This window comes from Hakea prostrata, chromosome 5, assembly GCF_041222555.1.
Source record: "Hakea prostrata isolate BN-2017 chromosome 5, UWA_Hpros_2, whole genome shotgun sequence".
Classification (NCBI taxonomy): Eukaryota; Viridiplantae; Streptophyta; class Magnoliopsida; order Proteales; family Proteaceae; genus Hakea; species Hakea prostrata.
Window position 1 is genome coordinate 51,419,875 of NC_142604.1, and position 72,089 is coordinate 51,491,963.

The 72,089-nt window shown below is 38.0% G+C and overlaps 2 protein-coding genes and 2 pseudogenes across 5 annotated transcripts; 3 read left to right on the forward strand and 1 right to left on the reverse strand.

Annotated features, from left to right (window-relative positions):
* The first annotated feature begins 2,523 nt into the window (after positions 1 to 2,523).
* On the forward strand, positions 2,524 to 7,434 carry LOC149016448 (disease resistance protein RGA2 pseudogene; annotated as a pseudogene). The gene is made up of 2 exons (XR_016173338.1): positions 2,524 to 5,911; positions 6,273 to 7,434. The product of XR_016173338.1 is annotated as a disease resistance protein RGA2 pseudogene (transcript).
* Positions 7,435 to 10,757: 3,323 nt separating this feature from the next.
* LOC149016449 (disease resistance protein RGA2 pseudogene) lies at positions 10,758 to 17,914 on the forward strand (annotated as a pseudogene). The gene is made up of 2 exons (XR_016173339.1): positions 10,758 to 14,497; positions 14,958 to 17,914. The product of XR_016173339.1 is annotated as a disease resistance protein RGA2 pseudogene (transcript).
* Positions 17,915 to 25,292: 7,378 nt separating this feature from the next.
* On the forward strand, positions 25,293 to 30,434 carry LOC149016450 (disease resistance protein RGA2-like). The gene is made up of 2 exons (XM_089154571.1): positions 25,293 to 29,437; positions 29,885 to 30,434. The coding sequence occupies exon 1, from the start codon at positions 25,951 to 25,953 to the stop codon at positions 29,419 to 29,421; it is 3,471 nt and encodes a 1,156-aa protein (XP_089010697.1). The 5' UTR covers positions 25,293 to 25,950; the 3' UTR covers positions 29,422 to 29,437; positions 29,885 to 30,434.
* A 3-nt stretch (positions 30,435 to 30,437) lies between these two features.
* Positions 30,438 to 58,296, reverse strand: LOC149016451 (5'-3' exonuclease family protein). Of its 2 annotated transcripts, XM_089154572.1 has the most exons (18): positions 58,190 to 58,296; positions 57,966 to 58,082; positions 57,821 to 57,879; positions 57,679 to 57,738; positions 57,546 to 57,599; positions 57,365 to 57,413; positions 57,239 to 57,286; positions 55,030 to 55,095; positions 54,812 to 54,862; positions 54,601 to 54,720; positions 54,380 to 54,464; positions 46,118 to 46,199; positions 38,916 to 39,030; positions 38,744 to 38,800; positions 38,589 to 38,635; positions 38,456 to 38,510; positions 33,360 to 33,526; positions 30,438 to 31,255 (listed from the first exon to the last, which is right to left on the reverse strand). In XM_089154572.1, exons 1-17 carry the CDS (start codon positions 58,199 to 58,201, stop codon positions 33,374 to 33,376), a joined length of 1,230 nt encoding a protein of 409 aa, XP_089010698.1. In that variant the 5' UTR covers positions 58,202 to 58,296; the 3' UTR covers positions 30,438 to 31,255; positions 33,360 to 33,373. The 2 variants fall into 2 exon arrangements, with proteins under 2 accessions (XP_089010698.1, XP_089010699.1); XM_089154573.1 differs by lacking the exon at positions 33,360 to 33,526.
* Between the last annotated feature and the right edge of the window lie 13,793 nt (positions 58,297 to 72,089).

A 72,089-nucleotide genomic window follows, 5' to 3' on the forward strand; every position in this document is an offset into this window, starting at 1 on the left:
AATTTTTGAGTAGTCATCCAGTTGTTTTCTAGGTTCGACTTAAACTGAAGAAACGTAGTTCATGAAGTCTTCTTTCCAACGCACTTTTCGGATTTTGATTTTAATATCAAACAAGGAAGTTATGAGGTTTCTCGTGAGAGTGTGTGATATGAAAGCAAATTTTGGCATTGTAGAAGAAATATCAAATTTGGCTACTTTGATGTAATCTATTTTCAGGGGTTCGAAAATAATTTTTAAGAGTTTGAGGGTCTTTGTGAAATAAGTTTTACATCTCAAGGAGGAAAGGGTAATTTTGAAAGATTGAATAATATAATCTAATGGTCATTAGAAGGACGTGGATGAGGATCCCATTTTGAGGGTCAAGATTGATGCGCTTGGTTTTCAAGTGTCCAAGACAGAAAAGATTCTATCGCGTGCCTTTTGGTTGATCGGGAGCATGATAATGTGGTGCACCACAAAGTATAATGATCAATATTATCCAATGTATCGCAACTTAAAGGTAAGATTAGTAAAGATTCCATTTGAAATAATCTGGTGAAGGGTACTCTAATCTTACATCACTTAAAGGATCTGACAGCCCAGATCACACCCGCCTTTTTAAAGCTGATATCAAACGGCTGTGTGAATTCTCTTTGGGACTCATCTAGAAGATGAAATCCAACAGTTCTTGTGCATCAACGTTCATTCTCTTTAAAAGCTCGAATTTGAGCGAAACAAAAGAGGTTTTTTGAGATTTTTGGCTTGTGAAGAATAAGAAAAACAAGGAAGAGAAGCCAAGAAGTAAGAGGGGTATGGAGAACAAGTTTGGATGTGTATTTTGGTGAAAACGTTGAAGAAGAAGGTTAGTAATCTATTTTAATTTCCCTTAATTTAAAAAGTTTTACCTTCAAGTAGTTGCTTATTAGGGTTGAGTTGTTTGAGGTTGTAGCCTTATACTTTTGTGGATGCAAGAGTTAATACTGGAGTGGGTGCTCCATGTTTTGAATTAATTAAGAGTGAGTGCTCTCTGATCATTGTAGTGATCAAAATTTTAGTTGGAAAGTATTAAGTAAATACGAAGCTCTATTTAGAGCATTACTCCATGAATGTAGGCAATTTGGCTGAACCACGTAAATTTGGTGTCTTGCGTTTCTAGTTTATTTTTCATTGCATATATTGGAGTGCTTTGATTGCGAGTAGTGTTGCACTGTCTGGTAGACTCAGCCACATTGTGGTCTATGGTGGACATGCCCTTGTGTAATTGATAATTACAGGATTATCTTAACCAACATTGTCTTGAGTTTAAAGAAGCGTCTCATCAAAAAGAATTTTAGAAGATACTGATTCACCCCACTCTCAGTGTCAATCACTGTCAACCTGTGAATAACACCTTGTATTTTTCTTGGGTACCCAGCAGCGTACAAGGATACTTGTATTTTGATCCTCAGTCTGGAAAAATTACAAGTCTTGGCATATGGGTTACAAATCTAGACATTACTTCATTAACTCTCTTTGACAAAAGGTTAAAAGAAGAATGAATCCACAACTGGGCTTGGATATTCTTTTTTCTCATTGGAAAATTTTCGTCTTAATACCCAAGCATTGTGAGCTTGAATTATCAAGCAATAATACTTTCCACGGAAGTTCCATCCAGATTGCAAGTTTTGGTAAATCCTGCTGGTTCTTGGTACTCTGTATTCTTCTTGTGGAGCAGAACTTTTCCCAGTTTGGTAAGCTCCAGTTTCATTCTTAACAGCCCACCATTACACTTTACCCTAGAGTTGTTGCATTTACTTGTCTACGTAAAAATAGAAACACTTCTCCTGATTCGCTGTGATTTTATGCCAAGAAAATTTCTAGTCATTCTGCTTTTCAAACCGCAACTTGAGAAAACCAATAAACAAGCAAATTCGGTGCCAAGGACTCCCACAAAAGCAGAATTTGAGGGGTAATTTTCCTAAACAGCCTTATTTTGACCGTAGACTACAGCTATGATCCACCAACTATTATGCCAATGCCAGTCTCTATAATCTAAGAAAATTAAACGTCAGCTGAAGCTTCCAGGCACTGCTGAAACCTTAATAAAGATTTGATATACTCTCAGATACCACCAGACATGCCCATATGTTATCAAATTACTAAATAAAGAAAGCACAAGAACAAGTAAATTAAAGTGAAGAAAGTTTAGCCAAAAGAAATAAAAACCCTTGAAAACCCTTTTCCTTGTTAAAATTTTCCACACTCGTTGTTCTCCATAAAAAGGGTTCTACAAAACTGGATTGAAAAGACACTCTTGAATCTTGATGAGTCCATGGCCCATTTACAGTTTACTTCCCAGACAGAGTCAATACCTGATAAGCCACCGCCTTACCAGTTTACCCGTTGTCAGTTATCATCCACCCATTCCTCCTCCATTAATGCTCTCACTCTCTTCATGGTTCCACCTGTCCCCTCCACTCCCTGGTCGGCTATTATTTCTCCAATACCCTATTAATTCTTGAACCTCCCAACACCCAACTACTTCTTTTACTTCTGTAGATTCATCTTCACTGGCTGTAGGTGTGAACAGAAGGAAATAAGAGACACAAATGTTCTTTCACCCTTGAAGATCATTCCATCAAAACTCCAGCAGCACCTTCCCGTATCCTGATTCCATACTTCCTTTTATCCCTGTAAGAGAGATTCAGAGCTTCATTAAGCTACAAAGAAGATGGTTGATGCACTTCTTCAAGTTGTCTTTGAGAACATCAACTCCCTATTGCAGAAGGAGTTTGCTTCCATATGGGGTGTAGATCGAGAGATAAGAAGGCTTTCAAACACCTTGGATATCATTCGAGCTGTATTAGAAGATGCTGAGATGAAGCAATTCAATGATAAGGCAATTAAAAGTTGGTTAAAGAAACTGAAGGCTGCTGCTTATGATGCAGATGACATCTTGGATGAGTGTGCTGCCAGAGCTCTTCAATTGGAAGAAACCCAGATGAGCAACTGCACCAGCCAGGTTAGCCTCCCTTTCTCATCTTGCTTCAATCTTGAACAACTTATCTTTCGTCGCAAGATTGGAAAGAGAATTAAAGATATTAGGGAGTGTATTGATGAAATTGCTAATGAGGGATCCAAATTCAATTTAAACCCACGGGGAACTGTGGAATGGACTGTTGGTAGTTGCAGGGGAAGAGAGACTAGCTCCATCCTAACTGATTCTCGAGTTTATGGGAGAGAAGAGGACCAAGAAGAGATAACCAAAGTACTGCTGGACAACATTAGCAACCCAAATTTGATGGTTTATCCAATAATTGGAATGGGTGGTCTTGGGAAGACCACACTTGCTCAACTAGTCTACAACCATGAAAGGGTGAAGAATCACTTTGAGACCAGAATTTGGGTTTGTGTGTCCGATGATTTTAATGTAAAAAGGCTTACAAAAGCAATCATTGAATCTATGGGTGGAACTGCTTATGATCTCACAGAATTGGATCCGATGCAAAATCGTCTTCGTGAAATGTTGGGTGGGAAAAGATATTTGATTGTATTAGATGACGTTTGGAATGAAAATCAGGACAAGTGGGACATCATGAAATCTTCACTAACATGTGGGAATGAGGGAAGTACAATTCTTGTAACTACTCGTCTTCAAAAAGTGGCATCGAGCATGGGCACATTTCCTCCCCACGACTTGAAACCACTCCCAGAGAGTGACTGCTGGTCTTTGTTCAAGCAACGCGCATTTGGTGTTGGTGATGCTAGAGAAAATAATACAAAGTTGGAGGCGATCGGCAAGGAGATTGTGATGAAGTGTGGAGGTGTTCCTTTGGCTGCAAAGGCTTTAGGAAGCTTAATGCGCTTCAAACACACAGAGGATGAATGGTTGTTTGTGAGAAAAAGTGAAATTTGGGATCTTCCAGTAGGCGAAGAAAACACCATTTTGCCGGCCTTGAGACTGAGCTACTATCATCTACCCTCACATCTAAAGCAATGTTTTGCTTTTTGCTCCATATTCCCAAAGGATCATATGATGATGAAGGAACAATTACTCCATCTTTGGATGGCTAATGGATTTATTCCAATTCCATCTAGAGGTAACATGGAGTTGGAAGACATTGGGAATGAAATTTTCTATGAGTTACTATGGAGATCTTTCTTCCAAGTCGAAATGAAATGTGCTAATGGCAACGTATGGTTTTGTAAGATGCATGATCTAGTCCATGATCTTGCATGTTCTATCATGGATAATGAATGCTTGACCTTAGATCAAACTAGTAAGAAGAGCATTGTACCGAAAGGGATTAGACACTTGGAATTGAAGCTTGGATATGTTTACTCCTCAGAGACATTCTTACCCTCCATCAACAAGTCTTTAAGTCAGTCTCAAGCCATCCGTACACTGCTGATAGATTCCTCGGTAAATGCTGCTGTATTTACCCCTCATTTGAACTTTTCGAATCATAAATCCCTACGAGCATTAGAATTGGTTTTCCATACAGCAATTGGTCAGCCATCTTTAGTTGTCTCTATGATAAATTTTGGGTATTTGATACACTTGAGGTACCTGAAACTCTCTTACATGAGTATTGAGACATTGCCCGAATCCTTGAGCAACCTAAAGCATTTGCAAACATTGAAACTAGATATGTGTTCGTTGCTTCGAAAGCTGCCTATGAGTATGTGTACCATGAGCAGTCTAAGGCACTTGGATATTTGGGGATGTGACTCACTAAGGCAATTGCCAATTGGGATTGGTCAATTAATTAACCTCCAAACATTGAGGTTCTTTATCGTGGGGAAGAAGAGTGGATGTCATATCAGTGAGTTACAAGGATTGAACAACCTTCGAGGATCACTGCATATAAAAGATCTGGAAAAGGTGAAGAATGCTGAGAATGCCAAAGCAGCCTATTTGATAAGAAAGAGAAAAATTAACTCTTTAACCTTATCTTGGTCTTCGAATATTGATCAAGCTCCAATCCAACAAAATGCATTTGAAGAGGTATTGGAAGGGCTCCAGCCACCTGAAAGTATAAAAACATTGAGAATAGAAGGCTACTTGGGCATGGAGTTTCCAAGTTGGATGGAAGATTTGTCGTTGCTTCAGAATTTGGTTCGTGTAAAACTCAGCAACTGTAACAAATGTGAACATCTCCCTCCTTTCGAAAATCTACCATGTCTGAAGTTTCTTGATTTAAGGGGAATGGATTCTGTACGACACTTAGGTGCTGAGATCTACAATAATGATGGCCCGGTCAAAGGATTCCCGTTGCTAGAAGAATTGAATTTATATGACATGGAAAATCTAGAAGGATTGCGTTTGAATGTTCCAGAAGGAAGAGTACTCCCTCGCCTTGTAACTATGAGGTTTACAAATTGTGACAAGCTAACAACCCTCCCGTTGCAGGGACTGAGCTCTTTGAAGACATTGGCAATTGAAGGTTGTAAAAGATTAACATCTGTCTCAGGGATGATATACTTAACTGCTCTTGAAGAGTTCATAATTGATGGTTGCTTAAAGTTGGAAATCTCCCAATTGGAGGATTTTCGGCACCTCATGTCCCTTCGGAGAATAGAGTTTGTCAACATGGTTCATTTAATCTCTTGGCCAGAGAACTTGAAACATGTTACATCACTTGAACATTTATTTATCAGTAATTGCAAAGGACTAAGTGCGTTGCCAGATTGGATCCAAAATCTCACCTGTCTTCGAACCATCAAAATAATCTATTGTCCAAACCTAACAGTCTTGCCCGATGGTCTTCAACAGCTGACAGCATTGCAAACTTTTGTAATAAGAAAATGCAACAATTTCATAGAGACACGATGTGTAGAAGGAGGGGAAGATTGGCACAAGATATCCCACATTCCAAATGTCAGCGTAACATGATGTTTGGATGGTTTCTATTGGGGTGGAGGAAGAGACGATGGCAAGACAATTTCTAAGGTATGACTTCTCTATAGGTTACTACCAATCTCTTCAATGGCATATTCACTTTGCAAATCATGGCCTCTGTTTATAGGTTCTTATTTGGTTTTTCTTTTCAAGAAAACATTATGCCGGATTTTCATAGGTATCGGAACTTTGATTGTAATCTGGCACAAGAAGAAATTTCTAAAATAAAACAACATAAAAATAATGAGGAAAAAGTTTTCGAGTAAAATGCCATTCTTTAAAATTACAAAAGAAAAAGAAAACCTATGATAAACATCCACCAACACTATTAGATTTCAAGAGAAAAAGTAAAAGTATGAGCAAGTATATTTTTATTCTTCATTTAAGAGTTTTTAAGTTTGTTGGATTGCAGGATACCGAAGCTGGGGAGAAGGAAAGCTCACCAATAAATGAATCATTAAAACAGAGATGCTCTCACTAGGTAGAGCCCTAGCAGCTTGCAGATGCACTATTTGTGTATTTCTTGTTTCCCTGCTTTTTGACTCCATTTTAGTTTTAAATATAACAATATAGACGTCCATCATTGCCCAGCAAGTATTGCAAATTGGGACAAATGCATGCTTAGTTGGAAGACATTCCAGATGAATTATCACACTGTGATGACCATAAACAATAAGTAATGTGCATGAACTTTTCCCCCTGTGAGAACAATATTATTTGTAAGGTTCTAGCAAGATAAGTTTTTCTTGATGGTTTACAAAATTTTCTGCATCATGAATGGTGTGAAAATACCAACCATTAAATTGTTTTGCACTATCCTAGCATCCTGTACCCTTTGGTCTTCAAATTTAAAATGTTGCCACTTTGAAAACCCCATTCACATTCAAACTTAAAATGTTGCAGAGGTTCTATAGTTTAGCTAGTGACTAACCATAAATGGCAGATTAGAATTGCATCAATAAGATATTGGATTGGTCAGCTCTAGTCTGGTTCCTGGTGGTCCCATTGAGATTAGTCTCAGAAATGAGAATTCAGGAAGCAGAGGAAGTGCTTCAAAGAATCCACTTCTTCTTCACATTCAATTTATTTTGACATTCAATTGAAGTACTTCTATCTTGGGTTTTCTTTAAAAGGCAGGTCTTGCTTCTCTTCAAATATGGATTGCAGGTTTTAATCAGGTAGAAACTGGTCTATTTTCACTTTCTGGTAAGAAACGTGTATATGCTAAGGTGTGATTGACAGAGGATATTCAAAATACATAGATCATATGCATGATTAAGAATTGGAATTTTGCCATTGTATCTTACAAGCAACGAGCAAGATCTGTCTGCGGAAAAAGAGTCAGCAGTGCTGTTTTAAGTCTTTTTGATACATGGCTAAAAGAAGAATAAATCCACATGTGGGCTTACTGAAAAATGTGAAAATATACGAAGATAACACCAATCTGTTGGAGGATATTTGAGTGTGCCCAGGCGCTCTTCTTGACATTCAATGCTAGGAATTTCCACTCCATCCTCTCATAAATGTCACAGTGAAACATGCATGAAAAACAAAACAGACAAAAGTAAACAGATAGAAGGAAGGACATACAAGGTTAAACTTGACATGTCAAAAGCCCATACCTTTGGTTCTCCGATTCTCAAGGATATGCTCAAACCCATAGGATTCCAACCAGGTTTCAGCCGAAACCTAAATCTTCAGTTCCATCCTCAATATCCAGGTTGGAATCGACTTTGTAAACCTTGATGAAGGGGAGGGACAAATATTGCTTGCGATATTAGAAAGAAATTACACAAATCGACAACCAACATGGCCTGAATAGAATCAATAAAAATCAGGAAAACCCTAAACCTAAAAATTTACATGCAAGGTGGACTTGCAAGCACAATATATTAGGAATATAGAACTGGACAGATTATGAAATTGATTGAGACAAAGCAATGAAACTAAGGGAGAGGGGGAATGAAACAAGAAATTATACGAGAAAAGAAAGCGAATGAATTGAAACAAGGGAGAGGGGGGAAAAAATTAAGATATAAAAATTGGTTTGAGATGAAGATTCACAACAGTTTTCAGATTCATGTGCCAAAGCAGACAGCTCTGGAACCTTGATGCAAAGCCACCAAGTATATGCCCCCAACGGGCTTTGGGCTTGACTAGATAGAGGCATGCAAAGAGAACATCATAGGCCTGAATATTAATCTAGGAGATCCTATGGTGCATTGATTTCCTATCAACAGAGTGCCATAGAAAGCATGGTCAATGAGGCATTTTCCATCAAACAGGATCTAAACAAACTACTAGAAAAGACAGTTTCCTCCCTTCCCCCCCCCCCCCAAAAAAAAAATTAATAATAATAATAATTGACCTTCTTTTTAGAACAAAACCCAATTATGCGTCAATAGAACAAAGAAAAGGTTCATGGCAATGTAGTAGTTCTGATGACATTTCTTGTGGTATTTCCAAGAGGGAGGCAACTTATCTAAAATGGCTGAAACAATAATGCTTTCATCCATTTTCATACCATGTTGGAAAAATTGATTGAGAATTTGTTTGATTTCATAAAATTGCTTCATCACTTTTCTACTATCTGCCATAGTGTATTGAAAAAACTTACTTGCAAGGAACTTCTTACTTGTAACATCTTCCACTAGGTAGGTGTTCTACAGAGCATCCCATATCTCTTTTGCTGCTTCTCATGGTACATGTCAAATAGAGTGTCAGACAAAGAATTGCAAATATGACCTTTGCATCAATAGTCATCAGTCTCCCACTTCTGCCTATTTCGTGTGGTGGACGTGTCCTTGTGCAGTTGATAGCTACGAAAATGTTCTAATTAATCTTGTTTCGAGATTAAAGAAGCTTCACATTGAAGTGAAGTTTTGAAGACACTGATTCACACCCCCCCCTCTCAGTGTTAATCTGGGAATAACATACTGTTTGTGGCTTTGAGCTTGAGATTATGAAAGCAGGAAGTGCTTTTGGTGATTAGTAAGGTGTGGGTCTTAGCAGGGGACCATTACAACTATTACAGTAAGCCATTGTATTCATCATTCTCTTTTCTATTGTTCTAGTGGGTTATGACTATGATACTCTTTTGATATTTTACTGTGTTAGTATTGTGCAAATGATGATGTTGATGCTGGTGCTGATGCATTAATTCTCATCAAGGAGAGTGAAGTGGAATTTCTTTTCTGGGTTTTCGTGTTAATGAGACAACGAGCTTTGGGTTTGTGGGTAGATTTAAAGTATGTGTTAAGTTTTCATCTGGTTTGGCTTTGGGTGGTCGAATTGGGTTTGTGGTTTGGTTACGTCTCATGCACGCTGCTAGTGGGATGAGAAAGCGATGTGTGTGGATTTTGTCAATTGCTGGGGTCTTCTTTTCACATTTGATGGTAACTTGATTATTTTGCAATATGGACTGGGTTGGAAAGCTAAAGAGGGAGAAATAAGGTGAGGGTTCAAACATGGCTGCTTACTTGGGAAGTTCCAAGAGAGTTAACAGCCCATTAATTTGAGAAAGTTCCTGGAAATCTATATCTCAACCACAGTTCAACAGAAGCTTAAGTTTTTTAAACAAATGGAAAGTTTCAAGCCCTAGAGTTTCTGAATCAGTTATTATTCATCCAGTTGTAAATCTTGAAATGGAGGATAGTGTTAATTATGTGAGATTTGATAAAATTGCTTGAGGCATGTTAAGGTATTGACCTCATACTATAACACCTTGGTTTTGCCATTCCTTGGGATCCTTAGTATAGTTTTAAGTATAGTTTTTATTCAGGTTATACAACCCTGTAAAGATTTTATTATTACTATATTCTTATTGTAAATTTGTAATAAAAACTTTTAAGAATAGATGAAGAGAGGATGAAATAAAAAGTGAAATTTACGGTCTGGTCACGACAGTTATGTACTTAATAAACTTCTTTTATGTTAAAAGAGATGTTTGAATTTAAATGAGTTGACAGAAATAATCAAGGGATACTAATAGTAAAGAATTAATATGACAATAAAATTAATACCCCTGTGATTTTTTTTTTTTTTTTGGGGTCGAGCAGGGGAGCTGAGGTTTGTCCGAGTCAGTTTACACGCATCTTGACTATGTCCTCTAGAAAGTAGCGATTACATATAATTTAAACAAAAGACGGGGCTTCACTCTCGACCTTACGAGGATTCAAACCCTTAACCTCATATTATGAGGCGTCGGCTTTCGCTAACTGAGCAACTCATTGATGTTTACACTTGTAAAATTAAAACACTTAATAGTTTAAGTCAATTCCATTATCAGGTTCAATTTGTTAGAATCAGTGGATCAAAGTTTTGGATTACATACTCGGGTTCAAATAATTCAATTTGATTGGATTAAGTCATCTCGGTTTTGGATATATTCGGGCCCTTAATCCTGTAAATGCCTTTCATCTTCTGCACTATGCATTGTTTTCTTGAAGAAAAGTAAGACCTCGTGGTAGACCAAATGCGCTGATTGCTCCCATTTCTCCACTGGTTTTGATTCGGTTTCCAAGATTTGTTAATCTTGTCCTTGACGGGCAATATGTATGTTTGAAGTCATGGGCAACTAGAGCACTTAATTATACTTCCGCATCAGCTCCATTCCATTCGAATATCGAGTTTGGAAAGGCATATGCATTGAAGAAGCCAACTATACTGTATAGTTTAATGGCAAAGATGCTTTCAATCTTGAGAAAAAATTTGGATCATTCAATAGGCATTGCTAGACGTGGGGTCTCCCTTGGATTCTTCTTGTGAGCATTACCCAAGTGCGTCAACAACTAGTCAAGCTGCTGTCCGTTTGAGGAAAGTGCTATGAGGTTTCTGTGTAGTAGATAGGAAGGAGATTGGAGTGAACTTCTCTCTGTCCAATAATTGAAGATATTTTCTTACCTTCTGGGTTGTTACCAAACAATTTCAGCCACATGACTTGAGAAGGGCAAGTCAAGCTCCTACCTTTACACGTTACTGGCTGGAGGTGTGAACAGAGGGAAAGAGGAGATGCAGATGCTCATCTTTCACCCTTGAAGATCATTCCATCAGAACTCCAGCAATAGCTTCTTGGATCCTGATTCTATACTTCCTTTGTCCCTCGTAAGAGAGATTCATAGCTTCATTCAGCAACAAAGAAGATGGTTGATGCACTTCTTCAAGTTGTCTTTGACAACATCAACTCACTATTGCAGAAGGAGTTTGCTTCCATATGGGGAGTAGATCAAGAGATAGAAAAGCTTTCAGACAAGTTGGATACCATTCGAGCTGTACTGGAAGATGCTGAGATGAAGCAATTCAAGGATAAGGCGATCAAATGTTGGTTAAAGAAACTGAAGGCTACCGCTTATGATGCAGATGACATCTTGGATGAGTGTGCTGCCAGAGTTCTTCAATTGGAAGAAACCCAGATGAGCAACTGCACCAACCAGGTTAGCCTCCCTTCCTCATCTTGCTTCAGTTTTGAGCAACTTATCTTTCGTCGCAAGATTGGAAAGAGAATTAAAGATGTCAGGGAGCGTATTGATGAAATTGCTGATGAGGGGTCCAAATTCAATTTGAACCCACGACGGGCTATCATCATGGGTGAATGGACTGTTGGAACCAATGACAGAAAGACTAGCTCCAGGCTAATTGATTCTCCCGTTTATGGGAGAGATGAGGACCAAGAACGTATAATTGATGTACTGTTGGACAACATTGGCAACCCAAATTTGCTGGTTTATCCAATAATTGGAATGGGTGGTCTTGGGAAGACCACACTTGCTCAACTAGTCTACAACCATGAAAGGGTGAAGAATCACTTTGAGACCAGAATTTGGGTTTGCGTATCTGATGATTTTAATGTACAAAGGCTTACCAAAGCAATCATAGAATCCATGGGTGGAACTGCTAATGATCTCACAGAATTGGATCCGATGCAAAATCGTCTTTGTGAAATGTTGGGTGGGAAAAGATATTTGATTGTATTAGATGACGTTTGGAATGAAAATCAGGATGAGTGGGACAAGATGAAATCTTCATTAACATGTGGAAATGAGGGAAGTGCAATTCTGGTAACCACTCGTCTTGAAAATGTAGCATCGATCATGGGCCCTACATTTCCTGCTTGCCACTTGAAATCACTCTCAGAGAGTGATTGTTGGTCTTTGTTCAAGCAACGTGCATTTGGTGTTGGTGATGCTAGAGAGAAGAATACAAAGTTGGAGGCGATCGGTAGGGAGATTGTGAAGAAGTGCGGAGGTGTTCCTCTGGCTGCAAAGGCTTTAGGAAGCTTAATGCGCCTCAAACACACAGAGGATGAATGGTTGTTTGTGAGAGAAAGTGAAATTTGGGATCTTCCAGAAGATGAAGAAAACACAATTTTGCCAGCCTTGAGACTAAGCTACTATCATCTGCCCTCACATTTAAGGCAATGTTTTGCTTTTTGCTCCATATTTCCAAAGGATCATGTGATGAAGAAGGAACAGTTAGTCAATCTTTGGATGGCTAATGGATTTATTCCAGCTAGAGGTAACATGGAGTTGGAAGACATTGGGAACGAAATTTTCAATGAGTTACTATGGAGATCTTTCTTCCAAAATGAAGAAAAAGATGCACATGGCAACATAAGGTGGTGTAAGATGCATGATCTAGTTCATGATCTTGCATGTTCTATCATGGATAATGAATGCTCAACCTCAGATCAAACTAGTAAGAAGAACATTCTACCAAAGGGGATTAGACAGTTGAGATTGAACCTTGTAGATGATTACTCATCAAAGACATCCTTAACCTCCATCAATGAGTCTTTAAGTCAATCTCACGCCATTCGTACACTGTTGATCTATATGAGATCTCGAGAGGATAAAGTACTTTTCTCTCAGTTGAAATTTTCAAATCATAAATCTCTACGAGCATTAGAATTGTGTTGCGATGGCATAAGTTATGGGCCATCTTCAGTAGGCTATGTGGTAAACTTAGGGTATTTGATACACTTGAGGAACCTGAAACTCTCTCACGTGAGTATTGAAACATTGCCCGAATCCTTGAGCAACCTAAAGCATTTGCAAACATTGAAACTAGATACATGTCTGTTGCTTCGAAAGCTGCCTATGAGTATGTGTACCATGAGCAGCCTTAGGCACTTAGATATTCAGAATTGTCTCTCATTGAAGCAAATGCCAATTGGGATCAGTCGATTAATTCACCTCCAAACGTTGACTTTCTTTATCGTAGGGAAGAAGAGTGGATGTCATATCAGTGAGTTACAACATCTGAACAACCTTCGAGGATCACTGCATATAAAAGATCTTGAAAAGGTGAAGAACTTTGAGAATGCCAAAGCAGCCAACTTGGTAAGAAAGAGAAAAATTAAGTCCTTAACCTTTTCTTGGTCTCCAAATATTGATCAAGCTCAACAAGATGCATCTGAAGGGGTATTAGAAAGGCTCCATCCCCCAGAAAGTATAGAAACATTGGAAATAAAACACTACCTGGGCATGAAGTTTCCAAATTGGATGCAAGATTTGTCATTGCTTCAAAATTTGGTTCGTGTAACACTCAGCAACTGTAACCGATGTGAACGTCTCCCTCCTTTTGGCAATTTTCCATGTCTGAAGTTTCTTAATTTAAGTAGAATGGATTACGTACGAGACTTAGGTGTTGAGATCTACGATAATGATGGCTCGGTCAAAGGATTCCCATTGCTAGAAGAATTGTATTTATCTAACATGGTAAATCTTGAAGGATTGCGTTTGAATGTTCCAGAAGGAAGAGGAGTACTCCCTTGCCTTGTGAGGATGAGAATTAGTGGGTGTAACAAGCTGACAACCCTCCCATTGCTCCCATCTCTGCATATTTTATTTCTAGGGATAGAAAACATTCCAGAAGGGCTGCTACAAATCAGAAATCTCCCCGTTCTTCAAGAATTGAGTCTTGGCGATTGCAAAAATCTCGTCACATTGCCAAAGTTCTCCATCACACCGGGAGAATTACACTTTAGCTTTCTTGAAACATTCGAGGTCTTTCAGTTTCATGCTATAAAATCTTTATGGGACGATGAAACCCAATTCAAGGGGTTAATCTCTTTGAAGAGATTGGTAATTGAAGGCTGTAATAGATTAACATCTGTGTCAGGGATTAGATATTTAACTGCTCTCGAAGAATTAAGAATTCAAAGTTGCCCAAAATTAGAAATCTCCCAACTAGAGGATTTTGGGCACCTCACATTCCTTCGGACAATGGAGTTTGGCTTCATGTCTCAATTGATCTCTTTGCCAGAGAACTTGAAACATGTTACAACGCTTGAACATTTAAGTATCTCAGGTTGTAAAGGCCTAAGTGCATTGCCAAATTGGATCCACAATCTCACCTCTCTTCATACCATATGCATTTACTACTGTCAAACTCTAACAGTCTTGCCCGATGGTCTTCGACAACTAACAGCGCTGCAAACTCTTGTAATAAGGGAATGCAACGATGTCATAGAGACACGATGTAGAGGAGGCGGGGAAGACTGGCACAAGATATCCCACATTCCAAATGTTATCATCAGATCACGGCAGCCATTACCAACATACACTAGACAAAATCTCAAATGTTGGGACCGTCTTCTCTTGGGATTGAGAAGGAGAAGACGACGAGACATTTTCTAAGGTATGACTTCTCTACGAGTTATTACCGATCTCATTAATAGCATATTTACTTAGCAAATCATTGCCTCTTTTCATAGGTTCTTTTTCAGTATTTTCTCATCAAATGCTATCGTTAGTTAAATTTATAAAAACAAGAAAACGTTATGCTGAATTTCCAGAGGCATTAAAACTCAGATTGTAAGCATGTGCAAGAAGAAATTTCTACAATAAAACTATATAAAAAATAAAAAGAGGAAAAAGTTTTCAAGTAAAATATCATTTATTTTTATTGTTATTATTATTATTATTTTTTATGAAACTGAAATCTAACAAAAACATCCACCAACACTATAAGATTTTAGGAGAAGAAAAAAATAAATACATATATATATATATATATATATATATATATATATATATATATATATATATATTAGAGCAATTATAGTTTTATTCTTCATCTTAGAATTGTTGAGTTGCAGGATATGGAAGCTGAGGAGAAGAAAAGCTCACCAGTGAAGGAATCATCAAAACAGAAGTGCTCGCAATAGTTAGGTACTATTTGAGTTTTTTTTTTTTTTTTTTTTTTTTTTTCCTTCCCGTATTGGACTTTTTATTTTTTTATTTTTTATGTAATAGTATAGACGCCCATGTCATTGCCCGACAAGCAATGCAAATTGGGACTAATGCATGCTTGATTGGAAGTTATTTCCAGTTGAATTATCACACTGGTATGACCATAAACCATCAGTAATATGTATGACCTTTTTCCCCAACGGGAAGAATACCATTTCTAATGTTCTTGCAAGATGAACTTTTCTTGATGGTTTATAAAATTTTCTCTGTGCTGAATTGTGTGAAAATTCCAACCACTAGATTGTTGTGCACCATCCTAGTATCATGTACTTGTTGGGTTATCAAAATTAAATGTTGCCACTTCAGAAGCTTAAAAAGTTGCAGGTTCTGTAGTATAGCTATTCACTAAATTTAACTGGTAGGTTTAGAATTCGATCAATAAGCTCTTGGATGGTCAGCTCTAATCCAGTTGCGGGTGTTGCCATTGAGACTAGTCTAAGAGACGAGAATACAGGAAGCAGAGGAGGTGCTTCAAAGAATCCACATCTTCGCATTCAATTCATTTGAGAAATCTTCTATCCTGTTTTTTCATTCTTTCACCTTCAATTGAACGGATAAGAGGAAGGTCGGCCTTCCTCTTTATTTGATGTTCATATTTTTCCTATCCAAGTGCAAAAATGGGTCACGTTCTTATTGTCCAGCATCACCAAACAATGAAATTACCGCTTGAAAAGAGATTACAAGGTGATGAATTTGGTTCCTTCTTTTCAATGATGGATCCCAAGATCCTTGCCCAGTGGAATTTCCAAACTGGAAATTTGAAATTACTGAAACGAAGAGTGATGCCAATATCTGGGAGAACATTTTGAGCCTGAAATTCATGCAAACCTATGGACTCTCCTTGATTATCAATGATGGGAATTGCCACCCCAGCCTTTCCTTTGACATCCAGAGATTCTAGAGTGGACAACAGTGCACTCTGGAGGTCAACCATAGCGTGGGAACTAATAAAACTATTTCTTCTTTCCACTAGAGCCCTTTGACGTTTTGCTCTGACTTTCTTTTGAGCTCTTCTTCTCCACTGTTTCCTGTCAAGATACACCATTACAAATAACAAAATTTAGATTCTCATAATGTGGGTATTAAAAAAGTCATAAAATGATGTAAGCTTGACAAATCGCATACAGATTAATTTAATTTCATGAATGTCAATGTGAAACATGCATAAAAAACAAATCAAACAAGAATAGGCACATATCAGAAAGGACAGATAATGACACAAGCTTTTCAGTAAGCACAAATAAACTAATTCCCCGAATGTTTTGAAGCATGACCCAAAACACTGAAGCTAGAACTATATTTATGGTAGGAATGGCAAGAGTAGAGGTTGCAGGAGCAATATGTCAATGGAAATAGTTGACCTCCTAAACAATTGCATTTAACACAGTATTGAACTCCATTGAAGAGTTGAGGTATTGTAAAAGATATGCCTTAAATCCAACCCTTTTTATGCCCTCCACCCAAAATCCAAAGCCGCATCTGTAAGCCTACCAAATACAGTATAAAGTAATATGATTTAAAACTTTCTAGTTAAATATCATATTTTTTTTAAATTCAAAAAGAAACAGAGAACCTAACAAAACCAGCCACCTAAACTATCAGTTTTCAAGAAAACAAGCAACTATAGTTTCATTCCTCAGTTCAGAGTAATTAAGTTTATTGGGTTGCAGGATATGGAAGTTGAGGGGAAGGAAAACTCACCAACAAAGGAATAACCAAAACCAAGGTGCTCTCACTAATTAGGGCCCTAGCAGTTTGCAGATGCGCGCTAGTTGAATTTTTTTTTCTGTCTTGGACTTCATTTTATTCTTAATGTAATGATATAGATGCCCATGTCATTGCCCAAAAGCTATGCAAATTGGGACTAATGCATGCTTGGTTGGAGCTTATTCCGGATGAATTATCACACTGAGATGATCATGAACCATAAGTAATGTGGATGAACTTTTCCCCCTTGGGAACAATATTATTTCTTGTCAGCTCTAGTCCAGTTTGTGGTTTTCCCATTGAGATTTATCCAAGAGATGATAATTCAGGAAGTAGAGGAGGTGCTTCAAAGAATTCACATTCTCTTCACATTCAAATTTATTTGAGAACAATACTACTTCTGTCTGTTTTCTTCTTTCACCTTCAATTAATTGAAGGGATAACAGGAAGGTCTTCCACTTTTTCAAAAATGGATTCCTGAGTTTTGGTTATGTAGAAACAGGTCTAGTTTTACTTTTTGGTAAGAAATATGTATATGCTAAGGTGAGATCAACAGAGGTTACTAAAATACACAAATCATATGATTAAGGATTGGAATTTGACCATTGTATCTTACGAGCAGAGCAACAAGCAAGATTTAAGGAAAATGAGTCAGCAGTGCTGTTTAAATCTCTTTGATACATGGGTAAAAAGAACAATGCATACAAGTGCTCTTGGATATTGTTCTTTCCCATTGAAAAAATTCGTTTTAATCTCCAAGCATTATGATCTTGAACTATCAGGCAATAATTCCTTTCACAAAAGCTCCATTCAAATTTCCAGTTTTGGAAAGGCATGTTGGCTCTTAGTACTTTGAATTCTTCTTGGAGAACACAATTTTTCCCCATTTGGTAAGCTCCATTTTCACTTCTAACAGCCCACCATTACATTTTACCGTAAAGTTGCATTTACTTTGACAACGGATAAATACAAAGCACTTTTCCAGATTCACTGTGATTTTATGCCAAAAAAACTTCTAGACCTTCTCTTTTTGAAACCTATTTGGAAAGGGACTCCATATGAACCAGTACAAGGTGATGAAAATTTTCCTTCTTTTACATGATAATATGATAGGAGAAGCTTTTTTTAATTTAATATCCACTGTATAGATTCTATGTTTTGTTAAACTGAAAATCCACTATAGAGTCTCCGGAAAGCACAATAAAAAACCCAAGATCCTTGAGTTTGCCCATGCTCTCTCCTTTGAGATTCAATGGTGGGAATTCCCACTCCATCCCCCTCATACATGTCAAAGTGAAGCATGCATCTGAAACAAAACAAACAATAGTAAAAATATGAACTAAAAACACTGTAGCTAGAACCATATCCATGGTAGGAGTGGCAAGTTGCTGGTGCAATATAGATACAAACCAAAAACACACACCCAGATTTAGACTTTCTAGTAGAACAACTTATTGTCTAGGTCTTGGTGGAGAAGTTTCACGATTTCAGCACTTTTGTACTTCTTCGTGCCAATCTGGAGTCCTTCGATGACCTTCAAGGTCTTTTGTAAAACATCTCAAACTGTGAGTCCTATTTTGAAAACTAACATGTCCATGTGAAACTCTGCCAATTGAGATAATTCGTCTGCAAATCCTTCTGCAAGTTCCTCTCATTCTGTCTCTGGAACTAGGAATTTGCAAGAATCTGCACCTCACTGAGGGATATTTGGTGGAATAAGGGCCCTGGAATTGTCAATTCCCTGGAAGAATTAGTTATACTTCTCCCAATATCAGTCAAGACAGTATGGTAATAATTCTTCTTATGGTTCTGTTGAGTAAAACAATTCTAGCTCTGCTTATGGCACTGTTGCTCCTGGATACAATAATGTTAGACATGGTTCTATGAATTCTGGTTCTTTGAATGCTGGTTATGGTCCTTCACACTTCTTGATGAGCCAAGGGTAGTGTTTCAACTCTGCAAAGCCGATGGCCACCTTTGTGCTCAGTGTCCAGAGGAGGTGCTTCAAAGAATCCACATTTTCTTCACCTTGAAATTTATTTGAGATATCTTCTATCTTGTATTATTTTCTTTCACCTTCAGTTGAAGGAAAAAAAGGAATGTCTTTGTTGTGAACCCATTTTTTAAGAATCTAGAACAGAAGAATTTCAGAGGAAGTTGGGAGTAGAAATCAGAAGATTGGGGATTGGGGAAGACGAGCTTCGAGGGCAGCAAACCTCCTAGGATTCAAGAGATAGAAGAGAAGTTTGTTGTATATTCATTAACTTGCAAATGCCTAACCCTTACATCTTTATAGCCTAGAACTATTACCCTATGTTAATGACCATACTAACATTTACTAACCCTGGTCTATTTTCCATTAAAACATTCCCACCCACACCTCCGTGTAATAAACCCTATATGAGGCCCTACCCTTAACCAGGATCATAACAGTCTTCCACCTCTTTCAAATATGGAGTGACAGTAGGATACCCAAAATATATAGATCATATGAATAATGCTGGAACTTGACCACTGTATCATACAAGCAACGACCAAGATCTAAGAAAAATGGGTCAGCAGTGCTGTTTAACTGATAGGGTGTATACACTTGGTTTGTGGTGGAGGTGTTGAGAGTGTGAGTCATGCTTTTTGTCATTGCTCTCATGCTAAAGATTGTTGGAAAATTTCTCTACACACCACCCCAAAATGGGGTAGCTAAGAGGAAGCATAAGCATGTTTTAGAATCTGGGTTGGCTCTACTTTTCCAAGCTAGTCTCCCCTGAGTCTTTTGGACAGCAGCAGCTCACACTGCTGTATATATAATGAACTGAGTTCTGCTTAAGGTGTTGAATAACAAGTCTCAATTTGAGGGTTCTGTTTGGGGTCATTCCAGATTACTATTTGGTCAAAGTTTTTGGTTGTCCATGCTACCCATGGCTCAAACCTTCTGCACCAGCCAAGCTTCATCCACATTCTAAACATTGTGTTGTTTCATTGACTGAGATTGCATATGTTGTCATTGTTGGCAACTAAAATACAGTGTATTCTAAGAGTACATGACTTGTACTAAAGTGGAGTTCCCATAAAAGGCTTTGGGCATTTGTTATATTTTTCAAAGGGTGATTAACACTATTACAATAGTTTTGAGTGTTTGTGAGAGGATTTAAGTGTTTTGAGTGAAGCGAAGGTTACTTCGAATGGTGGATTTCACAGGTCACTGCACAAGGTTCACGTTGGATGAATTTTTGAGTAGTTATACAGTTGTTTTCTGGGTTCGACTTCAACTGAAGAAACGTAGTTCATGAAGTCTTCTTTCCAACGCACTTTTTGGATTGTGATTTTAATGTCAAACAAGGAAGTTATGAGGTTTCTCGTGAGAGTGTGCAATATGAAAACAAATTTTTGCATTGTGGAAGAAATATCAAATTTGGCTACTTTGATGTAATCTATTTTCAGGGGTTCGAAATTAATTTTTTAGAGTTTGAGGGTCTTTGTGAAATAAGTTTTACATCTCAAGGAAGAAAGTGTAATTTTGAAAGATTGAATAATACAATCTAATGGTCATTAGAAGGACGTGGATGAGGATCCAATTTTGAGAATCAAGATTGATGCGCTTGGTTTTCAAGTGTCCAAGACAGAAAAGATTCTATCGCGTGCCTTTTGGTTGATCGGGAGCATGATAATGTGGTGCACTGCAAAGTATAATGATCAATATGATCTAGGGTATCGCAACTTAAAGGTAAGATTAGTAAAGATTCTATTTGAAATAATCTGGTGAAGGGTACTCTAATCTTACATCACTTAAAGGATCTGAAGGCCCAGATCTCACCCGCCTTTTTAAAGTGGATATCCAACGGCTATGTGATTAGATTCTCTTTGGGACTCATCTAGAAGATGAAATCCAACGGTTCCTATGCATCAACGTTCATTCTTTTTAAAAGCTCGAATTTGAGCGAAACAAAAGAGGTTTTTTGAGATTTTTGGCTTGTGAAGAATAAGAAAAACAAGGAAGAGAAGCCAAGAAGTAAGAGGGGTATGGAGAACAAGTTTGGATGCGTATTTTGGTGAAAACGTTGAAGAAGAAGGTTAGTAATCTATTTTAATTTCCCTTAATTTAAAAAGTTTTACCTTCAAGTAGTTGCTTATTAGGGTTGAGTTGTTTAAGGTTGTAGCCTTATACTTTTGTGGATGCAAGAGTTAATACTGGAGTGAGTGCTCCATGTTTTGAATTAATTGAGAGTGAGTGCTATTTGATCCTTGTAGTGATCAAAATTTTAGTTCGAAAGTATTGAGTAAATACGAAACTCTGTTTAGGGCATTACTCTGTGAATGTAGGCAATTTGGCTGAACCACGTAAATGTGGTGTCTTGCGTTTCTAGTTTATTTTTCATTGCATATATTGGAGTGCTTTGATTGCAGAGTAGTGTTGCACTGTCTGCTAAACTCAACCACATTGTGGTTTGTGGTGGATGTGTCCTTGTGTAATTGATAATTACAGGATTATCTTAATCAACCTTGTCTTGAATTTAAAGAAGCGTCACATCAAAAAGAATTTTAGAAGACACTGATTCACCCCCACTCTCAATGTCAACCTGTGAATAACACCTTGTATTTTTCTTGGGTACCCAGCAGCGTACAAGGATACTTGTACTTTGATCCTCAGTCTGGAAAAATTACAAGTCTAGGCATATGGGTTACGAATTTAGACATTTATTATTCATTAACTCTCTTTGACAAAAGGTTAAAAGAAGAATGAATCCACAACTGGGCTTGATATTCTTTTTTCTCATTGGAAAATTTCGTCTTAATACCCAAGCATTGTGAGCTTGAATTATCAAGCAATAATACTTTCCACGGAAGCTCCATCCAGATTGCAAGTTTTGGTAAATCCTGCTGGTTCTTGGTACTCTGAATTCTTCTTGCGGAGCAGAACTTCTCCCAAAGGTGAACAAGGCATGAAGCTGCTGGTTGGAGATCAGGAATGAAGCTGCTAGTTACTTTGAAGAACAAGGCATGGGGACCCCTCAGGTAGTTTGTACCGATCTAACTTTACCCATTGACCGGCACCTTGATTTTATAGAACAGAGCAATCTTATCCGGCCTTTTACTCGAAAAGAAGTTCAAAAGGTGGTCTTCGATGCAGACAATCACAGTTCCCCTGGCACAGATGGTTTTGGCGCTTATTTTTTCAAGAAAGCATGGCCTATTATTGGTGATGATCTCTATCATGCCATTCTTGATTTTTTTCACAGGCCTTTTCTCCCTAATCAAGTAAGTCTTTCTAAACTTACCTTGATTCCCAAAGGGGAGATCCAAAATACTTTCAATGATTACCGACCTATTGCGGTGAGTTCATTACTATACAGATTTATAGCCAAGCTCATATCTAACAGACTCAAGTCAGTGATTCCCAGGTTGGTTGGGGAAAACCAGACTGCTTTTACAGAAGGTAGGCATATCACAGACAATATTTTGGTGTGCCAGGAGCTCCTTCAGGGATATCACCTTCATTCGGGCATGCCTCGTTTAGCTGCAAAGGTGGATCTCCAAAAGGCTTATGACTCTGTGCAGTGGAGTTTTCTTTTCACATTGCTTCTTCATATGCAATTTCCTCCTATTTTCATAAATTGGGTGGTTCAGTTGGTAACAAATCCTCAATATGTGGTGTTTTTAAATGGTGCTCAATCCCCCTGCTTTACAGTGAACAGGGGTCTTCGGCAAGGATGCCCTCTTTCCCCAACTTTGTTTAATTTGGTGCTTCAAGTGTTTACTGACTCTCTATCTGTGGCTGCCTGCTCGGGTGAATTCAAGTATCATCAGTTTTGTGAGAAGCCAAAAATTACTACTATATGCTTTGCTGATGATTTATTTATATTTGGTAGATCCTCTGTTGCAAATATGACATGTCTTGACAAGGTATTGAGCGACTTCTCAGCAAGATCGGGTCTTTCAGTGAACAGGGATAAATCAACAATCTTTTTCTCCAATACTCCCCAACCAATTCAGGAAGTCTTTCAACAATCACTCAGGTTTCCAATTGGTGTCTTGCCTGTTCGTTATCTTGGTATTCCTCTTACTTCAAAGCATCCTACTCCAGCGGACTTTGCATCTCTTCTTGCCAAGGTGGAGGGTAGGCTGAATGCTTGGAGGGCAAAATCTTTATCTTATGCGGGGCGGTTGACGTTGATTAAATCTGTCCTTTACGGCATTATTGGGTATTGGGTGCAGTGTTTTAAGTTACCTCAGACGGTGGTACATTCCTTGGAACGATCCATGGCTCGCTTCTTATGGTGGGGTGCCAAAGAAAGTGGGTCAATAAAAGTTTATTGGCAAAAGATCTGCAGACCTTTTAAGGAAGGTGGCTTGGGCATCAAGGATATTTCCAATTGGAATTTGGCAGCCTTGGCGAAGCAAATTTGGCTCATATGCATGAATTCGCCATCTCTGTGGCAAACCTTTGTTCGACATAGATGGTTGAAGAAGAACACTATTTGGTCCCTTCCTCTGCCGAGTCGATGTTCTTTCTCTCTTCGGGCCATATTGAAGGTTAGATCTCTGATTATTCATAAGATTCGATACTTAGTGCATGACAGATCCACCATATCAACTTGGTTTGATCCATGGTTGGAATCGGGTCCACTATATAGCCCTGGGTTGTTGGTGTCTACTGCGGTTGGCAGGGAGCCTCATTCTCGCGTTTCAGACTTGTTAGGTGATCATGAAATGTGGAATGGAGAGGTAAATGATCCTGTGATTCGTGACAAGTGGCTTGAAATTTCTAAGACGCCCATATTTCGTCGTTTGGAGGGGGACAAGCCAGTGTGGACAGCTAGTTCTTCAGGTGATTTCACTATTAGTTCGGCATATAGTATGCTTCGTCAAGCAAGTGAAGAAGTGGGTTGGTATAATGTGATTTGGTCTTCTAAAAATTCAAAACGGTTCGCTTTTGTTGCTTGGCTAGCCTGCCTTGAGCGCCTTCCTACCAAAGACCGATTAATCTCATGGGGTAAGAATATTGACCCAACTTGCTCATTATGCCAATCGGTAGGAGAATCGCATGCTCATATCTTCTTCTCCTGTCCTTTCTCGTTTGGTGTTTGGAGCCGTCTCATGATCCTTCATGGGCTCAAGGATCCAGGTCCTCTCTCGTGGGCGGGCGCCCTTGCAATGGTGCATTGAGCATTTCGGGGATCCGATAGCTTGAATGATGTGAGACGATTCAACTTTGTTACCATGATTTACTTTTTGTGGCAGGAAAGGAATAATCGTACCTTTTAGAAGGGCTCTTGGAGTGACTTTGACATCTTTTACTTAGTGGCTAAGATGACCCGATTACGGTTTCAATTTGCAAAGCTAGTGGTGGAGGATTGCCCGAGACAGAGACAATTCTTCTCTAGTTGGGGTATTTCGGTTTCTTTTGCTCAGGTTAAGAGTTCTGTTCATTATTGGTTACCACCGCCATGGGGTTGGATCCTGATCAACTGTGACGGTTCTCTCCGGGGACATATTGGAGGGTATGGTGCTATGGCTCGAAATTGCAGAGGTGATGTTATTTTTGCTTGTTCTGGTGGTTGTGCTAATGTGGGTGTTTTTCATGCTGAGATGCTTGCAATTCGGTGTGGCTTGCAATTTGCGTAGCAATACGGCTACAATAAGGTTTTGGTACATTCAGACTCCGAAGTGGCAATTAGGACTTTACTGGGTACTTACCGCCCACATTGGGGGATACTACACATTGTTGAGGATATTCTTCACTTGAGATCCTTGTTTCAGGAGTATATTTTGGTGCATGGTGTTAGGGAGACTGATAGGCGTGCGGATTTTTTAGCCGGATTGGCAACGTCGGACCAAAAAATCTTGTTGGATCCTCTCTCTTTGTCTGCTCAGCTCTCTCAATATGTTGTAGAAGAGCGACAAGGTGTAGGTTCTTTAGAACCTAAGCATGTATTATTGTTTGTATTTTATTTATTTCTATTAATATAAAGTCTCCTTTTCTCCACAAAAAAAAAAAATACCCACCTTCCTTTCTTTAGCAGCATTTCTACTTTTCTCTTCTTTTCCTTTTCCTTTTTCTTTTGCTTTTCCTTCTGCTTTTCTTTTGCTTTTGCTTTTCCTTTCTTTATTTGTGAAATGGGAAAACAATTCAAAGTAGTTGTCAATAAGGTTCTTGAAAGCGATTAGAGACATATCCAAGATGAAGTGGAGGTTACTGCTCCATTTTTATTTCCTCTTGATCACTTTGTCTTGTGACCATCGTACAATCTACGCCCGTTTTAATACTTAATTAGTTTGGCTTAATATATCATTAAATTTAATGGGTGAAGGAAAACTCTTATCTTTTTATAATAATAACTGATATAATCTTCATGTTGGGCAAAAGGGTTTTAATTTTATAAATAATTCCATTATTATGTTCAATTTGTTAGAATTAATGGATCAAGGTTTTGGATTCGATACTTTGGTTCAAATATCAATTTGATTGGATTAATTCATCTCGGTATTGGATGTATTCGGGTTCTTAATCCTGTAAATGCCTTTTATTTTCTGCACTACTCATTGCTTTTTCCTGTTTTCTTCTCCTCCACTGGGTTTGATTCCGTTTTCTAGATTTGTTAATCTTGTATGCCCAATTTTTACATCTATCGTCCTTGACGGGCAATATTTATGTTTGAAGTCATAGGCATATGTTTTGAAGAAGCCAACTATACTGTAAAATTCAGAGGCAAAAATGCTGTCAATCTTGAGAAAGATTTGGGTCATTCAGTAGGCATTGCTAGATGTGGGGTCATTCAATAGGCATTACTAGAAGTGCGACAACAATAGTCCAAGAGGAAAATGCTATGAGGTTTCTGTGTAGTAGATAGGAAGGAGATTGGAGTGAACTTCTCTCTCTGTCCAATAATTGGAGATACTTTCTTACCTTCTGGGTTGTTACCAAACAATATGACTTGAGAAGGGCTAGTCAAGCTCCTACCTTTACACTTTACTGGCTTGAGGTGTGAACAGAGGGAAAGAGGAGATGCAGATGCTCATCTTTCACCCTTGAAGATCATTCCATCAGAACTCCAGCAATAGCTTCTTGGATCCGGATTCTATACTTCCTTTGTCCCCTGTAAGAGAGATTCATAGCTTCATTCAGCAACAAAGAAGATGGTTGATGCACTTCTTCAAGTTGTCTTTGACAACATCAACTCACTATTGCAGAAGGAGTTTGCTTCCATATGGGGAGTAGATCGAGAGATAAAAAAGCTTTCAGACAAGTTGGATACCATTCGAGCTGTACTGGAAGATGCTGAGATGAAGCAATTCAACGATAAGGCAATCAAATGTTGGTTAAAGAAACTGAAGGCTGCCGCTTATGATGCAGATGACATCTTGGATGAGTGTGCTGCCAGAGCTCTTCAATTGGAAGGAACCCAGATGAGCAACTGCACCAACCAGGTTAGCCTCCCTTCCTCATCTTGCTTCAATTTTGAACTACTTATCTTTCGTCGCAAGATTGGAAAGAGAATTAAAGATGTTAGGGAGCGTATTGATGAAATTGCTGATGAGGGGTCCAAATTCAATTTGAACCCACGGGCTATCATGGGTGAATGGACTGTTGGAACCAGTGACAGAGAGACTAGCTCCATTCTAACTGATTCTCGCGTTTATGGGAGAAGTGAGGACCAAGAACATATAATTAATGCACTGCTGGACAACATGAGCAACCAAAATTTGCTGGTTTATCCAATAATTGGAATGGGTGGTCTTGGGAAGACCACACTTGCTCAACTAGTCTACAACCATGAAAGGGTGAAGAATCACTTTGAGACCAGAATTTGGATTTGCATATCTGATGATTTTAATGTACAAAGGCTTACCAAAGCAATCATAGAGCACGTGAGTGGAGCTGCGTGCGATCTCACAGAATTGGATCCAATGCAAAATCGTCTTCGTGAAATGTTGGGTAGGAAAAGATATCTGATTGTATTAGATGACGTTTGGAATGAAAATCAAGACAAGTGGGATATGGTGAAATCTTCATTAACATGTGGAAATGAGGGAAGTGCAATTCTTCTAACCACTCGTCTTGAACAAGTGGCATCGATCATGGGCACATTTCCTCCCCGCCACTTGAAACCTCTCTCAGAGAATGATTGTTGGTCTTTGTTCAAGCAACGCGCATTTGGTGTTGGTGATGCTAGAGAGAAGAATACAAAGTTGGAGGCGATCGGTAAGGAGATTGTAAAGAAGTGCGGAGGTGTTCCTCTGGCTGCAAAGGCTTTAGGAAGCTTAATGCGCTTCAAACACACAGAGGATGAATGGTTGTTTGTGAGAGAAAGTGAAATTTGGGAGCTTCCAGAAAATGAAGAAAACACCATTTTGCCGGCCTTGAGATTGAGCTACTATCATCTGCCCTCACATCTAAGGCAATGTTTTGCTTTTTGCTCCATATTCCCAAAGGATCATGAGATGGAGAAGGAACAGTTAGTCGATCTTTGGATGGCTAATGGATTTATTCCATCTAGGGGTAACATGGAGTTGGAAGACATTGGGAACGAAATTTTCAATGAGTTACTATGGAGATCTTTCTTCCAAAACGAAGAAAAAGATGCTCATGGCAACATAAGGTGGTGTAAGATGCATGATCTAGTTCATGATCTTGCATGCTCTGTCGTGGATAATGAATGCTTGACCTTTGATCAAGCTAGTAAGAAGAACATTGTACCGAAGGGGATTAGACACTTGAAATTGAATCATGAAGATGATTACTCATCAGAGACATTCTTTTCCTTGATCAATGATTCTGCAAGTCGATCTCAAGCAATTTGTACATTGTTGATATATATGAGAGCTCAAGAGGATAAAGTACTTTTCCCTCATTTGAAAATTTCAAATCATAAATCTCTACGAGCATTAGAATTGTGTTGCCCTGGCATAAGTTATTCCCCATCTTCAATAGGCTATGAGATAAACTTGGGGTATTTGATACACTTGAGGTACCTGAAACTTTGTTACATGAGTATTGGGACATTGCCTGAATCCTTGAGCAACCTAAAGAATTTGCAAACATTGAAACTAAGTAATTGTCCATTGCTTCACAAGTTGCCTATGAGTATGTGTACCATGAGCAGCCTCAGGCACCTAGATATTCAGTTTTGTGACTCACTGAAGCAAATGCCAATTGGGATCGGTCGATTAATTCACCTCCACACGTTGAGCATCTTCATCGTAGGGAAGAAGAGTGGATGTCATATTAGTGAGTTACAAGAACTGAACAACCTTCGAGGATCACTACATATAAAAGATCTTGAAAAGGTGAAGAACTTTGAGAATGCCAAAGCAGCCAACTTGGTAAGAATGAGAAAAATTAACTCCTTAACCTTTTCTTGGTCTCCAAATATTGATCAAGCTCAACAAGATGCTTCTGAAGGGGTATTAGAAAGGCTAAATCCCCCAGAAAGTATAAAATCATTGACAATAAATAGCTACCTGGGCATAAAGTTTCCATGTTGGATGGAAGATTTTTCATTGCTTCAAAATTTGGTTGATGTAACACTCAGGGACTGTAACCGATGTGAACATCTCCCTCCTTTTGGCAATTTGCCATGTCTGAAGTCTCTTGATTTAAGTGGAATGGATTACGTACGACACTTAGGTGTTGAGATCTACGATAATGATGGCTCGGTCAAAGGATTCCCATTGCTAGAAGAATTGTATTTATGTGACATGGTAAATCTAGAAGGATTGCGTTTGAATGTTCCAGAAGGAAAAGGAGTACTCCCTTGCCTTGTGAAGATGATAATTATTAGGTGTCACAAGCTGACAACCCTCCCATTGCTCCCGTCTCTACATATTTTATTTCTAAGTATTGAAAACATTCCAGAAGGGCTGCTACAAATCAGAAATCTCCCCGTTCTTCAAGGATTGTGGCTTAACTATTGCAGCAATCTCGTCACATTACCAAAGTTCTCCATCACACCGGGAGAATTACACTTTGGATTTCTTGAAAGACTCCATGTCAATCGTTGTAATGCTATGAAATCTTTGTGGGATGATGAGACCCAATTCCAGGGGTTGAGCTCTTTGAAGATATTGGTAATTGGAGGTTGTGACATATTAACATCTGTGTCTGGGATGAGGTATTTAACTGCTCTCGAAGAATTAAGAATTTATGGTTGCCCGAAGCTGGAAATCTCCCAATTGGAGGATTTTCAACATCTCACGTCCCTTCGAAAAATGGAGTTTGTCAACATGCATCATTCGATCTCTTGGCCAGAGAACTTAAAACATGTTACGACACTTGAATATCTAAGTATCAGTTGTTGTGTTGGCTTAAGTGCATTACCAAATTGGATCCACAATCTCACCTCTCTTCGAACTATAGACATTTTTGCCTGTCAAAATCTTACATTCTTGCCTGATGGTCTTGAACAACTGACAGCCTTGCAAACTCTTACAATAAGAGAATGCAACAATGTCATAGAGACACGATGTAGGGAAGGAGGGGAAGACTGGTACAAGATATCCCACATTCCAAATGTTATCGTCAAATCTGTGCCACCATTACCACCATATACAAGACAAAAGCTCAGATGTTGGGATCGTCTTCTCTTGGGATTGAGGAGGAGAAGATGACAAGACATTTTCCAAGGTATGACTTCTCTACGAGTTACTACCAATTTCTTTAATAACGTATTTACTTTGCAATTCATGGTCTCTTTTCATAGGTTCTTCTTTGGGGTTCTTTTTCAGTATTTTCTCATCAAATGATGTCTTCAATTAAATTTTTGAAAACAATAAAATGTTATGCTGAATTTCCATAGGCATTAAAACTCTAATGGTAAGCATTTGCAAGAAGAAATTTCTACAATAACACTATAGAAAAAAATTAAAATTAAAATTAAAAAAGAGGAAAAAGTTTACTAAGTAAAATATTATTTATTTATTTATTATTATTATTATTATTTAAGAAACAGAAAATCTAACAAAAACATCCACCAACACTATCAGATTTTAGGAGAAGAGAAAAAAAAGAAAAAGTTAGAGCAATTATAGTTTTATGCTTCATCTTGGAGTTGTTGAGTTTGTTGCGTTGCAGGTTATGGAAGCTGAGGAGAAGAAAAGCTCACCAGTAAAGGAATCATCATCAAAACAGAAGTGCCCACAATAATTAGGGCCCTGGCAGCTTACACATGCACTATTTGAGTTCTTTTTTTCTTTTCTGTTCTTTTTCATCAGTATTATGTATGATTTTTTCCCCTAGGGGAAGAATACTATTTCTAATGTTCTTGCAAGATGAACTTTTCTTGATGGTTTATGAACTTTTCTCTGCGCTAAATGGCGTGAAAATTCCAACCACTAGATTGTTATGCACCATCCTGGTATCTTGTACTTGCAGGGTTATCAAAATTAAATGTTGCAATTTCAAAAGCTTAAAAAGTTGCAGGTTCTGTAGTATAGCTATTCACTAAATTTAACTGGTAGATTTAGAAATTCGATCAATAAGCTCTTGGATGATCAGCTCTAATCCGGTTCCTGGTGTTGCCATTGAGATTAGTCTAAGAGATGAGAATTCAGGAAGCAGAAGAGGTGCTTCAAAGAAGAATACAAAATATATAGATCATATGATTATGGATCTATATGATTATGGATTGGAATTTGACCACTATATCTTACAAGCAACGAGCAAGATCTAAGGAAAAGAGTCCGCAGTGTTATTTAATTCTGTTTAATACATGAGTAAAGGAAGAATGAATCTACAAGGGGGCTTGGATCTAAATTTTAACCATAGGTTTCAACCCAGAGCAACTCCATTTGTTTCAAGACTAAATTTTACCTGTAAAAGTAAACAAACTTTAGCCAACGTTGTTCAAGCTTCAGACAACACAGATTCATTTGATGTACATATTTTTCCTATCCAAGTGCAAAAATGGGTCACGTTCTTATTATCAAGCATCACCAAACAATGACATTACCGCTTGAAAAGAGATTACAAGTTGATAAATTTGGTTCCTTCTTTTCAATGATAGATCCCAAGATCCTTGCTCACTAGTCAAATTTCAGCCCAATGGAATTTCCAAACAGGAAATTTGAAACTAGTGAAACGAAGAGTGATGCCAATATCTGGGAGAACATTTTGAGCCTGAAATTCAAGCAAACCTAGGGACTCTCCTTGATTATCAATGGTGGGAATTGCCACCCCAGCCTTTCCTTTGACATCCAGAGATTCTAGAGTGGACAACAGTGCATTGTGGAGGTCAACCATAGCATGGGAACTACTAAGGAAATCGCTTTAAGTAGATCAAAAATCCATGAAACAGAAAAGATAATCCTAATTTGAAGATGGGATTAGATCTTGACAATTTTTTCCAAACCCCACTAGCTTACAATAAAACTATTTCTTCTTCCCACTAGAGCCCTTTGACTTTTTGCTGTGACTTTCTTTTGAGCTCTTCTTGTCCACTGTTTCCTGTCAAGAGACACCATTACAAATAACAAAAATTAGATTCACATAATGGGGGTATTAGAAAAGTCATAAAATGATGCAAGCTTGACAACTCGCATACAGATTAATTTAATTTCATGAATGTCAATGTGAAACATACATAAAAAAAAAAAAATCAAACCAGAATAAGCACATATCAGAAAGGACAGATAATGATACAAGCTTTTTAGTAAGCACAAAAAACTAATTCCATGAATGTTGTGAAGCATGACCCAAAACACTGAAGCTAGAACTATATTTATGGTAGGAATGGCAAGAGTAGAGGTTGCAGGAGCAATATTTCAATGGAAACTTTCTAATAGGACAATGCACTCCTTTGACACAGTTGACCTCCTAAACAATTGCATTTAACACAGTATTGACCTCCATTGAAGAAAATCGAGGTATTGTAAAAGATATGCCCTAAATCCAACCCTTTTAATGCCCTCCAGCCAAAATCCAAAGCCGCATCTGTAAGCCTACCAAATACGGTATTTAGTATTGATATACTTGGCTAGAAGCAACACTTGAGGAAATAGTCGGTAATAAGTTTCAAATCTCCAAGGAGTTGAATCTAGGAGTATGCTATTGAAATACTTGAGCAACATCCTCCACTTTCCAGGACTAGGGCAAATAGACAGCAAAAATTGAAGCAAGTGTACTGAGGTAAGGTGGGGGATGCCGCTGTTTCTTTTACCACTGTATATCTAACCACATAAAACTGACAGACACAACTATGAAAACATGCCAAGCATTATTGGTAAGCATTTGGAAGGAGTGAAAAGTTCCACTGCTTGTGAGCCAAGCAAAGGAAGGATTAAGGAGACAATGTCAAATTATGGACTGAATGACATGTGATGGACAGTCCATCATCAACTTTACAGTATACAGTGAAGGCATGCTATGTTCCTCAAGTCTATCGATGCATCAAAAGAAAAGAAGAATACAAAGATGTACTCACAATTTGTTGGAGAGGCGAAGATACAGAAATTCTCCTAGTGGTGATGGACAATGAGAGTAACTTCAAGAAAGCAAGAGAGATTGATGAACACCAGCAGATACAGCATGTTTGATGCAACAAGTTACATGAATGGCTTCTTTTATTGGAAATAAGCCTTGGGTTGGAATGTGTAGGTGGTGGCCTTTGATCCTGTGAGTTCTCATTGGCCACTTTAAGGGGAGAGCACTCAGGTTTTTGTGACAGAATTTGAGCAGTTCTTAAGGCATACTATGGGAGGTCCTTTAGTCATTGAGTCAAAGGAACGGTATCATAATCTGCAGCATCTTTCCTCATCTTTTGAGCCCAGCTGGAACCTTTTGTGCTATCAACATAGTAGGAAATTAGGATGGAGAGCTTTGTAGAGGTCTTCAGTGTCATCTTTAATGTGGGTTGAGTGGTTGTACTCAAGTGATGTTTTGAAATTAACAATATTAAATTATATTTCTCTCTTTAGGACTGGAAATTGTAAATTGAGGTTGCATCCATTTGTTCAAGTTATGGTACTAAATTATGCGAACGATATCTTAGACAAATCTGCAGGCAAGGCATGTCATGAAAGCCAACCTAAGGTACAAAAGAAACATTTTAAGTATGCTCTTAAACAATTTAAAGGCACCATCTTATTTAGGAATGTTTAATTGTGGTTAGTGAATTTTAAGGACAATATATGGTCAATTAACCACTGAAACCTGTTGCATTTGAACCAGGTATCAGCAGAAAACAGAAAAATTCCAGTTCTGTCCTCAAAATCAAGGTTGAGATCTACTTCGTAAACTTTGATGAAGGGGGAGGCCAAATATCGCTTGGGAAGAATTAAGACTTAAGAAGAAATTATACAAATAGATTTGGGCCGGCAACCAACATGGCCTGAATAGAATCAATAAAAACCAGCAACATCCTAAATATTTACAGGATAGGATATGCAAGGGGGACTTGCAAGCACAATATATTAGGAATATACAACAGGACAGATATAAAATTGATTCAGGCAAGACAAGAAACAAGAATTATAGGATTAAAAAAAATCAATAAATTGAAATCAGGGAAAGGAATGTAGTAAATAAAAATTGGTTTTAGATGAAGGTTCACCAGAGTCTTCAGATTCATGTGCCAAAGCATAGAGCTCTGGAACCTGGATGCCAGGGCATTGAGTATATGCCCCCAACAGCCTTTGGGCTTGAGTTGATAGAGGCATGCAGAGAGAACATCACAGGCCTGAATATTAATCTAGAAGATCCTATGGTGCACTTGATTTCCTGTAACCAGCGTGCCATACAAATCATGGTCAATGAGGTATTTTTCCACCCAACTACAAAAGACAGGTAGCCACCCCCCCCCCCCCCCCCCAAAAAAAAAAAAAAAAAAGCACACATGCACACACACACTTAGAAAGCCCATTTGAGCTCCTTTTAGAACTTGCTTACTAGGAAACAGTCGTGCAACAGTAGAACAAAGAAAAGGTCCATGGCAATGTAGTAGTAGTTCAGACCTGTCATTTATTTTGGGGTCACTGGAACATGTAAAATTAAAATGCTATTCTATAAATTCTACTTATTTTTATGGAAATTTCCCCCCGTTTCTCTTGGAAATAATAAACGGAAGATAATAAGAAGCAACTGAACTCTACATAGAAGCAATTCTATTGTGAAGTCCCAAGCCCAATTTCATTAACTGCCAAAAAGTACCAGTCTACACAGCAAACTTCCAATCAAAATAACCACATAGCAACCATACAATATAAGAAGTTAACATACATCAATCCTGAAGTCTCCAATGGACAGAACTTTAGTGACACCAGAGGGCCAAGATTAGTACCTAATGGTCATCTAGCAAGAACAGCTGATTGGTACCACAGATGGGGCTGTTAAAGGAAGGCAATTGGGTCCTCTATGAGATGAAATTTCAAAATCAGCACCCAAAGGATGACTGGATGTCATGGGTTCTTGCAGATTGGAAAAAATGGAGGAAGAACTAGTAACTTACAGTCACAGCCATATTCATCCAAGAGATGGGGACAATATAAGCATGGAGTGGAGGAGATAAGACAGTTGACGATTTGATACAGTACCAAAATATGGCCAAGAGTGAGTTGATGGCCAGATCTGGAGTCGCAGGACCTGAAGATTACTACAATGGACTCTGAAAACCAGTCTGCCTAACGACTAATTCATCCGTCTTCTAAATCATTTTCTGTTGGAATTGAATGTTGCAGCCTTCTATAGATCACATAGCAACTTTAGCAATGGCAAAAGAGTCTGGTATCTCTTAACAGACTACTGACTGCAGTTTAACGAAAGAACAAACTAAAAGAGAAAAGAAGAAGAAAGGGCCAGGTACATTCTTCGGCAGTTTCTCAATAACCTTTGATCTCACACCATCTGTCAATCCCAGCATGCAAAATACAAGCCAAGCTTTCTGAAAACTCAAACCGTAGCGTGATGAGTAGACTGAACTGATAGTAAGCCTCCCGCGTGTGGAGGAGAGTTTCTAACAAAAAAAATTCCCAATGATAATGGAAATTAACTTAGATTGCTTCCTCATCTCTGGTCATATCAAATAGAAACAAGCATTAAACATAAATCTCCATGAGGAGTCCCCCTCATGCAGATTTGTCACAAAAATTATTAGGAATGAATCCAGGGTTGGGTTCTATAGATGTTCGGCCTTTGATCCCATGGCTTTCAATATAATACGTCACTTTTACGGGCTAAGACTATGGGTAATAAAGTTGCATAAAGGATTAGCTAGTTTGATTCTTTACATAGTTTATGAAATATCATGTTTATATCAGATCCTGATTATAGGTTTCTAGTTAGTGTCTCACCAATCTATAACCACATTAAGTGACAGTGTATGGCAGAATGTGAACAAACAGCATTGCCAGCAGCACCAAATCTGATGGTAAAGGTTATTGAGGTGTTTCAGCAGTTAGCAGCTGAAAATGGAGCTATTAGTAAGATTGATGCAGCGCTGAAAATCTACATCTGCAAGAGGAAGCCAAATAGGGTCTTTGAGGCTGCTGCTCAGCAGCAGTAGTTTTCCATCCTCTGACAGTCAAAGTCTTTTAATTTTTGGTTAGGCTTGGTTCAGTTGTCTAATTAACAAAAATCTGGCCAAATTTAAAATACAATGGCAGGAAGGTCTTTTCCTGCTATTTTAAAAATTGTAGACTTACTAAAGCCTCCACCATTTGAAGGTAGAGCAGTGCTCTAATTTCAACTGTCCAAGTTATAATCTAAGGAGGACTTCCATTGCAAGGCTCATTTTCCCCTTATATACAACCTTCCCCCCCCCCCCCCCAACAACAAAAAAAAGACCCAATATTCTTATCAGCTTCTGTCTGTCTATGTGAGACTATCTGATCTGAGTCATAAAATTGGACTGGTTGCTTGTTGGTTAGAAATCCAAGGTGGCTTTGAAGGTCCTTGGTGCTTGAAAGTCCAAATTGCTGTGGGTGTGGTTTGGGCCTACATCTTAATTGATCCACCTTCCCCAACTGAGGAACAGGTTCTACAGCAGGTAAGTTGCAGATCCAGCTCTTCCCCACAGTTGGAACCCCAAACCTCCCAATCGAGTTACCCAAACCCTAAATCCAAGAAATCTTGGATCATCCAAACCAGCCATCAGAATTCAAATAAACGTCACGCCTATCCTCCACCAGCCCTATGACCTCCAATCCGAAACCTAACCTATTCCAACCCCACCCCCCCCCAAAACAAAAAAAAATTATAACCATAGAAACCAGCGTCTCAAAATTTTGAATTCTTGAAAACCTAACACTTCACCCTAACTAAGTTTCCCTAAACTCTTAATTTTCATCCCATTTGAGCTGGTTCTGTTACAGATCTTGGTTTCTTGGTCCTCATTCAATCAAGGCTGCACCAGAGATCTTAGTGCATTAAAGGTGATGTACACCAGATCCAGTACCAACCAAAGAGGGGCCAAGGAGCTTACCAGTAACCTGCGGCCATACCAGCAACCCAAGTGATCATTCCAAGCATAGGGTATTTTGATAATTTTGCATATTTTCGTCAAGTCCAAATTAGGTTTTAGTTAGATCCAAGGTGTTTGTTGGACACTAGATCTACTTGTATTTTTAAATTTGAGTCCTTATTTCCAAGTTATTTAGAATCCTGATTAGAGCTGGATTCCTAGTTTGTGAAGAAGGCCCCTACAGCTGTCCTATTCCTAACAAGGAATCCATATCTACTGTTAGAATTCACCCTAGAGTAACTAATGAAGGTTCCTTATCTGAGTTAACGTCCTAGTCAATTAAGAGTTTCAGTTTGATTAACATTCCAAGTCAGAGTCCTAGTTCAACTTCTTTCGTAGGCTAAAAATAAGCCTTCCAGCATTGTAATCAGAAACTCATTGATGAATAAAACATTGACTGAGTGTTGGAGGCAAGCAAGAGAGGTCGTGGGTTCCCTGGGTGCCTGCAGCTACTTGAAGCGAGTGATTTTCTGCAGAACTTGTAAATTATAACATTCTTCTTCAAGTCCCAACTAAGTATAAGCCCTTCCCCCATCCCAACCCCATTCCACTTATTCTCTCCCACCCACAGGCATTTCCCCTCCCCTCTAACCCTAGCTTCTGCAGTTCAAGTCTCTCCCCCTCAACTGTAGGTCACACCCAGCCCCTTCCCCACCCTGCAGGCTGCGGCAGCATTAGGATCCCTCCCCTAACCCTACACTATCATTCCAGCCCATCCCTCTTAACTTTTCTTCTTCCTAAGCTTGCGGCACATCTGGAATTCCAGAAAACTAAAATTTTGAAGTGCCAGCTAGTATTTCAAAACCAATAGGAACCCATCCACCCAAACCCTTTCCCCCTTTAGAATTAGAACCTAACTACAGTCCCCTAGATTCGACCCAAACTATCAGCCCCTTCCCAGATCCATAGTTGTCAAGGCGTCGCCTAGGTGTCGCCTTGGTGTCCTGGCGGCCTTAGAGGGCCTGAGGCGATACTCGCCTCAATTGGAGCCCATAAGGCGGGCGCCTCAGGCTCTGAGGCGTCGCCTCGAGCTCGCCTCGGGCTCGCCTCGGACGCCTTGGACGCCTCAGACCCTGAGGCGACCGCCTTATGGGATTTTTAAAAACCACCGTTTTTTATTCCAAATCAAAGGCCAAAAATAAATTGGAAATTAGATTCCAATTGGGAATAATCTAATGGCTGAATGCTTATACAAATGTTACATGGAATACATGGGATCATTTGTAACATTAATTCATTAACATTTTGCAGCGGCCTCCGGTGATTTTGTTCACCATCTTAGGCGACGGTATGTCGCCAACATGCTTTTTTTCTTCTTTTTTTTTGTGTTTTAACAATGTTATAAGTTGCTACTCGTTGTTTAATTTCTGTTTGGAGATTATTAACTGATTATTTACTTCTTTGTGACTTGCAAATTGCAATTAAAGTTTCTGTTGTGGTTCTTGTGACATAGCTACTTCTCTGTGACTTTCACGTGATTGTTATTCATGTAATGTTCTGATGTCATACTCTAAACCTGCTATCTAATTACTGCATCCTATCCTACTCCAAGTAGTATTTGATTATTGTTGTTTAAAGGTCATTCAACATCTTTCATACTCTGAACCTACTATCTGGTTACTGCATCCTATTCCTACTCCAAGTAGTATGATACTTGGAATTTATTTAGGACCTACTATGTGTGGTTTGTAGTATGTTGGATGACTTGAGGTAGGCTAAATGGCTAATATTAGTTTTTTTATTATATATAAGATAGGTTTATAATGAATTAGTGTATGAGATGTACACTAAAAAGTAAAAATTTCACTTAAAACGCCTCGACCGCCTCAAAAGCGCCTCGGAGGGTGCCTCGTCGACTCATCGCCCCAACTAGCTAAAACCGCCTCGCATCGCCTCGTCGCCGTGACAACTATGCCCAGATCTAAAACCCAGAAATTCTGCAGCTTAACTTCATAATAGAAAGATGCACGCACAAAAAAAAAAGAAATTATAATTCCCCAACATCATGCACCACTTCTTAATCTGTGCACATGTACAGAAAGAAATCCTTTTTAACTCCAAGAAACACAATACAGCAATGAAAAGTATACTGCACGTGCCTGGATCTAACATTTGATTGCTGAAATAAAAGTAAAAAGCCTCTGACAATAGATGCTTGGAATGGTTATGGGAAAGAAAGAAGAAAAAAAAACCTTCCGTTTAGTAGGTACTGAGCTGGTCACCACTGGCTTAAAGAAGGATTCTAACCTGGAAAAGACCAGTTTGGAATTAGAGAAGCATACAGAATAAGAAGATCACACATTTCATTTGTCAAATCAAACTCACCGTCCTTGCGATGACTTGTTCTTAGCAGCTTTTATCTTTTCTATCGCCTATTGAGAACATCAACATGAAGATGGATTGGTGATTCATTTTCAAAAGCAACGGAAACTCATGGGAAAAATGCATAAGATATGTTTAAATATGAATTAAGGACATGCCTTAGTTATACGATCATGGTTGAAGCCATTTTCATTGACCAAGAAAGTTATAAGTCCCTATAAGAATAAAATAAATAAGAAATTTAAATTAGAGACACCTAAATTGCAGTTTAATGATACCAAAGTATTAAAAAGTAACTAAATACAATAAATCCAAAATTCTATCCTCCACCTCCTCATCTGGAGATGTCCATTTAAGCTCCAATTGCTCATGGTCTGCCAAGACCACAGGTTCTTTAAAAAGATGTCTGGCTTCTTGATATGGCCAGTCCTCAGGAATTTGGTACCTGCATAAGGAGACAAATATGATTAAGAACCGAAAAAAAGCAGGGGGGCGAATGTTAATAAAAAAGGACACGAAATTCACAGAACTTGTCACTGAAAAACAAAATAGAAAATCCCAAAGAAGGTTACAGAGAGCATTGAGAACAGCAATCATTACATCACTATTAAACTCATCCTAAAGATGGACACGATGAGAGGAACAACAAACAAATAAAATGAAATTTTCAGATATTAGATCAGTTGATTGCCTCTGTGCATATATTTTGAACATAAGAAGCCAAATCTGTCATGAAGCGTAAATTGACTGACGAAAATTGACACTGAAGGAAAAAGAAATTCATCATAAAATATAGTCACCAGTCGAACATCTTGCATACATTGCCAGGATTGAACATTGGACATGCCTGAGGTGAAACCAAATTGAGAAAATAGTTGCTTGGAAGGCATTGCCATTTAGTAGTCTTTTATTTTAATTTCATATTGTGCTCTAATGTCATTTTGATAATACAATTATGTAGAAAATGATCAATTTTAATTTAGTTTCCAATGTCAATAAATTACCTGTTTTTAGAGTTAAATTACCCTGACCTATTCCTTAAAGACACAGATCTCTCATGCCATTCTGAAACTAATCCAGTACCCCTTGACATTAAAGGGGTTGGGGGCAAAAAAGATGCACTGATAAATGATAATTTTACCCTTATTTTGCTTCAAACTCATTACCAGCAACCCTTTACTATGTTTTTATTTTTTCCATATGAAAAAGGTGGGACCCATCACTCCTTCATTTCTTTCCTTCTCTGATTCACCACTGAAACCTCCAGCTCCACCGAAGGCAACTCCAACTGAAGAAAAGCAACCATGTTGCAGTGCACTCCTTTCACTGTACAGCTCCATCTCCATCTCCAGCTTCATCTCAGACCACCCATGGAATTCTTCAAGCCTGGAACTGATTAATGGAATGAACTGGTTGTTTTCAAGTTTTTAAGTTGTGTAGCATTTTAAAACCATCAAACACAGGAAACTGGAAAATATCCATCAGTCCCAGACTCGCTGGTCATTCAGTGCGATAGATGTAACTTGATTCACTACAAATGATATCACATTAATATTGAGACACCCATTCAGAGTTTTAATCCCAAGAACTAAGAACACACCCACATTTATTTCCCTATTTCTTTCTTCAGCTCCAAAGAGCATCTATGTCCAATTTCCGAAGACATTTCCGAAGATTAGGTTCAAACAACAATAAAAAGAAATAAATGAAGCAAAAAGACTGCATTCCCTGTCAAACAACCAAAATCTAAAAAGGGAGAATTTTTTTTGCTTTCTCCGTCCAAAATGAAATGGAAAAGCATGTAAGTACCCAAAGAAAGAAGTTCAGAGACCAGCAGTAATTAGCAAGATCACAATTCGTCTCCAATCAATATTCTCATCATCTGGCAACATTTATGAGTCTAAAGAATAGGACTTGTCAAACTTCTGCCTAGCAAGTCAAGTTCAGTAAAGAAATTCTACCACATAGCCAAGCTTGATTTGATGCTCACTTGCTGAGGAATTGGGGTCGCACAAAGAAGAAAGAAGAAAGAAGAAAAATAAGAAATGGGAGGAGCGGTAGGTTGGAGGGGTAAAAAGGTTCGCGTGCCTTGTGACCCTTGGGGATGGGGATGCATGATGCAGATCCCACACCTATCTGGGCCTATACTCCTTAAATAAACCCAAGGTTGTGGGTCACATAGGTCATAGGCCTGTGATCCTTTAGTTTTAAGGTGAAATGCACCTTCTAATGAGCTTGGAATGGATATCTAGCTTAGGGAAAACCCTGTGCCAAAGGCTTTCACACAAGCAGAACCTGGGTATTTGTTTCGATGCCATGAGCTCAGGCTACCACTGTGATCCACCGACCATTGCACCAAGGCCCACGCCCAATGGGCATCTAGCTCAAGGACAAAATCACACAATATTGAGTCTATTTTTAAGTCAGGGTAATTATGTCTTTTCCTAGCATCATAACTAGGTTTCGCACCTTCAAATGTTGGGTAGTGTAATGTTTTATTTCGAATTAATTTTCGTTTTATTATTAAAACTTCGTAATTAGGGCTGCCAAGGCCCTCCAGTATATCCCATCATGGATGAATAAAAGATTAGATTTGAGCTAAATGCATTTTGTCTGTTTGCAAAGTTGAATGCTGCCTTTCTTCTTTGTGAGAAAATTGTCTTAAGATTCTTGACTGAGGTTCCTAGGTGTTTCGAGTCCTAGACAGTTGAAGATTATTCCTATTTCCTAGTTTGCTTCCAAGATTCATCCCATTCTGACACCTAGAAACCCTAGATCCTCATCTCTAGAAAGATAACTCGTACCAACCAAATCAGTTGTCAACCCTAAAAACACTGTGGTGAAGAAGTCATTAGTTTTAAGGTTGCATCCAAACTTGACCCTTCATACCTATAACCCCATCCCACCACTGGATTCTCAAAGCAAGCGATAACCCCAAAGACCCCGTTTGAATTTACTAATTATACCCCCACCGACTCCATAACTGAAAGTTCAAGCTCTTTCCTGGACTCATTTAGGTTGGTTTTCACAAGATATTTGTGTTGAAAGAAACGATTGTGGTGAATGGCTTATTGATCCATGATCTCAAGCCCTCTATTTATAATTAAGTGGAAAGTAGACTATTACAAGGAATAGAAGTTTACATGAATGCAAACTCTAATTTAACTCCTATAAAAACTCTTATTAGACTCCTAATAGAATCCAACACTCCCCCTCAAGTTGAGGCATGGATATCACACATGCCCAACTTGACCAAAAGAGTATAAAACATCTATCCAGGTAAACATCTGCAATTTGATCTTCAAACTTATAGATTACGTTTGCCTTATAGACTTCCATTTGTTTTGTCCTCATCTTTACTGCAACTTTATGTCTCCAAGGAAGAACGCCCAAGAAAAAAGGTAGAATCTTCAAATGTTGAGAAGACTAAATTTCTGCGCAAATTCGAGGGAAAATATATTTTTGGGGTAACAATTGCTAGGGTAAAACAGCCAAAGTGAAACTTTTGATTTGTAGCAATGTTAGATCTTTAAAGGGAAAGTTTGCCAAGGGACAATCTCCAAAGGTAGGGGAAAATTTGTCAAGATAAGTGACAATCTCCAAAGGTAATAGAGATCAAGTTCTGCAAAGGTCAAACGACAAATCTTTTGCAAGGTTAGATCTCCGAAGAGAAGATGTCAAGTTAAGGGGCAAATCTCCAGGGTTAACAGAGATCAAGTTCTGCATAGTCAAAAAGATAGCTCTATAGCAATGTTAGATCTCCAAAGTAGAAGATTGCGAAGGTAAGGGACAAACTTTCAAAGGATTAGAAGATTGTGAAGGTAAGGGACAAACTTTCAAAGGTAACAAAGATCAAATTCTTCATAAGGAAGTCTACATGAAAGGCATTGAATTGTAGACATCTTCAATCTCCCCCTCACGTGTAGCTTTAAACGTGGGAAAACAATAACAAGGAAAGGAAGAAATTGTAATGGTAAGATGAAAGTATCATGAAAAGGTATGGATAGAAATTAGGGTAAGAAAAAAAATCATTACCATGGAAAAAAAAACTATTCTAACCCAAACGAAAAGAAAGCACAATGGAACAAATCTAGAGAAAATGACAAAATTTGAAAGGGGGTTGACCGAGCCTACGGTGCCACTGATGAAGGTTTGATATTACCGAATGGACCGGATTAGAAGATGTAGTCAAAGCAGAAGTAGATCCTCCAATCAACTCGAGCAAATAAAGTCCATTTACCACGTCCAATCTCCTTCCCCAGATCCTGAAGTAGCTAGGTAGGAGTTGGTAGGGGTAGTAGAGGAAGCAGTGGTCGAGGCTGTACCGGCAGTAGAAGACTGCAGAATACGTCGCAGAGTAGCGAACTCCTCCTGTGAAAAACCAACGTCTGCAAAGGGTGTGGTGGAAACTGTCTCAGGAAGATTAGCCTTTGGTTTTCCCTGTCTTTGTGCTCGTTTTTGCTCAAAATCAGCAGGCTTCCCATGCAGTTTCCAACAATTTTCCTTGGTATGATATGGTTTGTGACAGTGCTCACGCTTGACAATCTCCTTAGCTGGATCAGATTTAGTGCAAACAGACTATAAAGCTAATTTCTCCATAATAGGAGTATGAAGCATGACTAATCGACGACTTTCCTCACACTTAACAAGAGCATAAGACTGTTCTAGTGTAGGAAAGGGAGAACGACTTAAGACTTGCACTCTGATCTGATCGTACTCCACGTTCAAACCTGCCAAGAAGTCATATACTCGAATCTTATCAATGTACTTCTTATATGTCGCCACATCATCTGGATTAGTGGGGTGATAATCCCCATAATGATCCAACTCTTGCCAAAGAGATCGCAACTCAGCATAATAGTGGGCCACAGTTAGTTCCTTTTGGGTAGTCTCATGATGCTTCTTTCGTAGCTCATAAACCTGTGCATCATTCCCCAACTGTCCATATGTTTCAGTAGTAGCCTTCCAGATTTGGGCTGCAGTATCAAGTAATAGGTAACCCCGGGCAATATTTGGATGCATGGAATTCAAAAAGAATGACATAATAAGAGAGTCGTTTGATATCCATTTATCCTGTAAAACACCTGCGGTAGTGGGTTTGATAGTGGTGCCCGTAATGTATCCAACTAGTCCTCTTCCAGCAATAGTCAGGTAAGCAGATCGAGACCAGATCAAGTAATTTGTGCCGTCAAATCTTACCGAAAGAGAATGAAGAGTGGGAAAATATTCGGATCCAGTGGGAGCAGTAGTACCATCGATAATGGTCATGTTGAAAAAAGTGTCTGCAGTTCTTCAGTCTTCACCTTTTGAAAAAAAACTAAAACGTCGTAGAATGCAATAGCCAAAAAACTAAAGACAAATTTTCTCCCTTTTTTTTTTTTTTTTTTTTTTTTTTTTTTTTTGGCTTAATAGAACCAGAGAAAAAATCTGGTCTGGTCTTTTTTTTTTTTTTTTTGCTAATAGAACCAGAGACAAAAAAGGAAAAATATGGTTTGTCTATTTTGGATAATGAGCCAAGAACTGAACCAAGCAAAAAAACCGAACCAAAGGTTGAACCCAAAAAACCAACCAAATAAAATAACCAACGATATCTTCTTCCTCACACGCTCACACCTGAAAAAATCGAAGACTTACCTGGTTCGATGGTAGAGGCGAATGGCGGAGGCGATGGAGAGGAGCAGCGATCGATCGAAATTCTTCTGGTGCAGCGATCGATCGAAACTCTAGATAGAAGAAGATAGAAGAAGATGGGTTTGCGGAGTTCTTCTGCTCTTCTTCTTTCCTTTTTTCCTGTTCTTGGTCTTTTCTAATCGAACTCAGTGCAGCGGAACTTGAAGAACTGCCAGAAAAAAGAAAAAAAAGGCGATGGGTTTGAAAAAAATTAGGAGCTTCAACAGTGTGCGATGTGATTTCGCTTCTAACAAAAAGAAGCGAAAGCGTGAAGCAGCGAAACAGTAGGAAGCAGCAAGAAGCAGTCTGCGAATCGGTTCTTGTTCTTCTTCTTTCCCCCTTTTTTGTTTCTTTTTTTTTTTCCCCCTCTTTCTTGGCCTTCCCTAATCGAACCTATATATTATGCAGCGGAACAAAGAACACAGAGAGAAAAAAGGATGGAACGCCTAAAAAAAGGTCAATGGGTTAGAACCAGCGGTGATGGTTCTTCTCTTCTTCGTTATTATTTTTTTTTCTGTGGTCTTCTTGCAACAGAAAAGATAGTGCGTGAAGAACGAGAAGAAAAAAAACCCAATCGAATTTGCAGTAGTAACTGAAGAACGAAAAAAGATAGTGTTGAGAAAAAAAAAAGGAAAAAGAAGAAAAAGATCCTAATCGAATTTAGGCTCTAATGTCATGTTGAAAGAAACGATTGTAGTGAATGGCTTATTGATCCATGATCTCAAGCCCTCTATTTATAATTAAGTGGAAAGTAGACTATTACAAGGAATAGAAGTTTACATGAATGCAAACTCTAATTTAACTCCTATACAAACTCTTATTAGACTCCTAATAGAATCCAACAATTTGTTAACTGACCCTCATTCAATTAAGGATACATCAAAGCAAAGTGTTGGGCAGACGGGTTTGCAGAAAAAGGAAACGGCGAAAGTTGTGTACATCAATGCGGGGTTCCACTATCTTCCAAGAAGAATAGTAGAGTCATCAACACAGTATATACCCCGCCCCAACTGCACAGTTATCAAATAACCTTAAATCACTAATCTACCGGTGAAGCGTGTAATGAAGATCAGAAAGTAGGGGTGGTTTGGTTATCGTTAGGAATGCAGGGGATCTGTGTATAGAACTTTCTTTTTCTTTTCTTTTCTTTTTTTTTTTCTGGTTTAATTCTCTTGCATAGCTGCATGTGATATGTTGCGTCTTTCCTCTTTAGGTCCCAAATCTCACACATAAGAAGGGTTTCGTGTAACACAATGTATATACAAGCCAGTATCGATCCCTCCCAACACCACCACCCCCCCCCCCCAAAAAAAAAAAAAAAAAGAACCACAAAGTATAATTAGCTAATACACTAAGTCTACTGAAAAAAATACTTCCACATCAATGTATTTTCTGCAAATAGCAAATACAACACAAACATGAATAATAAGTAAACTTACAAATTATTGCATGTGCTTTCTAAATTGTGAACCGATTAACCGTCAAAATAAAAATGTGTGTGTAAATGATGAAAGTAAACATTCTCCCTATAAACAAAAGGACAGAAGAGAATGGCTTTGTTGGATAGGGAATAAAAAAGAAGGGGGGTGGGTGTGCAAACTCATCATACTGAAAAATAATTAACCAGTTGCATGCATACGCTTCTGCCTTTTACTAATTTATAAGGAGAAATCAGTTCTCAAAACAACATAAAGTTAAAACTTTTATACCAGGCAGCCTGGCATTTACCTGTGTTTAAAATGTTGTTATTTATAGAACCATGCAAGAAACAGATCAGGGCACGGGCACAAGCACAAACACGAGCACAAGCATAGAACACAGTATCAACTAAGCTTCCAAATTTAAAACGGAAGTGAGAGCACCTGTCTTTGTTTATGTTTTCCAATATACTTTCTATGCTGCCATGTTGGCGGATGAGCTTCAAAGCAGTCTGTCCCCCAATTCCTGATTGATGTACAGGTTTAAATGAGCAACAAAATCAATACTCCATAAGGAAGCACATATACACACTCCAAAAAGAACACATGCAATTATGCAAGGCAATAGCGAAATCAAGCCATCAACACAATTTCTTAGATGTAAAATAAGACATAATTTACATTAAAGAATTAGAATGTGCAATATTTGATAGATTGGTGAAAACCATTAACAAAAACAACACTTCCATCTAAAGCAAAATAATAACACTTTAAAAGCACTATAACACAATGAACATCTTTGCTTCACATTATATAACTCAAAATAATAGAACAATCATAAGAAAGTAAGGTGAGTTTGAGTTCAACAAAACACAGTATCAGCAGCTCAGCACATACCAACAAGAAATAAACCATAAGTACCTAAAGAAACCATGATCTGAACCGTTAGGTTAGCTTGTCGCACTAAGCAGCTGAGCTACTGAATGCAAGAGTTTGATATTTTTCTTTTCATTCACATATTGGGGGGTTTTTTCACTTTCTTTAAATAATTTTCACTCCAAATAACTGAATTCAACGATAATAAAAGATGAAGAAGAATGGTTGGCTAAGAATATGTAAGGCATTACAAATCTATAAGGCTTTTCATTGACATTGTACACTACATATTTTCATAATTAATTGTAATTCGCTTAAGGGACATGGACTCAGTTGGAAATTTTTGTTTGACAAGCTCTGAGAATGCCATCTGAGATAGTTTGGCCACTTGCAACAGAGACCTAGAGACACCTCAATTAGAAGGGGTTACTGATTCTAATTGAAGGAGCTAAAAGAGCTAAAGACAGGCCTAAAATTACCATAGGCAAGTCGCCAAGAATCATGCATGGTTAGTTGTCTTGTGCAGATATGACTTACGAAGGGCAACGACCCACATTGCCTGTGAAACCCAACCCTAACCTTGACCCGGAAACCCTGTTGTTTGTAGGTCCGACAACCCAAAGTAAGGCAAGAAGTCAGCTTTGGGCCATTTCAATAGAAGACTTGGTGGCTGGATTGAAATCCATGAGTGTTGATGTCAGTGTTCCATTTATGGAAACTGCATCCTGTTGAAGATCGGATTAGTTGATGGACTTGGAGTGCTCTCTGTATTGGTTCGAAGGCATTTCTACCTACTAGGTAAGTCACTTTAGGTGTGTGCAAAACCCCGTTATGTTTGGACTTGATCTAAGCCTTCAAATCCACAGTTTGAACTTGCTGTCCTGATTGGTCGACTCATTGGTCGACTGGATTAGTCGACCAATCCAATCGACCAATTGGTTCTGTTTTGCTAATTAGGTCATGGCTACTCTATTTAAGTCTAAATCTCGGGATTACTCCGCCTCCTCTGCCTCCTAAGCCTCTAGAACGAGTTAGAACTCCATTCTAATCAATTTCCTTGCATCCTTGGTTAATATCTCGCAAGAACTCAAGTGATCTCCTTCCTCTTGCATCAAAGGTATGTCTACGCTCTCTTTTTCTTCTCCATCTCTGAATTTCTTTTCTTTAATCTTGTTCTTGATTGAGATCAGGAAGGAGATGCTGCATTCTTGCAACCATCTATTCCATGATCTCATTCTATTCTTTGAGATCTATGATCATCGTCATGATCTTAACCCTAGCCAAATATTTTCTTGAAACCCTAACCCTTGTATGATCTTTCTGGAAACTCTTGGTAACCTCCCATGCGAGGGAAACCTCATGGGCAATATTTATGTTAATCTAAACTTGATCATGGAATGATTTTCTTGTTGTTTTTGACCAAACAATTTATTCCCTTTCATCCTGTGATCACAACCTTTTCATGAGAGCCATAAAGGTTGAAACCCTAGTTTCATGAGAGCCATAAAGGTTGGATCTATTTCATTAGTAGTCAATCAATGTGTTTTCTTTACAAGATTTGTAACCTATCAACCTTTAGTTCTTTATCCTTGATTATACCATACTTTCTTCATGATCCATGATTAACCTAATTAGGGTAACTTTTGGTTCCTAATTTGTAACTTGAAAACTTGATTCGATTAGTGTTTTGATGTCCTCTATATACTAGTATGCTGCCATTGTAGTTTCCCCCTGATTTTGTACCCTTTTGAACCACCAAATTCGGTTTTATTTTCCCAAAATTCTAATTCTTGAAGGCCATTGTCTCGGTTGGTCGACTCATTGGTCGACTGGGGCAATAGACCAATCCAATCAACCAATGAGTACAGTAACCTCATTTTTGGTCTGTTTTGATTGTTTTGATATCTTTCCTTCTAGGTATCTTTCCTAATATGTTGTATACACTTATTTAGGACTTTCTTCTCAGGTTTAGTCAAGGTCTTACTTGATTCCCTAAGATTCCTTTGCGAGTTATATAAGGTAAGGACAGTTATTTCATAATTACATAGATCACATACTCTCTGGTTTCTACTTTATGAAACTCTGAGTTTATGTATTGTTCTTGTATCTTATACTTCTGATGCACTACTGTAAGTATAGTAGCACTTGTTTATGTATTCTTTTTCATTATTCAAGTATATGAAATGTTTATTACTACTTGATCGGACTATGCTTTTACATTCTCTTTTATATGATGAATTGTTGGTTGTGTATGTCATGACTGATCTGAGAATGTGTTTGATTAAGTATGGTTTGGGATTGGGAAGTGTCCTTTTGACGCTTCTGTCCTTGGACATCGGAGGGAATAGTATGGAATATTCTCCGAAGATGCCCATCGACGCTTTCCCGAATCATTGGTTGTCATACCTAGGGCTGACTAGCAGTGTTTGGCTAGGATGTCCCCATTATATCAGACCCAAATCGGAAGGGTATTGAGACCGAACGACCCGTGATAGCAATGTGATTCACGGGCGCTCAAGACCGGTAACCAACCCGTGAGAGGACGGGAATCATGTTGTGGGGGCCATTTATTGGAGGGTTGCATATGGCTAGACTTGGGCTCATGGGCGCTTAAGACCGGTAACCAACCCATGAGAGGACATGAGAGCTTCCCGTTTACCATATGTGGATAACCAATAGGGTTGATGAGTCCGTAGTCCGGATTATTAGGACTCTAGTGGAAAGGACCGCCCGGGGCGAGGAATGGAAGTATCTGGACCTGAGTTGATGTAACTAAGTAGGAGACTTGCATTTGGCTAGGCTTTGACCTTGACATGCGCCGGTACTTAGACCAATGGTGATGTGAGAGAGCGGTGACTTAACCCCCAGCCATGGATTGTCCTGAGGGATGCTGGACCCACTACCAACCGGAGCCGTGTGTGTGACCTACCCAAAGAAGTACGGTGCTATGACTTAAAGCATGTCTGCCAATAGAGACCAGCATACATAGAGTTTAGATGCATACATACATTATCTATTTCATTTCTGATTATATTGTTTATTCATTTCTTGACTTTAATCTTTGTTTATAATATTTAAACCATGATTATTTCCTGTTTATGATTATGTTATTGTATATGTGGCAGGATGATTTCCTCGATACTTGATCTTCGGGGTTGTGGATCACACACTCGGGTATGCCAGGTAGGGTACCGGCTAGGTGGATGTGACATTGCCGATACCAAGCAGCTGAGGTTTTCCAAATTTCCTGGGCTATCCACTTTGCCTCTTACCATTTTTCATTTTTCGGATTCCATTTCCCACTTTTCTTATTTCGTTTCTTCATTTTTATTCTTCTTTCTTCCTTTCCTTTCCCTTTATGTGGGTATCATTTTTCCTTACTTTGTTTTTCGTGGCTGATGCCATCACAATCATGGTTTGAGATCTCGCGATCTCACTTTTTTAAGAAAGCAAGACAAGATGAAGGGCAAGATTCCCACATCTTGCTCCAGATCTCGCCATATCTTGTTGAAACTCTCAATTTCTATCGCATTTTTTTGCAGATTCAGCTGGATTTTCACATGCAACTATTTTTAGAACATCTACAACACCAAAGGATGATCGATCATTCTATGTTTGTCTCATGAACTTATGAGTTCAACTAATATAGAATTTCTAATGGTTGTATAATTTTATTATTATTCTCGAGTGTTGAGGTTGTGATACTCATATGGATGGAATTTCGATGACATTTAAATTACTTGATGTATTTGATACATTTACTTTTCATTTATAAACCTTAAAGGTTCTATATTACATGTTGCGTAATCTTGCATTCCCCAGTCATACAGCATTTCGGTTTCACACTCAACGTCAACTTAACACTCATACTTAGGGTTGTTTTCTCACAAATCCAAGGCCACCAATGTGTTCAAAAGGCCTCAATTGGGCTAACTACCAAGTTAGAGCCCAACTTGGACCCTAAAACCCACCAAGATGGACCATCGAATTGGCTTGAAAAAAAAACCATATCTTAACCGAGATTTCACAAACTTGGTTGAGATCTCGGTTTTTTGGAAGGGGCGATATCTCACTCGAGAGCAAGATCTTGAACCATGATTACAATCACAAAGCACCCAAGTTGGTAAGCATCACAGAAAACTATCGGCGTTGATTCAAAACCTCTGTAAACCTTCAAACGAACAGGACAATGTTTTCCCTTAACAAACAATCTACCACAAGCATCACAGCATGTATAGCCGAGAAACCACCTAGAGAAATCACAGTCGCCATCACTAGTCCTTCCCCAGGGTTGTCTTTGATCGCAAGAAGGATCACCGTCACCGTAAGGATCGATGCACTCTCCTTCAATGCCCCTATCGATTCTTTGTGCAATAGGTATGCCAAATTGATAGAGCTCCTTGTTGTAGCGATAACGCACACTCTAGAGTCGAAGGTTGAAGGTCCAATTGACCGTCAATTCAATTGACCCGCTGCAGCCTACAAGGTTCAACCCGTGGGTCATACTGGTTCCCGAGTTAGACTTGGTCCATCTGAATTACTTGGGCCTAGACCTGTAAATGGATAGCCGAAATCCGCCTCCGAATTCGCATTCGTATTCGTTTAAGGGTATCCGTATCTAAAAATTTTCTTACCGGAAAATATCCGTATCCGTCCGCTAAGCAACCGGATTCGGATTCGAATAATTGCTTATCGGATCGGATAATATCCGGATAATTTTTTATCCGGATAGAGTAAAGTATTTAACTGTTTTTCTTTAAAAATAGATGATAATCGGATTCGGATAGCGGTATTCGGTAATCGAAATTAGAAATTGATAATAAAAAATGTAAAAAAGTGACAATTATCAATCAATAATCGGATATTTTATTGGATCGGATTATTATCGAATATCCGATAAAGTTTCGGATTTGGATAGCGGATTTGCTAATCGGATTCGGATTCGGATACTGGTGTATCCGAACCGAATCCGGTCCATTTACAGGCCTACAGTTGGGCCCAAATTAATAATGAGATGGCTTGGACTTTGGATTAGCAAAATGGGCCCAGCCCATGGAGGCTCTTTTGGATGAACTTTATTCTTACACTGCTGGGCCTCCGGAACAACCCACCCATGGTGGTTCTTTAGAACATAATTGTGCCTAGCCTTGGGCCTGAGACTAAGCAGGCCGAAGTTGGGCCCATATATCGTGGTTTCTGGTCTTTAGGGTTTGAGCCAAACCCATAAACTGATTTAGGGTAAAATGTCAAACATCCAAGCCCCTCTTGTGTTGTCTTCTCCAAATGTGACGGCAGGACCTCCTTGCAACTGGTTGTACGCCTCCAGCAGCTATTCCTTCAATACCTCCCTTCGATGTTAATGCTTGGCCTTCCAATTTGATCGCACAACGTACTGCCTTCAATCCTAGTATGGTAGACATCCCAATCCAAGCTCAATTCTCCTCTTTCTCTTCTTTTATGAATCTGGTGCAGCCCCCACAGCCAGCCAGCAGTCCTCCTCCGCCCTCTGTTCCACGTCTTCTTCCTGTCCCCTTTTTAGTCTGATTTTTCAAAATCCTTGTTATCATTAGCCTCTCAATTTCAACATGGGGAATGTCCAACTCCAAACTCAGATATGTATCCTTCCCATTTTCAAGGCTTCCTTGAAGGTCGCCTGATTAAATACCGACCAACACCTCCTATAGACCCAATTTAACGAATCTCCTTCCAAATGTTGGAGAGCTACTCCCAGCTGATGTTCGTGCTCGACCCAATGTTCCCAACAAAAAAGCTAGACCTTTGTAAGCCATTCCTACGCCCTCCCTTCACCGGAAAATAGAGACAATGCCATGTCACCTCTTGGATCATGATGGCTCCCTGATACAAGTTGTTAGGACCCTTGAATCAAGCCCTAAATGGATTCACTCACTCATTCACACACACACAACATTCAAATTGTATAAACAAGATTTAAAGACGAAGTGCAAATAATCATTCATTAAACTCAGGAAATGAACTCCGTTACAAAACTCCCCAGACCTGAATACACCCTTCAAAATACCCCAAGGGTCTTTCCCTTTCCTCAAACAAGTCCACCCCCAGACAAAACACTAACTCATTAAACCCCCTCTCACTGTCACACTCTTCCCCATAATATAGCCTAAACACAAGCTTAACAAACTAATTACAATATTTGGAATTGATCCCCTACACTCCCTTGTACTCTACGCCTAAGGAGTACGCTCCTCAAAATTGGTGTCCTAAGACTCCTAACAGAGGCTCAACTTCTCTATCCCTCTTGTTCTTCCTTTCCCTCCCAACTGAAGATCCACCTAGAAAGTTAACCTATTGATGCCTTTGCTGCTGACCAGAAAGAAGATTCCAGAACCAGCAGTTTGGCTTTTCCCCTTGTTTTTCTGCTGTAATCTTTCAGCTCTCAATGATCATCCACTCACCTGGAGTCCCAGGTGATATGTCAAGGGTCAAATCAGTGCACCAAAGGCCAAGTAGGCCAGGTTTTTTGTAGCATACTGAGTTCATGGCTGAGATCATTAAAAGCTCTCAACTTCTGACCCAAGTCAATATCTGAAAATACTTCAGTTTCAGCCATCAGTTCAAACTGATATTCTGAGGTCCAGTTCCCACCATGACCCCCCCCCCCAGTGGCAATGTCTTTGCACCCTCTTGTGCTGCATTATTTCTTGATTCAATTTATTTTATGGTTTAATAACTTACTCTAGACTTGTGAATGCGGCATATAGGTTAATTCATACTTGGGTTGGATTATTGATTGATTATTGTGAGAGGTTAACTATGGATTGGAAATTCTATAGGATCGTCATACGACCAACTATAATCTATTGTGCAGAATGTCGGGCTGCTAAGAAGCATCATACAAATTAACTCAACATAGCAGAAAAGAGGATGCTAAGATGAATGGCAAAAAGGGGAAGAATAACGCAAGGATTCATCATATTATACCGGCTAGGAGTGGCTCTGATAAATGATAAACTACGAAAAAGTCGATTGAAGTAACAAATCCACATTCAACGGAGGCCTTTAAATACCCCTGTATAGATAAGTGACTTATCCAGATTGAAGGAACTAGAAGAGATAGGGACAAACCTAAGATAACCTAATCAAAAGTGGTGAGAAAGGATATGCATGGCTTAGGCCTTATAACTAATACCAGATAGAGCTGATTGGAAGGCAAGGAATGCCAACCCCATTTACTTGGGACAAGGCTTCTTATCATTGTTGTTGTCTCTACGGATTGGAAACACCTACTTTTAACTACTCTCATGACCCTAAATATTCTAGATCAGCCGCAAAGCAGAGTCTAATTTTGTCATTTTGAGTGTATTTGTAATCCAAGGGGTCAGAATATTCTAGAACTAGCATTATTCCCCAAGGCCTGGGAACCCCCAAAGGCTTATGTCCTTTTGGTGGGTTGGGAAATGGGAACAACTGAAAAGAACAGCCAAACAGGATGTCTAGGACAAGTTTAAAGTCAAAACTGTAAACCACAGAAGATATGGTCAGATTCATGCATCAGCCGTGAAAGCTAACGAGATTAAGATCTATGGATCATATCTCTAAATTTTGAAAATTATATATTTTACAATTTCATTAATGTGATGAGTTTTTTGTTGGAACAGGTTTTAACCTCTATCAGTTACTTCGATAATCCTCAATATGCTTTATGTTATTGCATTTGTAATTGATTATAAACTTAATTGTGCTGACTAGATGACCTTTGTGCACTCATTACAGTCAAAACTATGCTTGTTTGCAAAGTATTCCACATTAACAAGAAAACATTAAGAATCTAAAATGGAAATTCTGCCCTACCTCGAATACTCTCACAATAGTCACACCCAGAAAGAATACATAAGTCAATGAATTGATCCATGGTCAGATTCAGCTCCTGTAAAATCTGGAAAAAGAAGCAGTACAGGAAACAATATGATCAGAACTAACAACTAAACAATCGTGTTTTAGCTTCTCCTTTTTCCCCATCTCTTCCTCCCACCCCAACCCTATTTTGTTATTTTGAACTTTTGACCACACACCTTTGAAATTTCAAATTCCATCACAGGGATTTTCTTTGAACTAGGATCCATCAAATGGCGAAGAAACCTAGGGGCCCCAAAAGTTAGAGAATCCATATCTTCAGAAGCCACAGCATATACCTGAAAAATTCAAGGATCAAATATGATAACTTCAAGGTATCAGACACCAGGCAAAACAAATTAAACATTTCAACAATATGTAGAAGCTTGCCTTCCCGTTTTTGCAAAGTGCAGCACACTCTGCCTCTGCTTCAGATGGAGCCTGGGAAAACCAGCGAGAAAAAATAAATAATATCAGATTGGGACAAGTACACAATGTGCAAAACTTGTAAAGAGAACTTTGGGAACAAGTTAGATAATATATGTGCAACTAGTTAAACATATATAAAGAAGTCCAATGTAAATTTAGTTCTGTGTCATCTATATAACCTCAATCACAGGAACTCCCATGAGTCTCAGAAGTTTCTGGCAGTCCTCATTGTGTTGCTTTGTCACCTGCAGAAAACATACACCACAAGCTCTCATAGGCAAAAGCAGCTACCAAGTGTTTCTAGAATAAGTAACCTTCCTTTCACTTTCCAGATGAATCTGAAAGAGGAGAGAAGTGGAGGGGAGGGGGACACAGAACCCACCATATGCACGCAAGAGCATTTAGCCATAACTTTAATTGAAGAGGGGGGAAATAAAAACAGACACGCACAGAGAAACCACCATGCACATAAATTCATCTGGTTCTTGCCCTTAGTTGAGTTCAGTAACATCTAATATGGCGAACCATTCAGAATCAGGAAGCCAGTGAGAAATTATCAACCTATAATAGCACAACTGCTTCTCTAGGGATATTGGACTGATGAAAAGGTCAAGTATGAGATACAAGCCACCATATCAATTAGTCCCCCCAAGTGTTCAATTGGTTAAAACACGTGGTTAAATATGCACATATATAGAAACAAGATAAAGGAAATCATCACAAGATTTGTGAAGAACATGGTAGAAACCCAAATTTTGGACTTGAGGAATTGGTTATTTAGAAACATCGTACTAAACGTACAACATCAAATCATACCACATATATGCATGAAATGATGCATTGAATATTAAAAAATAAAAATAAGCAATCATATTACCCTCAAAAACAAGCAGACATACAACACACCAGCGTATGTATAAATAAAAATGAACTAATGCAAATATGAACTACAAGGTCTATAAGTTAAAGCATCAAGCCCAATTCCAGAATAAATTGTTAAAAGCCCTATGTGGGAGCCTTTCCTTCTTGACAGATGGAGCTCCTGAGGGTGCTCAATAGAGGAAATGGAGTCGGTCAAGGTTCTATTCTTCTTCTTTTCTGTATTTTCCTCCCCTTCTCCAGTTTTTTCTTCTCCTTCACTCATCCATTTAAGATTGAAAATAAATATAGAATAATACAGGTCGCTTCCAACATAAAAAAACATCTCAAAGCTTGTTGGAACTCCTGTTCAGCTGAAGAATCTGCTTTAACGATACCAACTAAGGCTAATGGATAATTCGAATCTAGTACAACCATTAATAAAATATAGAGATTCAAATGATTTTTGGGAATCCTCAAATGCAATGAACAGAAACAATGGGATGACAGGAGTTATAAAATTTTCCTTTTAAGTTTTAAAGGAATACACACCAAACTCAACTCTCCACTTCATCCTTCATACTTCAATTCTTTATGAAACCTTGTGATTCCATTTCCTTTTAAGTTTTAAAGGAATACACACCAAACTCAACTCTCCACTTCATTCTTCGTAATTTAGTTCTTTATGAAACCTCGTGATTCCAAGTTTGATCTCCATAACTTTAACTTGGCATTAATTCCTACTTTTGACTCATCCACCAAACAAAACTCATCAGAAAGAAACATGTTAAGCAATCTTATCTTGAATATCTCCAGTTAAATCAATTCACAGTAAGCACGAAGAAATACGAGCCTAAAGATGGTCCTTGATGTAATCAAATTGTAATTGAGAATTCGTTACCTAGGCCCTAACAGTTCTTACACTAATCACTGCATCATTTTGTCATCTTCAATTATATCCACAAAATTACTTTAACAAAAATAAATAAAGGAAGATAAGATGTTTTACTTTCCATACCATGTTATATTCTTAGGGCATGAAATTGTATGCCCAATTGTACACTCATTATTTTCACCTCCAATGGAACTATAAATGGAATTTTTATACCCAATCTTTTACTTCTCCCCATCTTATGTTGAAAGAAACAGAACCTTGCCACCCCAATTCCCAACATAATGTTCAAGGAATGACGACTAGTTCAGCCATCCGAGTTAAATATCACATTTTAAACCCAAAAAAAAAAAAAGCGTAGATGACTTTTAAAAAGGTGGATTCACTGTATTTGGTTCTTCAGCATGCAACTTCAAAGAGCAATAAACAATCAAAATATATAGGGATCAAAAAAAATCCTGTTTAAGAAACAAATGAAAAACCTATAAAATTCAACATGCAACAGTTCTCATTTTCTAAACATACTGATTGGGAAAATGTTAACTTCAACATTTCTCTGCTGATTAAGGCGCACTGATTTGCACCAAAAAAGGAACAATTTGAAAAAGTTGGTTTTAAAGTTGAGGAAACAAACACACCTTAACCGTCCTTTTACTGAACTTCTCTATGTCTTCCTTTTCTCCTGTCTGCAATATTCATCAAAATTAAATAAATTACAGAGCAAATATGTAAGCTAATATGACAGACAGTGAAGAAATGCTGACCTCTAACGCTGCCGCCAAGTCCTCAGTAGCACCTGTTCTTTTGGAATACCTGAATCATGGTATAAGACCATTGCAGGAACCACATACACAAAATCACAGAGTAAATACTGACGATTTATAATCATTTTGATTTTTGGAGTAGAAACCAGTAATTGAGATTCCACTGTTATAAGTGATATACCGCTTTGCTAGTTCTTGCTTCTTCATTTCTGGTGGCGCTCCATCAAAAACATACCTGATAATTGTAGTTCAGAGGAAGGAAAATTCAATAATTGAAGGTTTTTGAAGGTGGGGATGTGAAAGAAACAACTTACACGGGCTTCATTCCAGCTTCAAGAAGTCTAATTGTTCGAGTGAACATTCCCTGCAAGTGACTATACCACAGACAACATGAAATGAGTACTCAGATTTGTAGAAAAAGGGGAGAATTTTTGTTTTATTACAGCTAATTCCTACCTTGTTACTTCGCCAGCTTCATTAGTTAAGGTCTCAGTACCAATCCGCCCCACTACAATCTGCAAGATTCAACATTCAACAGTGACATGAAGAAGTATAAAATCGAGAAAGCCTATTGAACTTGAGTAATTAAGGTAGTACGAACGAGAAACTGATAGATGCTCATGCTAGCATCAATGGCGATTTTACGACCAAAATAGCTCTCGAATTTCTGCTCTTTCATGCATTTCGGAGCATTGTCCGCAAGTAGCTTTGTTAAACCCTAGCAAAGCCATGAGATTGACAAGTACAATAAGGCGAAGTTTCGGAAAAATAACTGTAAATCTTGAAAAGCGAAAGATTTGATAAAGAGTTTGAGTTGTTGAAAACCTTAATACCCATGAGGATAGTTAGCAATGGAGACGAACCAGAAGGCGACGACAAGGGGGAACTCTGCTGTGTTCCTGTTGAAATTCTTCAGGGTTTCCCGCCTTTATTTATTAAATGTGGAATTGCATTTGCATCTCAGCGAGGCCGCAAATGGCCGGCCCCAGAGAGATCATAAACACGTGTAAACTTCGAAAATCCTCGAGATATTTTACTTTTTTACTGAGAAGATGAATAAACAAAATGTAGGTTTTTACTTAAAAATATTATTTAAATAAAAAAATACTGGGAACTTATTGGTAAATATTTATTTTTTTATTTTGACTAATTAAAAGAAATGAATACAGTTATCAAATAAAAATAAATAAATACAGGAATTCATTATTGGTAAAAAATAAAATAGTTTGGTAGTTTTTTTTTTTTTGAGAGAAAAGGAGACTTATGTTGAATATAAGGGGTGTTACATTCAATAGAAACGCCGACCTTGTCTCTCTTCATGAACAAAGAGGGCAAGGCGATCAAGAAGTATGTCTAGTTCAAAAGCAATTATTTGTTCAACAATAAGAAGCCCTACAAGTAAATCAACACATTAATTAGTCCCCCTAATTCCATGACAAATTACACAATTACTGAAAGAACCTTTCAAATCAAGAATATCTTCAAGGATGTCAAGGGTGGACCAATGAGTTTGATAGGTTCCCAAGATAGAGTTAACGACCACCAACGAATCTGACTAAATGATGACATTGGGTAATCCCCTTTGAGAAGCATAAAGCAAACCGGTCTTAATGGAAAATAAGTTTGACATGTCAAAATGGAAAAACAATAAATAATAATAAGAAATCTTGAAAACACATTTAAATGTGATAGAATAAAAACAATAAAACTTTCATCAAAATAATGTATCCTATTTTACTTTAGAAGTTAATGCAAAGTTGTTCTAGTGGTTGAAACCAACACCTCTTAGTGAAGAGGTCGTGGGTTTGACTCTCGCTAAGGCATATTAATATTCCCATCCCCCGACTTAATAAAGCCCCTTTGTACCCCAAAAAAAAAAAAAAAAAAAAGTCCTTGTAGTAGTGTCATGTTATTTAAAGAGAAGCCCTTGTAGTTTTGGCTTTTGTCGTTAAAATCCTAATAAGAGTCTTTCGAGAGAGTCTATAAATATACAACCTAATGGTTGTAAGTTGTAAGTTGTATACTAAAGCAATTCTGATGAATAAAACTATTGAAAAGGAGTTGCCACACGAGGGCAAGGATTGAGTTGGGTATCTCAAGTGCAGTTATCTTGTGGTAGCTTTGTTCTTTGCATTATTCCTATCAATCTTCATCCACAAGTCCTTCAGTGGAAAGACATCATTCAAAAACTTGTCCTTTTTCTCTTCTCCACCCACAAGTAAAAAATAATAAAATATAAAAATAAAAAATAAAACTCATCACCCAACCCCTGGGTCCCCTTGTATTTATGTTTGTAAAGTCATAAACTCCCCCGACGGGTTACAGATCCGGACTCCATCGCACCTATCCAAATCCCTCCCAATACCATTTGGCCTAGCCTTCTTCCCCCCCAAATCCTAAAATTCATATCCATCAGTCCCCACCACAGAATCCTCTCCCCTTCTAGAATTACCATCCCTCCCCTCCATCTAGCACCTAACTCCAACCCCACCCCTAGCCTCCACCTAGAAACCCTAGAATTGGAAACCCTAAATTTCCAAAGCCTCTGGAATTTGAATATGAGATGAAAAAAAAAACAATGTTCAGATTTGTATTTCACTAATTCTAAGCCTATAAACCCTAGCTTAACCTTGTATACCTCTTACTAACCCTAGAACCTCCTAGACAGCCTATAATTCCCTTGCTACAAGAGTTGTAAACCCAAATTTTGCCTCCTAGTCATCAAGGATCCTGGATATTGGTCCTCATCCAAGTCAGGCAACATCCATCAGCCAAGATGAACTACATATCCTGAATTTTTCCATCCTCTGCTGAGTTCTTATCTAGGCCTTGTAACTTGTCTACTTTCATCCTTTGAGGCATCCAAATTCTTTGAATGTTTCTATGACACATGATGCCTTCATGAATAATGCAGTTTTCCAAGACACTATTACTTGCAGTGTGTAAAGTTAGTAGGCTGCAGACATAATCTTTCCATCTTTTCTTGTTTTCCTCATCCTTACTAGTATTTTAGCAGCTCCACTTTTAAAACATCTTACATGGTCGAGGTCTCTACTCTTTCTTTTCCCTCATTTTAGCCGTAGTACACATTGTTCTTTTTCTTCCTTTGTGCTTAGATTTCAATTAAGATTTCAATATTGTTTTCCTCCAGAAAAATTACCTGGATGTGTATCGATTTGAATCTTGGGGAGGCTCTGTAATCCCAACATACAAATCTACACTTGCTTTCATCACTGGTTCTTGCTAGATATTACTAATTGTTTTCTGTATTTTACATACACAACAATAGTGAGAGAGAGAGAGGATTGGTCAAAAAATGACTCTACTCATATCAGCCACTTGGCAGCTCAGTTGATGTTCAAATTTGCTACACAGTTAGGTCTTGCTTTCCCCTTTCACATGTAAAATTCTACCCAAAAGTGTTTACAACAGAGATCAAATTACCATAGAAGCGTTCTTTTCTAATTTCGAAAAAACCCCATTGTCGTTGTCACACCCCACCCAGCCAGATCCGGTCATACCCGAATACCCGTGGGGGTGATACACCGCAAGATCTAGGTTCAGTGACAAATCCATACAAAACATGATATAGCATAATTAAATGGACAAGAATAAATCAAGTTTATCATACTAAGTTATCAAAACCGAAATAATGGTTACAATAATCCATTACTTCAAAATAAAAATATAACATCAGAGTTTTTAAAAGAAAAGAGAGTAATTTTCAACGCAGCGAAAAACTAAAGTAGACTAGTTCTCTAATGGAATCCCACCCAAAAGAATAGTCTTGATACTTGCATGAAGCTCCATGTGCGTCCACTTCTTCTTCGGTCACTCCTTCAAGAAGATATACTAGCAACAAATCCTCCATTTGGAAGAAGTACTCATAACTTGCGATAATCTAATAGAAAAGACATATAAAAGGAATGAGTTCAACGTAACTCGGTGAGGTCAACTCAACATCATATCACACATTCATTCTCAAGATTCCACACCACACATATAACATAAATATCGATAATGAAATTAATGACAATGATATGATATATGAATGATTATACTCCTAACTCTATCATGAAGTCTCTATGGTAGACACGCATTAAGTCATACACCCTTCTTTGGCGGTCTCATCACTCTTCCCTCACGGCTCGATGCACGTCGTTGCTCGGGTTGTTGTGTAAAGTCCTGTGGCCATGGTTGGGGATTAGGTCACCACTCTCTCACATCACCATTGGTATAAGATTGCGTGTCAAGGATAATCCTAGGCCCAATGCAAAGTCATTGGTCTCGTCACATATGGTCCGGATATTTCCCCTCACGCCTAGTGCTCTGTTGGTTCAATACCTTCCCACCTATGAATGTAATCCTCAATGGAGGCATCTGTTGGACCCCATTCATTAACCCAGTGGTCATCCACATATAATGGACAGGATGATTTCCATGTCCTCTCACGGGTCATTTCACCGGTCTTGAGCGTCCATGAGCCCTTATCTATTATATGCAACCCTACCTCTCTATGATGATAGTGGGCCCGCTTGACATACAGACCCAGACTAACATCACGGGTTAACCTGCTTCAATACCCTTGCCGAAAGGGTAGTAGTACTCATGAGGTCACCTAATCAAACACTTCTAGACATGCCCTAAATATGTAAATTAGAAATCGGAAAGAGCCAAGGGCACCATGGAATGCGTCCCATACCGCCTCCTTTGGTATCCTATAGGTGAATGCCCAAAGGGCATTCCCATTCCCAACCACAATATAAGCAATCATATAATATCACTGGGCAATGGGTGAACCCACAACCCTAGTAGAAAATACAAGGTAGAAGAAATAATAATATTTCTTCTCTCATACAATCACATTCCATTTCATAACAACAATAATAGATTTCAAAGCAAGGAGCAACATCATAAGTAATAATAAACATAAATCATAGCAATTCATATTTAACAAAAGACATAAAATAACCACAAGATAATACTAAAGCAATACAAGATATCAATAATGAAAAGTAACTCGACCTCATTACACATGTAATATAAAGTTAAGTATATTCCTCACCTTTTACTTTATTCTTCCTCCAATGATCAATAATTCCTTCTCACAAATTAGTGACTAAAGATATATTAACCTATTCATGCAAAATAAATAATTATCACAAATTAGAGCCAATTTGGGTTTCAAATGATATCCTAAAATCTTTCCACAAAAACCCAAATCTAAAAACTAGGTTAAAAAGGGGTAGTTCTCAACCTCACTAGTGAATGGTCACTAATTTGCCACCAACTCGAAGTTTATAATGAAGCAAAACTTTGGGAAAATCTAATTGGAAACAAAAGGATCATACGGGTACCTTCAATTTTATTAAATTTGACCCATCTCAAAAAGCCCCAAATTTGGCTCTCATAAATCACCCGCGTGTGACCTAGAGAATCAAAATTCTAAAATCTTTTGCAAGAGGATAAAGCATTACTCCCAAACTCAAGGGAAACTTTAATATAATAAAATATAAGCATCTAGGGCACCTATCATTATTCCCTTTCAAGATTCCTCAAAAAGAAAGGAGAGAAAATACTCACAAAATTGTGAGTAAGAGAAGCATTAAAGAAAATTAACCTTTCGTAATGATTCTGCAAAGATTCGGATCACGTACCCTTCTAAGAATGGAAATCGCTCCTCTCTTTCGTTTCTCCTTTTCTCCAAAGTCTCCGCCTCTTTCTGGCCTCCAAAAATGCGTTTACGGATGAGATAAAACATAAATAGGGTTTAAAAATCCGAATTTCTAATTTTACCCCGAAACGGAAAATAGGGTGGGGGTTGGTTCACCCAAACGGCCGAAACTTCTGGTCCAAGGTTGGACCTCCAAACGAACTCCGATTTTGATGATCTTTGGCTCGTTGGAAAGGTATTCCGACGATCTTCGATTTGGTATCTTATTTACGTCAATCAGATTCTCCATCACTGATCTACAAATATTCCAAAATTATCATTTTTACACTATCGAGACTAATCTTCTCTTCACTTAAACTTTAAGAGAGTTTTTGAGTCATTATAAGGGTCATCTACCAACATTTGTTTAATTTCCAATCCTTCGGGCTGTAATTGAATGGTCCACAATTGTCGCCGAATCAAGGCCCAGGTTCTCGGTCTTAAAACCACGAGTTAAAGGGGTAGAAATCTGGAGAATTTCACAGTCGTATCATATTTTTTTGGTAACAAGCAAATTTTATTGCAAAGCACAAGTGGAGCAAAAGGTATCCTTTACAAAGATTCAAAAGCCAAGGGACGGATAATCCTCATACCACCTTCAAGAGGCTCCTTGCGGAAAGAGAAGTCAGTGAATGACAATTACTTCTCTTTGTAGTTGGGAACCTTTGTAACACTCATCGTAACAGTTACAAGATTTTGTATTAAAAAAAAAGGTGACATTAAGTTCTCTACCATCAACTTTCATGTTAAAAGGAGTGATACGTAAATCTTACCCCTAACGTTGTAAAATTAGTCAGTTCCCTTGAGCTTAAAACAAATCAAAAGACCAAATCTTATCTTAAAACCAATCAAACGACCCAAGTACCCATAAAATTCTAAATTCCAAAAATACCCCATAGTAGTGTCGTTGAATTTCACAAAAGATCTCTAACTTGAATCTTCATTTCCATTGGTAAATGACAATTACCTCTACTTATAATTGGCAAAGTGAAACTTAGATTGTCTCGTAATATGACAATGACAGTTACACCATTTATTTTCCAGTAACAACAAATTGAGAGGATATGTCCCACACCCTATGGAGAAATATAAAACATCACGGTTGTGGTTTGAGAGTGCTTAACTATTGGATGATTCCCCTTTGGTGGACCATTGGCTATGAAGTTAATCAATTTTGGGGCAAGTCCAAGTAAACTGACATGTTCCAATCTAATTATATCGAAAAATTACTTTCTAGATAGGAATACAGTGGATGCAAATCGGTAGAGACATCATATGATTATAACAAAAAGCTTGTACCAAATAATGGCAAAGCTGTGAATCAGTCAGAATATTCTAAACTAATTGGTAATCGCATGTATGCAATGAGTTGCACCAGGCCGACATAGTCTATACAATAGGCATGCTGAGTCGCTTCACATGTAATCTTAGTACAGAGCACTGGACTGTCGTAGAAAGGTTAATGAGATATCTTGAGGGTACTACAAATTATTAAAGGTGTCAATCGGTACGGTACCAACTTTGAATATCGAAAACCAGAATCGTACCGTATCGAATTTAAATGGTACGGTATTTAAAAAAACGATTCGGTACAGTTTCGGTATTAAATAGGTACTGAAAAACGGTTTAAATACGATATCTAGTGCCGTACAATTTTGGTACAAATGAACTTATGCCACTATTTTGATTAGTTCATTAAGATTTTGATGAAATTGTGATCAACCAATCAATAAAATTTGAAATTTATAGAGATAAAACAAGTAAATTTAATTAATAAAGACAAAACAAGTAAATCTAAGAAGATGAGTAAATGATGAAATGAAAAACTGAAATAGGGAATTAGGAATAGGATAAAGGTAAAGTGTTTTAATTGTAAAATTACAATTTATATCCCTTAATTTTGTATGGTACCACGTTTATGCTGTTTGATGATACCAACCAAGGTATAGTACCTAAAATCGGAACAAGGTACGAATTTTGAATGGTTCGGTTTTCTTAGTTTTTAGATGGCGTGTTTCGGTACGCAATTGACACATTTACAAACTATAACCTTTGCTATACTAAACATCCTCCATGAAGTGGTTACTTGTCGTGGTTTTTGAGGAAATGTGAAATAAACAAAAAAAATTTAAAATTTAGAAAAGCTACAAAATTTACAAGAAAACATTCTAAGCTTTCAGAAAATTTCTCATGTTTCCTACAAAATTTGGGAATTTTTTTTCCTACTAGGGAAGTAATATTTTTTTCTACTATATTATAGTAAATGATATTCTTAATTTTTTTTTCATATCATATAAGCACATGCTCATTAAATTTACTATAGAAATTGATAAGAATTAATTTTTGTCCAAAATCAACAATAAACTTTAGAGTAAATTCTCCCTAAATGGAGATACACCTTAAAATTTAGAAAAGCTTTGGAACCCCAAAATTATATTTTTATTGGATATATTTATCAAATTTATTAATGAAAATAATTAAATCATTATTTGTTTTTTAAGCATAGGAACCCCAAAATTAGATTTTTATTGGATATATTTATCAAATTTATTAATGAAAATAATTAAATCATTATTTGTTTTCAAAAATATCCCTATAATAAAAAGGTTTTTAGCGATAAATTAGACAAATATATCCAATGAAAATTCAATTTTGAGGTATATGTTCTTTTTAAACATAAAGTGGGTGCCATTGCTTTAAGGCCTCCATTTTGGATGCCAATACAGTTTGCTCTAAACTTTATGATATATTTTATAATCTTTTAATAAAAATATATTCCACACTAAATACCAAACTCACAAAAAAAAATATGTGAAAACAATAATGGAAATTGGTCCAAAAAGACTTTTAACCACAAAAAATAAACTCATCAATTAGGATTTAGGACAATGGATGAATGGCATCAAAGAGGTAAAAGTAGTAGTATCACTTGAAAAACAAAATTGAGAAATATATTTGATTAAATAATTGTAATAATTAATAAACCAAAAAAATAATTTCAAACCAAACAAAGTAAATAACGAAATGGAGAGGGGCAATTTGGAGGAAACAGAAAATTGAATCACAGACGTTTTAGGCATTTTCACCTGACTCGCTTTAATTACCATCCAGTCATCCACCATGAAAACTAATTTCTAATTTTTTCTGTAGATCTCTATTTCCAAACGATGGAAATGGTGCACCGCCGTCTGGTTTTATTTTATTTTGATTTAATATTATTGTTTGATATAAGTTGGACAGGTATCATCCATCCTTCTCATAAATGAAAATGGTTCTCCTTAGCGTATTGTCAATTTTTCTCATGTTGGAACTTTCATTCTAGAGTTTAGGGCACCCACTAAGTGGGGCCTTAATTCTTGATTGTCCCTAAAGTTTTAGGTAAAATTCTAGATTACCCACTTTTTATTTTTTAAAAAATTTAAAGTTATCTACTTAATTTTGCAAACTTAGTAGTCAATTGGAGAAAATTATCGCTACTAGTTAAATTACTGAAATGCCCTCTCATTTTCTTTCTACATCTGGCCTGAAAACTCACCTTTAACCACCAGCCTTACCTTTTCCAATGCCTTTTGCTTCAGTCTTGCACATCAAATGCGTAGGACTATTCAGCGAACCGTTGGATCGAAAGCGATCTTGATCTCAACCATTGATTTTCAACAGTTGAGATTGAGATTTCAGTCTCGACCTGATGATTGACTATCATTTTGTTGGTGAACAAGTCGCCACCAAAAATCTTTTAATCCGATTCGTTTCCATAAGAGACCAAATCGCAGACATTCTCACCAAAAGCTTATATGTTTCAATATTCAAAATTTTAAAATTCAAGCTCATTATCAGTTGTCAACCAATGACTTTTTGAATTCAAATTCAAATTTAAATCAACCGTAATTAACTCTATCTTCGATTGATCTTATCTCTATAACCGATCAAAAAGAGTTTGAGTTATAATTAAAGTATCAATAAATGATAGAGTTTGAGAGTTCTAAAGTTACTATGACTTGTTTGGGTTCTAGGACCTTCGAAACACCAACATTGTTTTGTAGAAGTTGTGGGGGGCACGTTACACATCGATCTCCTATAAATAGCATTAGAAATCCAAAACCCTAAACCCTGCGTTCTCCTGTAATTGAAATCTGGAAACGGAGGAAGAAACAGTGATGTTGCGGTCTTCAGCAGCTATTGCGCCAAGGATGTTGAGGCTTGTGGCGGCGGCTTCATCTCGCCAATCCATTCTCTGCCACCGAGTCACAGCCGCCTCGCCGGAAAGCCCAAATTGTAATCTTTCATTCACATTTGATTCGTTCCTATCTAGATTTCCTTCAATTGCCGAGCAGTCTCGTGGATTCGCATGTGGACAACGGTTCAGCGAAGAGGACAACGATGAAGATGAAGATGAAGATGAAGATGAAGATGAAGATGATATGGAATTCTACGACGATGATTTTGATCCCGACATGGAGGGTACGTACAGCGGGGAAGGCGATTGTGCCTCGGACGCAGATGAATATGTGGACGATGAGCCGAAGAAGAAGAAATAAGAGATTCAAGCTCATTAGATGATGATAAAAGAGTAGAAGTTCTGTAATCCTTTTCGTTCTCTTCTTGTCAATTTTTGCTAGAAAAATATAGAAAACAGAGAAATCCTAGTCTGTTCTTCTCTTTTATGTTCTTTTATACCACATTACCCGTAGGAGTTGAGTTCAGAAAGTAAAGGCGTGAATCGTTTTCTATGGATTGTCGTCTCTGTAGTAGTACGTTTTTGGAATTTTCATTCTGTCTTCTTCCATTACTAGTGTTATGGGTGGTTTATTTCGAGTTTAAATTCATTTAGATTGTTGTGTATCTTTTACAATTTCAAAGCTACGGTCTGCGAGAAAATGACAATCACAGTAGAGGGTGGGGCTGGTAGAATTTTCGTGGAGGTCGAGGAAGAAGATGGGGAAAGAGAGAATTGCATCACTCATTTGAGTTTTAATAATTTGAGGAATGTTTTAGTCACTACTCACTACCAAGGTACGATATCTCCGCGTTTATGAAAAGAGCTCAATATCTCGTTAATGGGTTTAAGTTTACACTATACAGTTCCACTTAAGGCTAGAATTTGCTTCAAATTGCTCCACCATCCCTCTTCGTTTAATATTTACCACGTGGTCGTTTGTTTGTTTCCTCTTTTATTTATTTAATTTTTTTTTTTACACGCCGCACCACTTGCTCCTGCAGCTGAGGAAAAGGTAGATGAACCCACGACCACGCTGAAAAGAGAAGGAAGTTGCTACTCAGTAGAAACAGATTAATTTGCTTTGATATAGTGTTGGGGTTTGTTTGATCAACTTTTGTGGCAATAAGGAAGTTGCTGCTTAGTAGAAACAGATTAATTTGCTTTGATATAGTGTTGGGGTTTGTTTAATCAACGTTTGTGGCAATATTCGTTGAAATTTCGGCGATAAAATGTTCCATGACCACTCCACCCATACAATTTAAAAAATTTACGGTCATATCTTTGGATTTTGGATTTTATCAATAGGTAAATTGAAATTTTACAAAAAAGGGAAAATTGGGTAGAGTAAGATTTTTATATTTTTTGATTAGTGCAGAGTAAGAATTAAGCAAGGTGAGACATCTTGTCGGGATATCGTCTTTCTTCGATTGTAGGTTGTAGAAATCGATGAGTCGGTGAGATTTTGCCGACATATTGAGGAGGTGTAAACCCTACAGACATCAATTTTTAAGTAAAGTTTGACAACCAGCGAAACGTGCAACAGCCAAAATGAAGAAGTGGCTGTAGACATAGTTTTAGCAACAATGTGTAGTGCAGGGTGTGATCTCAACAACTTGAGCAAGAAGAAGAGGATGAGGCAGAGGCGGTTATTGATTCCAGCAATTTTCGCTTGTATCTAGTCAGTTTGCCATCGATTTTCTGACGATATATGCAATAAATCGATTTTGCCCCCATTTTCACTCTTCATCGAATCGAGCTAGATTTTACTAGTATGTTTTTCATGGAATTAAGCCCTATTTAAGTTTTTCCTTTTTAGTTTTTTTTTTTGGTAGGAAGGCCCTATTTAAGTGTGAGCTATGAGTCTCCTTTTTTATTAAAAGAAAAAGGTCGTGAACTCAAAAGTATTATAAAATAATATGATTAATGTGGTTGATTTAAGCCCACAAACCTTTGTTTATATTTTGTTGCTCGAAAGAGAAAACCTTCATTCATATATAATATGCTTAATTCTAACTCTCTATATTGACTGGCTACGGTTTTAATGGCCGAACGCCCCCAAGAAGATATAATAAATATTGACCCACCTTGCTACCAAGGATTAATCTCATGGGGTAGGAATATTGACTCAACTTGCTCGTTATGTCAGTCGGTAGGAGAGTTGCATGCTCATATCTTCTTCTCTTGTCCTTTTTCGTTTGGCGTCTAGGAGCCATCTCATGATCCTTCATGGACTCAAGGATCCTGACCCTCTCTCGTGGGGAGACATTTTGCAATGGTGCATTGAGCATTTCGGGACCCGTGCTCGAATGATGTGAGATGATTCAACTTTGTTACCATGATTTACTTTTTGTGGCAGGAAATGAATAATCGTACATTTTAGCAGGATTCTCGGAATGACATCGAAATCTTTTATTTAGTGGCTAAGGTTACCGATACTTTGCAGCTATTAGTGGAGGATGCTTACCGCGGCCATTATTTTCAGTGGGGTATTCCTTCTTTGCGGCAAGGTGTCCATTATTGGCTACCACCCCTGGGGTTGCCCAGTGCCCCCCGCTGGGGGGCGGCTGGCGGGTGGTCCTGGGGCGGGGGGCGGGGGGCCGGGTGCCCGGCGCCCCGCCCCTGGGGGTTCCTTGTTTAGGATATTCTTCACTTGAGATCTTTGTTTCAAGAGTGTATTTTGGTACATGGAGCTAGGGAGATTAATAGGTGCGCGGATTATTTAACCGGATTGGCAACGCCAAGCCAAGAAATTTTGTTGGATCTTCTTTCTTTGCCTGCTTAGCTCTCTCAATATGTTGTAGAAGAACCTAATCCTGTATTATTGTATATATTATATTTATTTCTATTAATATAAAGTCTCATTTTCTCCAATATATATATATAATAAATAAATAAATAAAAATGAATGGTTCAAACATGGACCATTAAAGATCCCAACAGCCGGGACACAATGGCACACATGGCCCCACGTACGGTAAGACATTGTAGAAAAAGTCAAACAATCAAAAAACCTTTTCCACTTTCACGTTTTGCCAATTTGGTTGGAAATTTAGAGGAGGTTCTTATGTAGGGTTATTCTAATAGTAAGACCATTGCCTCTTAGTAAAGAGGTCGTGAGTTTGACTCTTGTCGAGACATCCGTAATATTCGCATTCTTTGTATATAATATAAAAATTGTCTTTTTACCAAAAAAAATTTGAAATGTTACTTAGCACGCAATATACTATACCTAACTCATCGACGATTAGAGAGATGATATGAATTTGAGGGAGGAAAATCAAACAAAGCCTACCAAATTGCCTTATGAATTGGTCTTTGAAATAGGTCAGGGACATAGAGATCTGCATTGTTCCGAAAGGCTGTGACCGAAGTGCGATCGTGTAGAACATAAGTTCTGTATTGACTGAGATGAACTACTCTTGTCTAATCACCATCTCAACGTATGAAAATACTAATGGTATCCCTATCTTTGTCCAAAGGGCACTCTCCAGCACTGGAATTGCTTTCAATCACGTCCTTACGGGTAAAGTTCCTTGTGGAAACCTCACATTGTTGCATCATGCAGATAATCAGATTTCAGGTTCATTGTCATCTTTATTGGGCGGTGGTGGCGGTGGGTGATTTCTAGCAAGGGGAAAGTGGGGGTGGTGTGGTGGCTTACGACAAGGTGCAAGAAGTAGATGAGTGAATGGAGAATCCCTTCACCCACCTAAGGATTGGTATGTAAGATAATTTGGTCATCATGCTACACTTAAGGGCATTATGGTTATTTCAATTTTACATTTTGAATTAATTTACAGTATCAAGCCCATTTTCTAAGAGTGAGTAACCAATAATTTTGGAATTAGGTCACCTAATATTTGACAGCTAATGGGAGTGGCTAAAGTTTCACCCCACTTAAGTGGGCCATGAGTGAAGAACTCTTTTTTCTTTTCTTTTTTCATATGATAATGGAAATATAAATAAGCAAAATATAGTTTTTATTTCACTTAAAAAATGCAGGAATAAGAGAATTTGAAAAAAGCCTAAAGATAGCTAAACCCATGAAATATCTCTTGACCGTGGTGCTTGGAGGAAGGATGTATGTGGGAAATACTTTTCCTTAATACTTTTTTTTAAAGGCAGATTTTCCCTTAATACACAATGCCCATAAAGATTCTGGGTTATGCAACATATGTTAAGCTTGTCTTGCTAACAATGCATGGTTTTAAAATGTGTAAGCCTAAAAATCCAAGACCAACATCCTTATTGTGTGTGTACAATTTATCCCATCTTACCTAGTTGAAACTAGCTTTTCTCTCATTACTTCACTAAATTGCCTAACTTACTCATGTAAGTGGTTTGTGACCTCTTCTAGTGGTAGAAGTTTAACATTGTGAATATATTGAATGTGACTTTTTGAATTGTTACCCCCATAGCTATCATAGTCACATGGTATCCAAAAAAGGAAGGAAAAAAGAAGAAAAAAAATGCTATCATAGTCACATGAAGAAAGGCTTAGTATATCTAAAGATCACATGATTCCTGGGCCATCAAAGGCTAAAGGAGCTCAATCAAAAGTAAAAATAAAAATAAAAAAGCCAAAATCCAAGATAATGCAACTTTATCTTCTATCCCAAGGGGGAAAAGAAAATCCCAAAAGGTCATGTCATTGATTATTTTTGTGAGAACTAGAAAATTATACTCGTGTGATAGTAGAGGAAAGAAAAGTATTATGTACAAAACCAGATGGCGGAGATTGTCGCCAAATTCGACTAAGTTGGAAGTTCTTAGCACCACGGGCTAGGAAGTCA

What these genes read in the sequence shown, in the direction of transcription:
- LOC149016450 (XM_089154571.1), top strand. Translation starts at nt 25,951, where the DNA reads ATGGTTGATGCACTTCTTCAAGTTGTCTTTGACAACATCAACTCACTA.
- LOC149016451 (XM_089154572.1), bottom strand. An exon ending in TGGAATTTGAAATTTCAAAG is followed by an intron (nt 54,465 to 54,600) that starts GTGTGTGGTCAA and finishes TTCTTTTTCCAG; the next exon opens with ATTTTACAGGAGCTGAATCT. An exon ending in GAAAACATAAACAAAGACAG is followed by an intron (nt 39,031 to 46,117) that starts GTGCTCTCACTT and finishes CTCCTTATGCAG; the next exon opens with GTACCAAATTCCTGAGGACT.